Below are 72,089 nucleotides of genomic sequence, written 5' to 3'. Positions count from 1 at the left end.
TTCTGGGTTGGAGATATAAATTTGAAAATCATCAGCAATTGGATGGTCTTCAAAGCCATGAGACTGAGTGTAGGTAGAGAAAAGATCAAGGATTGAGTGTGGGGGCTCCAGCATGAAGAGATTAGGGAAAAGAGAAAGAGTCATTAAAAGAGACTGAAATTTCCACTCAACCAGGATGGTGGCATAAGACACTCCTGGGTGCTGTGCTCCCACAGAATCTTTGAACAACTAGCAAAAATGCAAAGCATCTTCCTCAAAACTCTGGAAAATAGTTAAAGGCTTGCAATAACTGGGCAAGTGCCAGATCGAGAAATGCAGCATTAAAAACAGTAGGAGAAGTTCACAGTGCTATTGCTGGCCCCTCTGTCACCCCCTTCCTGCTGCAGTGTGAACTGGCCGGTGTGCTCATTGTGGGCCCTGGAGGAAGCAGAGTTTTCCTTTGCACGTGCTGGAATTCTTGTACATTGAGACCAGTCTTTTGGATGGCAACCTGAAAGACTGAACCAAGAAACTTGTCTCTGGCTTGTCCTCCCAGAACTTGCCCTGCAGGCAGATGCAGCCTGCAGACAGCCAAAGCAGTTTAAGAAACAATTAAGTCAAAGTGGCCTGGAGCAAAGGACTATTAACATTCCCGTTCCTGAAAACAGGGGAATTCCTAAGGCCACAAGCAAGCACAAATCCAGCACAAGATGCAGGATCAGAAAAGACTTCACTTTTGCCTCAGGCTGACTTTCTTTATAGGAGGACTAAACTCTAAAGGAGAGCACTAGCCATCACAGAGCCAATTTTCAAAGACTGTGAAAGGTGGGTTTTTTGTTTTTCTTGTGTGTGTGTGTGTGTGTGTGTGTGTGTGTGTGTGTGTGTGTGTGTGTGTTTGTGGTTGCTGTTTTTTGCATTTCTTTGTTTTGTTACCTTCTGGTACTCAAAGAAACCTCTGTCGTATTACTGGCTGCCTACAAATTTAAGGAATAAACATCCCTGGAACTAAATTCCAGAGTTAGCACATTAAAATATTATCATGTATAGTGTGTAAGAAAAGATTACAAGTCTTACAAGACAAAGAAAGAAACAGGAAATGATGGCTCATCCAAAGGAAAAACAATAAAAATCCAGAAACCATCAATGAAGAGGACCAGATTTTGGATAAACCGAACAAAGATTTTAAAAAATGATCTCCAATATGTTCAAGAAGATAAATAAAAAAAGGAAAACACAGATAAAGAACTAAAGTATATCAGAAAAATGGGGAAGGAACAATATGAGAACATCAATAAAGAGATAGCAATTTTAAAAAGGAATCAAACCTACAGGACCAAAATTTTCTAAATGGTACAACTCTACAGTCGATTTGTTCAAACACCACAGTTGCATGGAACTTTGAATAGGAAGTGAGATACGGTAGGTTAGTATAGGCTGGAGTGAAATAGTGACGCATCCCAGAGTAATTTGGGCAGATAATAAAAAATATATTTACAGCCTCCCCCTCCCCAGCCCCGAGGATCTGGGGGAAGCTGCGGATGTGTTGGACATCCTCACCTGGACTGGTGTTGATGTTGTCACAAACATTGGGACTGGCGGTTTGATGTGCTGAGCCCTCGATCATGGGACTTGCCCTTATGAAGCTCGTTACTGCAAAGAAGTGTCTAAACTTGCATATAATTGTACCTAAGAGTCTCCCCCAGGTACCTCTTTGTTGCTCAGATGTGGCCCTCTCTCTCTCTAACTGAACCATCTCGACAGGTGAACTCGCTGCCCTCCCCTCTACGTGGGACCCGACTCCCAGGGTTGTAAATCTCCCTGGCAATGCAGACTATGACTCCCGGGGATGAATGTGGACCCAGCATCGTGGGACTGAGAGTATCTTCTTGACCAAAAGGGGGATGCAAAATGAGATGAAATAGTTTCGGTGGCTGAGAGATTCCAAACGGAGTCGAGAGGTCACTCTGGTGGACATTCTTATGCACTATATATATAACACCTCTTAAGTTTTAATGTATTGGAATAGCTAGAAGTAAATACCTGAAACTACCAAACTCCAACCCAGCAGTCTGGACTCCTGAAGACAATCATATAATAATGTAGATTACAAGGGGTGACAGTGTGATTGTGAAAACCTTGTGGATCACACCCCCTTTATCTAGTATATGGATGAGTAGAAAAATGGGGATAAAAACTAAAGGACAAATGGGGTGAGATGGGGGGATGATTTGGGTGTTCTTTTTTCCCTTTTATTTTTTATTCTTGTTGTGGTTCTTTCTGATGTAAGGAAAATGTTCAGAGATAGATTGTGGTGATGAACGCATAACTATGTTATCATACTGTGGACAGTGGATTGTATACCATGGATGATTGTATGGTGTGTGAATGTATTTCAATAAAACTGAATTTAATAATAAAAAAAAAAAGGAATCAAACCAAAATACTGGAGTTGAAAAACACAATTAAGGAAATGAAAACTTCCCTACAGGATTTCAAGAGTAGATTGGGGCTGGCAGAAGAAAGAATCAATGAACTCAAGACAAGCCAATTGAAATGATTCAGGCTAAGGAAAAGAATGAAAAAAAAAGAAAAGAAAAGCGCCTCAGAGACCTGCGGGACACCATCAAGCATATTATTCTGGTTTGTTAATGCTGCCTTTTCGCAAAACACCAGAAATGGATTGGGTTTTATAAAGGGGGTTTATTTGGTTACACAGTTACAGTCTTAAGGCCATAAAGTGTCCAAGGTAACACATCAGCAATTGGGTACCTTCACGGGAGGATGGCCAATGAAGTCCGGAAAACCTCTGTAAGCTGAGAAGACACATGGCTGGTGACTGCTCCAGAGTTCTGGTTTCATAATGGCTTTCTCCCAGGACGTTCCTCTCTAGGCTGCAGCTCCTCAAAAATGTCACTCTTAGGTGCTCTTGGGGCATCTGTCCTCTTAGCTTCTCAGGAAGAAAAGACTGCTTTCAAAGGCTGTCTCCAAAATGTCTCTGTAAACTGCAACTCCTCTCTCAGCTCCTGTGCATTCTTCAAAGTGTCCCTCTCGGCTGTAGCAAGCTTGCTCCTTCTGTCTGAGCTTATATACTGCTCTAGTGAACTAATCAAGGCCCATGCTGAATGGATGGGGCCACACCTCCATAGAAATTATCCAATCAGAGTCATCACCACAGTTGGGTGCGTTGCATCTCCATGGAAACACTCCATCAAAGAATTACAATCTAATCAACACTAATATACCTGCCCACACAAGATTGCATCAAAGATAATGGCATTTTGGGGGACATAATACATTAAACTGGCATGCATGCCAATATAGATAGAGAGTCTCAGAAGGAGAAGGAAGAGAGAAAAGGGCAGAAGGAATATTCAAAGAAGTAATGGCAGAAAATGTCCCAAATTTAATGAAAGGCATGAATACACACATTTAAGAATCCCAATAAGCCCCAAACAGGGTGTTCTAGTTTGCTAATGCTGCCGGGATGCACAACACCAGAGATGGATTGGCTTTTATCAAAGGGGTTTATTTGGTCACACAGTTACAGTCTTAAGGCCATAAAGTGTCCAAGGTAATACATCAGCAATTGGGTACCTTCACTGGAGGATGGCCAATGAAGTCCGGAAAACCTCTGTTAGCTGGGAAGGCACGTGGCTGGCGTCTGCTCCAGAGTTCTGATTTCAAAATGGCTTTCTCCCAGGACATTCCTCCCTAGGCTTCAGCTTCCCTCCAAAATGTCACTCTCAGTTGCTCTTGGGGCATTTGTCCTCTCTTAGCTTCTCCAGAGCAGAAGTCTGCTTTCAAAGGCCGTCTCCAAAATGTCTCTATAAGCTGAAGCTCCTCTTTCCACTCCTGTGCATTCTTCAAAGTGTCCCTCTTGGCTGTAACAAGCTTGCTCCTTCTGTCTGAGCTTATATAGTGCTCCAGTGAACTAATTCAGACCCACCCTGAAGAGCTGGGGTCACAACTCCATGGAAACTACCCAATCAGAGTCATCACCCACAGTTGGGTGGGTTGCATCTCCATGGAAACACTCTGAAAGAATTACAATCTAATCAACACTAATACATCTGCCCACACAAGATTACATCAAAGATAAATGGCATTTTGGGGGACACAATACATTCAAACCAGCACACAGGGTAAACTAGAAAAGAACCAGGTGCAGACACATAGTAGTTGAACTATTGAACACCAAGGACAAGAAAAGAGTTCTGAAATCTGCAAGAGAAAAGCTATGTGTTAGGTACAAGGGAGCCCCAATAAGATTAAATGCCTATTTCTCATCAGAAAATATGGAAGCAAGAAGGCACTGGAATGAAATAGTTAAAGAGCTGAAAGAAAACAATTGCCAACCAAGAATTTTATATCCAGCAAGACTATCTTTCAAAAATGAGGGAGACCTCACCAAAATGGACTAACTACAATGTGTAAACTCAGAATTGAATCTAAGTCTAAGAGGGGAACAATTATTGTAATGGTCCCTAGATCGTAAGCTCTTATAGCAGTCAAATCTATTCCTGAATTGTAATGGCTTTCTCCAAACTTTGAGATGCTAATCCCTTAGTGTATAGCCTGATTGGTCTCTGGAACACTGGGTATCTCTATGACACCTGAAACTTAGAGCTAGAGCTCGGTAGATATGAATGTCAGTATTAGCGCATACAGCAAGTGTTGAAAAAAAAAAAAGAAAGCAGCTGAAAAACAGCCCAGACTTCAATTACTGATATGAATGAAGCAGATCTGGTTAAGACTAGGGCAAACCAGGCCAAAGGGTAAAGGTCAAAACTGACTGTGTTTTAAAACTTCAACTTCCATGTGAGACCAAGGGAAGAGATGTATATTTGGTGCAGGACCTATATTTTCTAAACAGTATGACTCTACAGTCAGTTTGTTCAAACACCACAGTTACATGGAACATTGAATAAGAGTATAGGTTAAAGTGAAATAGTGACACATTCCAAAGTAATTTGGGCAGAGAATAAAAATATATTTGCAGGGCCCCCCTGAGGAGCTGGGGGAAAATGTGGAAGTGGTGGACTTCCTCACCTGGACTGATGCTGATGTTGTCACAGACATTGAGGACATGGGTGCTGAGCTGCAGGCATGGAGGGCCAGGCTGTGCCCCTGGTGCCAGGAGGACAGTGTCAGAGGGATTAGGCCCCCTCATGCTCAGAGAGTTAAGGCAGCGCTTGGCGCACGAGCTTAGGTTGAGGTGCAATGAGGGCCCTGAGAAGGCTGGGGTGGGAGGCCACATCCACCAGTTACTTGGGGAGTGCCTACTCATGTTAATTCAGTGTAACAAACAGAACCAACATTGCCCCTCCCTGCCCTCCTGGAACCCAGATGCTTGAGGGGAGGGGGCAGGGGAAAAAGGCAGACAGACATGGGTCAGGGGTCCCTGAAGAAGGGGAGGTTTGTTACGATGATTGACTGTGAGCCCCTATGATTGAACCTCTGCACCAGTCCCCTATCAATGACCGGTCGGCCACTGCCAGGACTACCCACAAGGAGATGGCATGTGGTGTGTGGGCCTCCGGATGGGCAGGGGCAGGCACAGGAGAGCCCCAAACCCCCACAAGCAGGAATATCATTGGAGGGGACATTGGGAGGGAAGCCCAGGTCCCTCATCTTCTGACCCCCTCCTTCCTCCAGGGCCTTGTCACCCATGGTCAGAAGCTGGATGGACCAACCAGGGGGCACCTGGTTCAGCCCTGGTCACTGCCAGCCCCACGGCACAGGTGAACTTCTTCTTGAAGATCATTCTGGCTTCCCAGCAGCTGTGCCACACCTGTCTGTCCTGCACACACATCTTGAGGGTCTCAAAGCAATGGAGGCTGAGGCAGGGTAAGGAGGACTGCGGGTGGGAACCTTTGATCTGCTGACCGTGCTCCTCCCCCCAGCACCAACTGCTCCATCCTCATCACCTGGCGAGACCACACCATGGAGAAATTCTTTCAGCCCCTGCGGTCCCCTTGCCTCAAGGTGCTGGTGGGCTACAGGAGAATCACCACCCTGGGATGGGAGCTGCAGGACTGGGCCCATCTCTCCTGTGCCCACCTTCAGTCAATGGAGGCTGCACCTGAGGGTAAGAGGACTGGGGTGGGAGCCTGTGAGCCCGAGGGGAGGACATGGGGGCAGCACCCAGGGAGGAGCCTCCAGGGCTGGTGTTGGGCCAGGAGCAAAGAGGAACCTCAGTCCATCATCTGGTGGACCTCCGTCCGGGAAGGACTCCTGGTTTGGGGCTGGTAGGTTAGGGCTTGGGTTTCTGCAAGGCTTGGGTGTATTTTCTGGTTGGAGGAGCCACCCAGAAAGGCAGGCTTTTTGGGGAACACTCCTCCTCTTCCAGCCCCAGTGTCAACACTGCAAACGCCAGCTCCTGCTGCCATCCCAGCACCAGGTGGAGCAACAGCTGGAGACGTGCGGCCAGGTCCGTGGCCACTGCTTAGGGCACCCCTACACCTGCTGCCAACGTTAGCACAGGTGAGGAGTATGAGGCAGGTGCAGAGCGGGAACATTGACAACACCTGGGCCAGATACCGAGCTGGACGCAGCACCATCCCTGAGTAAGCGGTGGATGAGCTCGAGCCAGTTCAGGCACCAGAGGAAGCTCCAACTTCTCAGACCCAGCCTGGGCCAGATCAAGGCAGGCAGCCTGGACAGTTTCGTGCCGACAGCAAGCTATGAGGCTGGAAGCTTCCCGTTCTAATTGCTAATGCTGCCAGAATGCAAAAGACCAGAAAATGGGTTGGCTTTTATAAAAGGGTGTTTATTTGGTTACACAGTTACAGTCTTAAGGCCATAAAGTATCCATAAACAAAGAGTACTTTCACTGAAAGATGGCCAGTGGTGTCCATAAACCTCTGTTAGCTGGGAAGGCATGTCACTGGCATCCCCTTGATCCCAGGTTGTGTTTCAAAATGGCGTTCTCCAAAATGTCTGCATCAGCTTCCAATGGCCATCTTCAAATTGTCTGTCTCAGCTCCAGCTCCTGTCTCAGCTTCTGTGCATTCTTCAAAGTGTCCCTCTTGGCTGTAGCAAGCTCCCTCCTTCTGTCTGAGCTTATATAGTGCTCCAGTAAACTAATCAAGGCCCATGCTGTATGGGTGGGGCCACACTCCATGGAAATTATCCAATGAAAGATCTCACCCACAGTTGATTGATCACATCTCCATGGAAACATCCAATCAAAGGTCTCCAACCCAATCAACACCAATAGGTTTCCTGCTCACACAAGACTGCATCAAAGATAATGGCATTTTGGGGGACGTAATACATTCAAACTGGCACACTACCCTTCATCTCAGGGGACCTGGGTGTGATCAGCCTTTTTAATATTTTACATCTGTGCCAGTTTGGATGTTTTATGTCCCCCAAAAGGCCATGTCCTTTGATGCAGTCTTGTGGGGCAGACGCATTAGTGTACATAAGATTGGAATCCTTTCATTGTTTCCATGGAGCTGTGACTCCATCAACTGTGGGTGAGACCTTGGACTGGATAATTTCCATGGAGATGTTACCCCGCCCATTCAGGTAGGGTCTAAAATGAATCACGGGAATCCCCTGAAAAAGTTCACAGACAGAAGGAGCTGCTGCAGCCAAGAGAGACACTTTGTAGAAGGCACAGGAGCTGCGAGTGGAGCTGGAACACAACCTGGGTTCAGCAGATGCCAGCCATGTTGCTGGATCATCTCTACGGAGACGTCGCCCCACCCATTCAGGGTGGGTCTTTATTGGATCACTGGAGTACTTTAAATAGAGCCACATAGGCCCAGAAGCAGAGCAGCTGGGAGCAACAGAGAGTGACATTTTTTTTTTTAATATATATTTTTGTAAGGTGAATCCTTCTTTTTTTTTTTAAACTTCATTTTATTGAGATATATTCACATACCACGCAGTCATACAAAACAAATCGTACATTCGATTGTTCACAGTACCATTACATAGTTGTACATTCATCACCTAAATCAATCCCTGACACCTTCATTAGCACACACACAAAAATAATAAGAATAATAATTAAAGTGAAAAAGAGCAATTGAAGTGAAAAAGAACACTGGGTACCTTTGTCTGTTTGTTTCCTTCCCCTATTTTTCTACTCATCCAGGAAGAGAGTGACATTTTGAAGAGGAAGAGAGTGACATTTTGAAGAGGAGCTGCAGCCTAGAGAGGAACAACCCGGGAGAAAGCCATTTTGAAACCAGAACTCTGGAGCAGACGCCAGCCACGAGCCTTCCCAGCTAACAGAGGTTTTATGGACGCCATTGGCCATCCTCCAGTGAAGGTACCTGATTGTTGATGCCTTACCTTGGACACTTTATGGCCTTAAGACTGTAGCAGTGTTATCAAATAAACCCCCTTTAAAAGGAAATCAATTTCTGATGTTTTCTTTAACAGCAGTATTAGGAAACCAGAACAAATATGTATTTTTGTTTGGGGGAATATTGTCATTGTATCAATATAAAGTCCTCCATTCCATGAACATGTGATGTCTTCCATTGACTTAGGTCTTCTTGGTTTCCTCTGGGCATTGGAATGCACATGGAACAACTCCTGGACCTCCTTGCCTATATAAATTCCTGTATTTTTTAATTTGTTTGGATACTATATTCAGTGTTGGACATGCCACCAGCTTCGGATAACAACCAGCTCCAAAACTATCCCTGGCACATATCCAGACAGAGAACCCACTTCCAAATCAGCTCTACATCAATTCCAGTGTAGACCCAGCTGCCATGCCTCTGTTCCAGCCATAGCACCAGCTCTAGCACCAGCCCCAAATGAGCAACAGATGGAGAACCAAGTCCTGTGCTTAAGGCAGCACATCTTGAGCTGGTGTCAGCAGGAGGCTCAAACGTAGACGGATCTGCAGCTGTGACAGCATCTCCAGAGCTAGAGCCTGCTTGGGTGACGGTTCCCGAGCTAAAGGCAAAGTCATTTCATGTGATGAAGCCAGTTCACAGGCCAGCTCCTGTGCCAATCCCACAGATACAGTCAGTGACAGGTGCCAGTCAGGTGCAGTCCCCTCTAGCAACACTCTGAGAGTCCGATCCAGCTGCAGGGCCCCCTCCGGGGAGAAGGCAGCCAGAGCTCCACCTCCAGAGCTACCAACATCTCCAGCACCAACTCTGGATTCCAAAGCAGCATAAGAACCAGCCTTTGCACTAGCTCTCTGGGCGTGTCAGTTTTTCCATCTGTCTTCCTTTCTCCTGGATTTTGCTCCAGCTCCCCAGAGGCTGGGCATCTCGCTATTCAACAACAGTTTCCTGGCTCTGGGAATACCATTCGGGCCTTTTGTGGGAGTGGTCCCTCATTTTGTAGAATGTACATTTCCTAGGACTGTCTGGAGTTGGTTTGGGAAGAGGGGATCTGAGAGTGTCCCCTCTCAGGATTCAGAGATCATGGATCAGACCCTCACCCCCCCCCCAAGTGGAGGGTCTGCCCACGAGGCCTGGGGCAGGTGCTGCGAGGTCTGCCCTGCCACAGGCTTGGGGGACACCGTGAGAACCTCCCTCCCGCACCCCTCCTTGACTCTGCTGACTCCTGGGAAGTTCAGCTTGGGAGACTCCACACACCACCAAGAGGGCTGGGCCTGGGACTCTGGCTGCTGGTGGGCTCCTGCAGGGAGCAGGGCGCTGGGAGGGAAGGGGAGGTGAGCATGACCTTGCTCCTTGCCTGGGAGGACCCAGATGTGGAGGTCCACGCCATCCTCATCTCAAGGTGTTGCCCTTGGTGATGGAGGGCTGCAGGCATCGCTTCTAGAAGTCCTTGACCATCAGGGACCCTGCAGGTGACAGGAGGGCCTGTTGTGAGGTCAACTTCCTGCCACCCCACTCCAGCCGCAGGGCCCTGCCCAGCACCACCGGCTCACACGTTGTCAGTTTCGGGGTCTCTGGGCTTTCTCCAGTGCTTTGGGGGTGGAAAAGGGGAGGACTTTGCAGATGTGGACATTGACCCCAGAAGCCCGAGCCCCTTGCCCATGCCCCCCTGAGGACTCCTTCCCCGCACACAGCACCCACCTGTGAGTCCGTCACAGGGCAGGTGAGGCTGGGCTCTGGGCTCACACCTGAATCTGGAGGGGTCACCCAGATAGGCAAAGGGGCTCCCCAGAGGCTCACCAGGGACAGCAGGAAGGGTCTGGGGTGGGGGTGGATGGGGGAATCCACATTGAAGACAAGGCACAGACACCCCACTTGCACACACTGCTTGAGGAAGGGGTTAACCCTTCTTCTCCTTGGGGGTCCTGCTCACTGAACCTCAGAAAAAGCCCCTTCGATCACTGTTACCATCAGGGAAGCTTCAGGGAGAGAAGGAGAGGCCGGTGGGGGGTTAGGATCCATCTACAGCTGCCTGGCTGTGGCTTGAACCCCAGTTTCCTCACCGGTAGGATTGCAAGAACAGCCTCTACTTCCAGGCCCTGTTTGCCATCAGGTGGGAGAATACTGGGCTCCCTGGAGTGGGAGATTCTCAGGGGTCACTGCCTCAGTGGATGTTTCCACCCAACCATGAGCTCCCAGGGGAGGAGATCCTTCTTTCTCCTTTTCCCTCTTCTTCCTTGGGGCCAAGCTGGCTGGACACGGGGTCAGTGCCTGGTGCCCACGTCCTCCCACCCTGTGCTCCATCCAGGAGAGGCCCCAGGGGCAGACTCCCAGCCAATGCCTGGAGCAGGAGAATGGCTGCAGAGCACCCTCTGCCCACCCCGAGCCCGGGCCCCTCTGTGAAGTCATCCAAACTTCAGTCCAGGAGGCTGGTGAGCCCCTCTGCCCATTTTCCCGAGGAAGGGTGGAGACTCAGAAGCTGCCCGTGCTGGAAGATTGTCAATTCAATTTCTCTTATAGACATAGGCCTATTCAGAATATCCATTGCTCCTTGTCTGGGCAAAAAGTAGTCTTGTCAGGAAACGTTGGAGGGAGGGGAGGACGTCTGCATGTGACAAAATGGAGGTGAACCCCTACCTCAGCCATTTATAAAAATTAACTCAAGATGGAGCAAGAAACTTAATATAACTGCTAAAGTTAAAAAATCTCTCAGATAGACATTACCAGCATTGTCAGCAGCATATAATTTCTTAATTATGCAGAAAAATGAATAACAAATACCTGCAGGAGGAGCTCCTGAATTTTCCTTGTGAAATGAAGTCTGGAGTACACATAGGCTTCTGAGATTCATAGAGAAAGTGTGACAATAAAGACATGAGCAAAGATGATTTCTTCTTGCTAAACAGCTATGTGTCCAAACCTCAGTTTCCTCATCTCTAAAATGCAAATAATGATGCTCATTTACTTCACAAGGTTGTCGTATGAGTTACATTAAATAATATCACAACCTGCTCATTGTGGTGTCTGACATACAATAAAAGACTCTCCAAAATAGCAGCTTATTATTGCAGTTATTGTTATTAGTATTAACTATTAGCTAATACTAGTATATTATTACTACTCCATCTGCTATGACCTCTGACCAAAGCTGCACTTAATTCAGATAGAAATAAATTTAATTGAGATGAATGTCACTTGGGCAATTCATTTTAGAATTAATCATTGACACAGAAGTGAAAGCTAACAAAGGCCTTGAAGGGAAATATTTCACAGAATGCTGAGGGAGAGAATGTCTGCCACAGCCTTTTCCTAAGAGGGTGTCTTCTTTGACTTGTGCTAAATTACTTCACAGGTTTCCTTTAGAGTGGCATGTGCTATTTGAACATGGCCACCACCTTAATATGGATGAATATATTTACTTTCACATCCCAACCCTGCAGCCTCTAATTTGGGGGGGTGGGAATGCACATTTTTTGATCCATTATGAAGGCATGTCAAGAACAGATGAAGTGCTGCGATTTGTTACTATTTGCGTTAACTTCTTCTCAAAGTAAAAAGAGTACTTCAACCACTCTGTACTCGTCCTTAGTTTAGCAGTTGGTTGAAGGAGACACTAAGTTCTCAGCTGCTCCAGTAGCCAGTGGCATGGCTCTGGAGCTTCTCGGAATCACATTTATGAGCAATAACAAGTCAGAGCAATTTGTCTACATGGTCTTACTCTATGTTTGATTGGTAGGGAAAAAAATCTAATGAAAAAAAGAAGTTTTGTATAATGAGGGATGACACAGGCTAGGAAACATTTCGCCAGTGGTATACCCCCACCCCTTCTCACCCCAACAGGCCTGCATTAAATCTAGCGTGGACAAATTGGCATCTGTGTGCTATTTTACCTCTGGGGTATGAGAGGCTGTTGTTTCCTGTGTGTCCACGGAGGATGCATAGTCACAGTAAATGTGCCGTCATTTATGATTTGCAAAATATCCAGGCTTTCTTTCCTCTGCTGGGAGGATACCTTCATATTTCAGAATAGCTTATATAGTTTACACAGCTCTTTTGGAATAGCTATAAAAAAGAACAGAGGAAAAAACCTGAAATTGGGTTGTGCCAGTGTTGTCCGTAACAATATTGCTGATTAATTAAAAGTTTCTTACTGAAAAATAATTTAGCTCTGAAAGATAGTCCATATCATGATTTTTCACGATCAGAAAGTAATTCTTCATGAGCAACATAGTTTAGACTGCATGTCACTCTTAAAATATATTGAATATTAATTAATCGAATTAATTTTATAAAAACGAAGGAGGCGGCTAACAAGGAAGAGAAAATCATGCTTAGAAAATTGAAATTCAACTGGTTTATAAAATGCATTATGGTACAGATATTTGACATAAATATAATTAACAGGTGTATTGTTTAGGAACACTAAACTCCAGTATCAATTATTAGGAAAATTAACTCCTGAGAGATGACAACTTATTGGTACATTTATGCCTTCAGATTGAAGAGACAATTTACATTTTATCTCCTACTCTATGTTTACATTGTGATTATAGTGTAAGTCAGAAAGGTTTGCTTTAGTGATTTCTAACTTACGTCTGCTAGATGATGAAAACAGGGAAACAAATGACTATTGTACATTTATGTCATTCTAAGTTTCTGCAGCAGTCCTGTGCCTGGAAGAAAGAAAATAGTTTTGAATTTAGATGCATCACACAACTTCAACTTAAAGTGAAACTCAAACCCTTTGAGGAAGTTTGATAACATTTTTCACAGTATTGGGGAAGCCATTTGTTCATTTATTCCAGATGACAGGAATCTGACCCATTTTTTTTTCTTTCAATTTTCTCTAGTTTCTACATCGTCTTGTTTAGGTCAAGGTCAAAATAAAGGCACAGTAATCCTGTATCCATTGCAACTCTGCAAATTGGAAGTAGTTGGAAATATACTGTTTCTGAGCATTACAAAATAACCCTCACGGACTTCCATTCTCATATCCACTGAGGAAGAAAGTTCAACCAAGAGTCCTTGGTGCAAAATGAGTGGGCACAATGACCTCAATCCCCATAGTTTAACATTTCTCTTTCATTTCTAGGTCAAACCAAGCAGGATTGCAAAAATTCATCATCTCAACTTTTTGCAAGCTCCTTAGGGTGGTGGACTGAGTCAGGAAGCACCAGCCACTTTTGAAGTCATTTTGTTAAGCTGGTTTCATTCAGTAGATTCTGTCACAGACAGGTTCTCTCTGTGAGAGTCACTCACTAGGAAATGATTCCTAGTGATGGCCTTGGCTCACTGTTTCACATAAGATGGTCACACACGCACCACCACAATTGCTTTAACTCTCAGAAGAGTGTTTGCAATTTTGCATAAGATCTTGCAGAAGTGTGCCTGCATGATGGCACTCCATGTTCCGCTCCATTTGGCAGAGGGTTGATGCTCTTGGTATCAGAGCTGTGAAGTGATTACATTTCCCTATTCTCTGGCACGGACAATGCACAAAGATGGGCCCAGGTGAATGGCCATAGAAAACTCATTTCCCACTTGTAGTCTACCACTTGGGTCTTTCATTTCCCTTTCCATTCCTTTTGCTTTTCTTCCTTCCATTGGCCACAGTGGATCAATTTCCAATTATGATGTCCTCTTAACCTGTTTCAGGTGCTGTTGTTCATGTAGCTCATTACTAATCTAAGATGGCATCATTGATGGGGACAGCAAGTGAGAGCAGGAAGGAGAGGAGATGGTGGTGAAAAGCATGCAGCCTTTGGGCACAGACCTGGGTCAAATTGTGCCCCTGGTACCTACTACCTGTGGGACCGTGAGCAACTGTCTTCATTAACAGGTATCTCTATTTCCTTCCAGAGGAATCTGAGGGTAATAATGTCCTCACCATAAACTCCAAGGTAAGAACCATGAAAATGTAAAGCAGTGAGCATGTGACTTAGTGTGTGCACTTAATACATGTCCACTTTTTTCCTTTCTTCCTTCTCCTTTCATGGTGTCACTCTTACCTTCAGCCTCAGAACTGGATTCGAGAAACAGCATCACATTTCCTGTTACAATTCACAAATTACTTTCCTTTGGTTACTTAAAGCAATCACCCTTAACAACTCCCTGACAATCTGTTTTTATGGTGGCCCTTATGGAAGAAACGAGAGAGAAGTGTCTGTATAGGACAGAGTCATCTCTCCCTGTTTGATTTCCCATTGTGGAAAACTAACGGTTTTTACTTTAGAAATTGCCATCTGTTTCAAATGCCACATAACCAACAACTTCTGCCTTACTAATACTGTTACAACTTACTGTATCATCACTACTAATTTTAGAATTTCTTGAGCACTTACTTGTGCCAAACATTATACTAAGCACTTCATATATAAGCCAAGGTAAACCACCACACAAGCAAAGCTGCTAGTCTGGAGGCCACATGGTAACAGGGATCATGGCTTCTCTCTCTGAGAGTCACTCACTAGGGAATGATTCCCAGTGATGGCCTTGGCTCGCTGTTTCACATAAGATGGTCACACACTCACCACCACAATTCCTTGAACTCTCAGAAGAGTGTTTGCAATTTTGCATAAGATCTTGCAGAAGTGTGCCTGCATGATGGCACTCCATGCTCCTCTCCATTTGGGCTTTAGGCATTAGGAGGTGGGTGGATCACTAGATCATCATCATACCAGTGTTAGGCTCACTATCTCATTTGTTGTTGACAATTTGGAGCAGGGTTCTCAAACTTTAGTGAGCATCAGAATCATCCCACAGGCTTTGGAAAAGACATTTCAGCATCCTCCTCACAGATTGTGATGTGGTGGGTCTAGGGTGGACCTGAAAAGTCTCCTTTTTTAACAAACCCCCAGGTGAGGCTGCCGCTTGTCCTTGGATGACACCTGAAGTAACACTGCCTGAGAGGGCTACTGAATTCTGTGATTTTCACCTTCACTCTGTTCCGTAAGACTCTCGTCTCAGTTGTACTCCAAGGTTTGGACAGAGAGAGCACCACAGAGTGCACTTCACACCATCACCTAAGCCCTGCAGTTGGTGGTTGTTAGTGTCTGTTATTTGTGGAGCCTTAAACCAATATGGCCCAAGATGCTTGCACCTTTGGGACTTCCAAACAGGCTCTCCCTACAACCCTAGGAGTAAGAGAGAGAGCAGGTATGTCAGAATAGTAAATCATGAAAGTGATTAAATGCGTTCTTCACAGGGCACAAAAGAATCAATTTATAGGCCTACGCAGTCTCACCCAATATAATTTCATCCTGGTTTACAAGGTTAGTCATGCACGCTGTTAGACAAGAGATGAGACATGGCTAAATTAAAGCTATGTGTAATCTGGAAATTTTTCAGGTCTGGTTTGAAATTCAATCATACCCTCACCTACTCACAGCAACATTTGGGATCTAGCTCTGTCAGGCTGTCAAACCTACTGAGACATTTGGGGAACTGGGGTGGGCTGGGGTAAGGAAGGGTGGGTATGGGAGTCAGACAAGCCATGAGTACATAATTCAGATTCTCTGGGCCTGTATTTCCACAAATACAAAATAGGACTGTCCATGATATTTACCTCACAGAGTTCTTGTGGGGATTGAATGTAAATGTGAGGAAGTAGCCAGCAGACTATCAACAACATAGCAATGCTCAGGTAATTCTAGTTTTATTTCCTTATTTTCTTAGTGCCTCCTGTGCATGAAGTTGGGAGGGAATGTGGGCTGCAGAAAGAAAAGAAATATTATGGTCTTACAAATTGCAAAGTGGTTGATCTCCTGGCAGATAACTGAATTAGTTTAATTCTGTTTTTTTGAAGGTTGGCAAGGGCATCAGGGACGGACCTAGAAACCTAGCAACCGCTGGTGACAGAAAATCTATAAAGTGGCATCTTGTTTTCAAAGTAGAAGACACATCTTGGGTGTTAAAGATAACAGACATGCTATGGGTGGTAAATGTTTATATAAAGACTTTATTGTGTGACAATGGATCATAGTAGGCCCTCAAAAGCTATATTAAAGTGCAAATTGTATTTAAATGGATGATGAGGGGTCCAACCTAAGACAGCATCCAGAAAGAGTGTAGAACCAGAAGTTGGGGTTTAATTCCAGCTCTTCCCCTAACCAGCCTAGGACTTTGTGACTTAACCATTCCTTCCTCCAACACACACATGTACACACACACAGGCACACACATGCACAAGCACACACATACATATACCACACACCTGGACCAGCTAAAGACGTTTAGCTTGGAGATAATCATGTTTTCTTTGAAGTGAGAAAGCCTGTACTTTGGATGCTAAATATCCCCATGTGGCGAAGTGTTTTGAAGTCAAAAGCTGGAGAAAATAAAACTTTGTTATTGGGGTACTGATGTTTATGACTGGAGACAGCAGCTCTGAAGACAGAATTTTGCTGAAAATCTCCCCTCTGACCTGATCCCCTCACAGCAGGCATTAGGAGGTGGGTGGGTCACTAGATCCTCCATGTAGGTCAGATCCCCGCTCTACCCCTTTCATGAAATGTGAGCTCTGTCTGTTCACTACCATATCCCTGCAGTTGGTTCAGAGTCTGGCATGTAGCAAGAATGAAGAAAGGGATGAATGGCAAACAATCCAGGTAACCCAGCCCTAAGAAGTTGCCCAGCAGCACATACAAATCAAATTGTGAAATGTCTACCTTGCCTAATTCTGTGTAGACACAGTTCCAATTTTCTGCTAGTTCCTGAAAGGTAATTACAATAATCATTCACATTTCCTTGTGGAAATGAGGTATAACATTCATACTTTCCCAAGGTGCATTGTTGCACATACTTCCTTTTGGAAAGATTGGACAATTAGCAGCTCTACCACAAGGCCAATGAGAATTATAAGTAATGCATTTGAAGCAATGGGAAATAAGACTTTTTCTATCATGAGCAAGCAAAGGTGTGCAGTAGAAGGCCATGTGTGGAAACATACCCCATGCCAACTAGCACCTATCGTCACTTTTGATTCAAAAGTGTTTTCTTCCCTCATATATTAATTCTGTTATTTTGTCTTTAAAAAACAGAATTTGAGTGTAAATTTTGTGCATGATATTAGGATAACTGGTATGGGTGACAGATAATATATAAGGCGATTTCTTCCAGTAAGAAATGCACAGTTAGTTGAGAACCAAGACTTGTACACACAAATTTACCCTTACATTGTGGGATGGCACTCCTACTAAGTGGATCCCTGAAAAGCTCAAGGAAGAAGTAAGGAGCAAGGGTGTTGGGTAGTGGAAGATTGGAAAGGTGGAGAAGTATATTATGATGAAAAGATCAAAGCGGGGGTAGAATGTATATGGATATCTGTGCGGTCAGGCCAGCCAAAGAATCAAGGGATGTAGAGGGTCAGTGGATCTTCCACTGGGGGGTGGCAGTTGCAGTGACTAGTGGTAACAATAGCTATTAGGTAAAGTAAAAGGAACACTGTTTTTGGAGTCCAAAGATGTGCATTGGAACTCCAGCTCTGTCACTTACCAGACAACTAACCTTCAGCCAAATTTATGAGCCTTGGTTTTCCAATCTGCAAAATAAGTTTACAGATATCTCCCTCAAAGGATCCTCCAATAACCTGACATGATAATCTATATGGCAAGAAGAAGTTTGCCAGCACACAGGGTATAAAGCAAATCTTATCACACTCTAGCATGAGAAATGAATCTCGAAAGTGGAAGCTAAAATAAAAGCCCAGCACCACTGTCTGAACAGTTAGGGGTCTGCATGTTTGGCTGAAGCATTTGGCAGGATCGGTTTTGACAAGGCTGAATCAGTGAGGTTACCCACCCCAAAGGCCACCATAAGACAGATAATCAGGAAGGCAGATAATGCAAACATCCATTCTTGCCCTAGTTCAGCCTGAGTGTCCAACAAAATGCTTAGCTTCCATTTGAATATTTACCTGTTCTGTGTGGAGTATTGAATCAGATAATTCAGCCCTTGCTGTTTTTATTTTCGACCAGGTCAGTTGGCTGGAGATATTGAGGAAAGTAATTTGTAAGTGCCAAGTTTCCATTTACCTTGTTTGAAATATAAACACAGATCCTAGCCATGAATGAGGCTGTATCTGGGAGGAAAAGGACTGTTACAGGATTGGAGATTTTCTATGAGAAGGGGTTCCCCAAAATGTGTTCACCTGTCTGTGCTTCCTTTTCAAGTCATTACTACTATTATCTACAACCTTTCTGGATTCAGCTCCACTTTCTCTTTCTAAATGACTTACAAACCTAGTGCACACTCTTCTTTACCATCTAATAATAATGATAAAAATATCTACCAACCAAGGCATTATATTTTACAGTTTACAAAACATTTTCATATAATCATTCACTTGCATCTCCTAAGAACCCTGAGAGACTGGCATGGTTATTTTCACTTTACAAATGAAGAATGAGAATTAGTAGGCATGGGAGAAAATAGGAAAGAGAAAAAAATGCAAGTCAAGGGTGGAAAGAGAAGGAGACCATGGAGAAATCCAGCAGAGGCCATTTGTATCTCAGTGAGCATCAATTGTGCAGTGGGTTCTGAGATAGAGATTTGCATCTCCCTGCCCTTCCTGGAAAGCCCACAACCAAAACTCAAAGGCTGCCTACAAGCTTCACTGCCCAGAAAGCGGCCACACCTCAGGTCCCACATCATACCACCTTCCTGCCCCACCATGCCTGGGAACTTACCCCCCTCTTCTAGGCCACTCTGATCTTTGCGAAAGATGCCCCTGGTGGGTGAGAGGGACAAAGGGGGATATGATGGGGCATCAGAGAAAATTCTGATTGTAGAGAAATCTGCACAAAGGAGAAAAAGGGCAGGAAGATGGGGTGGGGAGGAAAAAAACATGGCAGGTACTGGAGAGTCGACAATCTATCGCTGGTAAATGCACGTTCCGTGAACAAATGCATTGCAAAGTGTGCTCTGGGCTTAAAGACTCCATGCCCATCCACCTGGACTCATTTTTTGAGTTTTTTTCTTCTGATACCTTCAAAATGTTTAAAAAACTAATTATCCTCCTGTAAACACCAAGGACAGATGGATTCCAGCAAAGTGCTGACTGAGCGTGAGATAAAGCATGTAAATAGTAACTTGATGCTGCTGCTCTTTCATTTTCTCTGTATTAGTATTCATAGCATGTATTTATCTTTAGGCCCACATTTCTCAGAATGTTTAATGAAGATAAATACCCTGTCCCTCTGAATCCTCACTTTACCTTTGCCCTCTTTTGTCATCTAGTTATAAGAAAATGTATAGTCAGGACAGATAGGGGAATCTATAAAGATTCTGTAGATCGTCATGGCAGAGTTGGTTTGTGTCTTTACATCCAAAGACAAAAAGTATGACCCATGACTACCTTTTCCTGAATACGCCCTTCTTAAAAAACCCAACAGAAGTGGCCCATTTCCTTCTTCCCCTTGCCCACATCCTTGCCTTTCTATCCTCAGCTTCTTGCTGAATTCCATTCCCTCTTCTGTGGTCTCTGCCATGTCTTTATCCTAAAACAGGCCAGAGGAGGTTGTGACCCTGTGGAAGCCATCCTGTAGTGAAGCAGGGATGACTTGGTCACCTGAGATGAAAGCATAAGAGCTTTACAAGTCTCTGGTGTTAGGGGTTTGGGTATTTATATTTTTCCTTATGTGTTATGGGAAAAAAAAAAAAAGAGAGAGTTGCAGGCAAGATGGCATCATTGGGTATGCAGTGAGATTAGGTGGAAAATGGACCCAGGGACTGTGGGGTGATGGTGGGAAGTGGAGAGACGGTGCCAGGTGGTAACAGGACTATGTGAGGGTGTGAGGAGAGCCTCATTAAGAGCTGTGGTGTGGAAGCTTGAATCTAGCTGGACACTGGATTGGGCAATAGGATTCCTTCAGTGAGAGGAATAGAGGAGCCAGATAAACAGAAATGTTTTTTTTTTCTGGAGGAGAGAAGAGGAGAGGCATAGTACTGCGGTAGCCAGGGCTTCAGTCAAGAGTAACACTACCCCAATAAATAGCTATAAATATTGGCTGCTGTTACAGTCTATTTTTATTAACTCTTCTGTTGTCCAGACAGTATCCTGAAGTACTTGTACCATCCATGATGTATGACTCTCTGGTTTCTAGCTCATACCACCACCGGACGAGGAAGGTAAAGAAATTGCATATGATAGGAAGAAAAAAATGTTTGTCTCTCTATGTTGATATGGATTGCTGACCTCAAAATCCTCCTTTCTCCAGTTAACTTTGAAGTGATAAAGAAAAAAAATATTGACATTAGAAAAGGGATGGAAAGAATTGGAAGACAAGAATTCTAGAAGCATCTAATCTTTATTCACTCATGTCTTCTCATCCAATTCTGCCACATTATCATGATTAGATTGCTTAAACCCCTTCTTAAAATGCCAGCATTTATTATTTAACATCTTTTCTAAAATGCGTGACTCTATTTTGGGCAAATAATTAAATCTTTGTTCATTTATGTACACATGGTGGCCCAGAATCATCCTTCTGAATGCCAATTCTTGCATAATACGGTGACAATAAATATAAGAAATGTAGGATTTAGGCTGCAATATATGTCAAGTCACGCACAGAGTTGTGCTTTTTTGTTTTTGTTTGTTTTGTACAAAACCCTTCATATCTCTTTACTCTTACTGATGCATTTTTTTAATTCATTTTCCTAAAATTAGAGAAAACACAATGTTGTTGGAGAGCTCTAGATTGTTGATTTTTATCTAAGGATATTGTAATTATGTCACGTCATTTGGCTACACCAACTCCTCCTCATCACTTCACTTCACTTATGAGACACCACTCTTAATTGTTCTCCCCCTAAGCCTCTCAGTCTCCTTTGCTCTAGTTGTCTTATGTCTCCGACTACTAAATGTAGGAATTTCCCAGAGCTCATTTGTGGACAGCTTTGCTACTAATACTCACTTCTCATTTGATCCACTTCTGGCCCGTTGTCTTTTGAAGGTTCCCAGAATTGCATCCTCAGGCCCAACTTCCCCACCCCCCAATTTAGTCTTATTCTTTCCTATTTCCCTTTCAGTGTCTTCACTTGGAGAGCTAAACAGCCATCTCAAACTAAACATTGCCAAAATTAAATTTTTTATTTTCCTTCCATCTCTGCAAAGTAAATGGCAAGTCCATTCTTCCAGGGTCTTAGGTCAAAATCTTTAGAGATGTCCCTGACTTCCTTGTACTTCTCACATCTAATCCATCAGAAAAACCTGCTGCTTTTACTGACGGGATTTATCTAGACTCTTGTCACCTCTGCCCTTCGCCACTTGGACCTGAATGTGTAGCAACATCAATGGCGAAAGATTCGTAATTGCTCCTTCTTTGTTTAGCCCTTGTTCCCTTACAGTCTGTACACAAAAAGCCGAGTGATTGTTTTCAAACAGAAGTCATATCATCTCCTACACTGTCCCAGGCCCTCCACTGACATCCCAACACACGCAAAGTAAAATTTTAATATCCTCTGAATCTGGCCACCTGATCCCTTTCTGAGCTCAACTCTATCACTTTTTCCGTCACTTACTCCAGTCCCTCCCAGCCGGTCTCTTCGCTGAGTGTTGAACACTCTCTTGCTGAGGGCCTTGGCACGTGCTTTTGGCTCTGTCTGAAACTTTCTTCCCCCAGATATCTACCTGACTTTTCCCTTCAGGTCACATAAGCCTCTGCTCAAATGTCACTTCAACAGAGACGTCTTCCCTAACCAATCTATCTAAACTAGAATCCCTAGTCCTTCACTCTCCATTCCTTTCCCTGCCTTACTTGCCCACATAGCCCTTATTTCCACTGATAGACGTCCTCTTCACCCGTTTGCTGTCTACCTTCCCCACCGGAATGCCAGATCCCTGAGAACAGGCACTTTGCCTCTTTCATTCATTGACAGAATAATGAACAGTGCCTGGTTCATAAAAGTTAATCAATAAATGAATAAATTGCCCCTCTCCTACTTTTTCTATGTATCAGTCCCAGAGCCCTCACTTCCATGAAAGAAAAGTCCAGGGGAAAGGAGACCAGAGGGAAGTCGGAGACCTATACTTGCAAAAATGAGATTTCCTTTCTATCTGGCTACTTGTAGTGTAGATATGTCCATCAGAAACCTTTGAAAATGACTTTATTTGGGAAAAGAGTCTTTGCAGAAGTAATCAAGTTCAGGATCTTGAGCTGAAATCATTCTGGATTAGGGTGGGCCCTGAATTCAGTGACAAAGAGGTGGGAAGAGGAAGACAGAGAGACAGGGAGGAAAGCCATGTGAAAACAGAAGCAGAGGCTGGAGTTACTCTGGCACAAGCCAAGGTTCACCTGAAGCCACCAGAAGCTGAAAGAGGCAAGGAAGGGCCCTCCCCGAGAGCCTTCAGGTGCAGCCCTGTTGACCCATTCATTTCTGGCCCCAGAGCTGTGAGAGAATAAATTTCTATTGTTTCAAGCCACCAGTTTATGATCATTTGTTAGGGTAGCCCTAGGACACTACCACACTACTCAAATGTGGCATCACCTGGGGGCTCGTTGTAAATGCACGTTCTGGGGTTCCATTCCAAACCTACAAAAGCAGACATTTTAGTTAAGTTAGTTACATTAAAATCAAAAGTAGATTTCCATTGCTCCAGCCCTCCAAGGTGTTATCTGATCATTTTTGTGGGCATTGGAATAACAGAGCTCTGGCGTAGGGGGGCGGGGGGGTTCTCCTCTGCCCCCTGGAGTGGGTTTGCATTTCAACTTTGAAGTGGGTGGGGCCCAGAAATTTGCACTTTAATAAGATCTCTGGGTAACATCTATGCTCACTGGAGTGAGAAATACTGCCCTAGAGCACCCCCTCTTCCCCCCCTCCAAAAAAGCTGCAGCTTGCCTGATAGCTGATACTGAGTGATCTTTTGATGTGTCCACCTCGCAGAACTTGTGAATTATAAATGGTTGATAAATGAGAAAGCAACTAGCATCAAGGAAACTAATAAGATCAGGCACCCTGTTGTCATTCAAGTTTTGACTAGGGAAAAGACCCTGCCCGATATACTCTGCAGAGACAAAATTGTCAGACACGAGCTCACTGTCCGCTGTCAAGAAGTGGGCTGCCAATTTGAGCCAAGGCAAGAGTCCGCTGACAATCCTCACAGGCGCAGCCTTCCCACTGGTTTGGTCTGAGAGGATGGGGACTTTGTGCAACAGAGTCTAACACTGAGACAGGCAGATGGGAAGACAGGGTGGTTGCATTTGCATTGCATTTCATTCCTCTCTCCAGTGGTCTTGCGAAGAGCATCTCCTCCAATTAGCTGCTGTAATTAGTGTATTATTATCTTGTCACTGTTAAATTTGGTTTGCTAAATCATTCTGAACTTCCCTGACAGGCTGCTGATGCAAGGTCAGAAAATAACATTTCGTACTTATTTCAGGTTGGGTTCCTTAGAAGCAGAGCCTGTGTTGGGGATTTCTATTGCACGTAGTTTATTGGGGGAATGCTCATAGAAGAAGTAGGATGTGGAAAGTAAGATAGGGCAGGGGAAGGAGCTAAGCAACGATGTGGGTTTAGCTGAAGTTTACATCCAGCCTGATCCCATGGTGAGCTCTGGAGCATGAAAGGCACCAGAGATGAGATCCCACTTTAAGGCAAAGGCCTTGCTTGCCCTCTTCTCAGTCAGCAGCAGGCTGCTCCCAGGAGGGCACTGTCTCCGGGCATCTCCCAGTGAGCCCCATCCTGTGGATCCAGGGCAATTCTCAGGATAAGGAGTGCAACGATGAGCTGTAAACTGTCAACGCTCAAAGTAGCTTGGGAATGGGTGCACCATAAGTAAAGAGCCTCTTAGGACACTTATTAGTAATTACCCATCCATAGACCCTTTCTGAGCAGTAGTGAGGAGTAGTTCCTCCCTCTAGGTTGGAAGTCAGCTTCTGGTTCATCTAGGAAAAAAAAAGAAACTCTCCCACTTTTAGGAACTAACATTTTTAATTTAATTACCATTCACTGCCTTAAGTGCTCGGTAAATATCAACCCGTTTAATCCTCATAACAACCCAGCAATGTAAGTGCTATTACTAGTTCCATCTTACTGATGAAAAATCTGAGGCACTGAAAGCTTAGGAAACTTTCCCAAAGTATACAACAGAGGCAAACCCGAGCCTATACAGTCTAAATCCAGAATCCTTATACTTGGCCATGATGCTATGAGGTATCAACTGGATGACCAGCTCTTTGAGGGAAAGGATGGCAACATACGACCTTACTCAATGCTTGACATGTCACAGATGCCCATTTTATTTTGGGTGAATGAACTGCTAAGATAAGAGACAGCATAGGATAAAATTACACATCCCTATGGTCTTGTATCAGTATGATTTTGCCTCACAGTGAAACATCCCCAAACTTAGTGGAAACAATAAGTGTTCATTTAGCACTCAATTCTGGGGGTCAACAATTTGGGTTGGGCATAGCTGGGCAGTGGTGCTGGTCTTGACATGGGGTCCTTTCTCCCGCCAGTTATCCGATGGCTCAGCTTCCTGGATTGACTGTCTGAAGATGGAGTGATGGGGGCAAATGGGTCATGAGTCTCATCATCCATGCAGATAGCCTGGGCTTGTTCACCTGGGTTCCAGGAGGAGGCTAGACGTGCACAAGGCCTCTTGGAGCCTAGGCTAGGAGTTGGCACACCAGCACTTCTGCTGCATTGTGTTGGCCAAATAGAATGCAGAAAACAAGGCCCCTCAGATTCATCAAAGGATGAGACAGACTTCACTTTTTTGATGGGAGGAGCTACAAAGCCACATCGCAAAGGGAAGAATTGGTAGCCCTTTTTGCTTTTACCAGAGATCTCCTTTTGCAGCTGTTGGTTATATGTAAATGTGCAATATAAACCCTTCCTTCATATTTGTTGCTTTCTTTTAGACATAAAATGATCATAAAATTAATGAAGTTAGGTTAGGACATTCACAAACCTGTTCACTGACCATAAAAAAAAAATAAGTCAATGTACAAATCTTAAACAAGAAGCCTGCCTCTTCATGCTGTGTTTCTTTTTTATTCACTGAAAATATTGTAGAATAATCTCACCATCAGCTCTTTAGCCATACCATGAATTTCTATTTCAAGCAAAGTTAAAATAGAATAGCATGAGATTCAATGAAAATTGAGTCTCCCACCCACCCATTCTAGTACTCAGTTTACTTCCCAGTGTTACCAACCACAAATGATGTCTGTATATATTTCCAGACCTTATCTTTATGAATAGGACATTACTGTGCATATTGCCCTCCACTTTGCTTTTCTCATCTGGCATTATATCTTGGAGAGCTTTCCATATGATCATTGAACCCGCTACACTTTAGAAACAAGATAAAAAAGAAACAACTATAATTTTGAGCATAAAACTTCTTTGCATAGTAAACATAATACCATAAATAACAAAAATTAAGAGAGGAGTTTGAAAAGGATATACTAGTTTCCTTATGTTTCAAAACCTGTCTAGATTTGAAACATAAAGCTAAAAAATACCTAACATCTTAAAGTAGCCCCAATCTAACACATTGATTTCAGATGGCTCTTCTGGCAATTAATGGCCTGTGGTGAAGAAACATTTATCTGGAGTTCAATATTCCTTGATTTCAATGCAGTTTTCTGCCTTGTCCACCCCCCCATATAGTTAAATGTAATTAAATTTCAATTAAAAGCCCATTATTTTAATGTAGCATTATAGGGATAACATCTTTATAAAATTATTTGTATCTATTTATCTATCATTCATCATTTATATGGATATATGCATACAGACATGCCTGTATGCATGCATGCATGTTGACAGTGTTTATTTCTAAGTGGTGAGATGTGGGGTGATTGTGAAATATCCTTTTATACTTTCTTAAATTGTCTGATTTTTTAGAGTGCTTATATATTACTTGCACTACTTGTGTATTATACAAAAAATAACCCTTATAAAAATGTAATAGTAGAAATCACAGTAAATAGAATTTGACTTAATAAAAATGAACAAAATCACAATGGTGAGAGACTTGAAAATGTGTATGTAAAACTAATACTCTAATAGCAGAAGGACAAAGGACAAAAACAAACACTTCTCAAAAGTTAAAATATCATGGCCTAAGAAAATTAAAAACAAAACTGTGCAGCTTCTCTAGTAATCAAAGAAATTAAAATTGTAATTAAAACAGCCACTTTTTTTTATCCTGTTGGTAAAGGTTTATTGAAATAGGCCTTCTTACATCCAGGTGGTGGAAGTGTAAAATGGTTCAAATTTCTAGAATACAATTTGACAATATATGTCTGGGCTTTAAAAATGTTCATAATCTTTTGCCACTTCAAGAACTTGAGCTTGTAAAAATACTGAAACCTGCAACCAAACATTTATGAACACAGATGTATGCCATACTGCTATTTCTAGTAGTGAAAAACTGGGAATAATCTAAAATCCCAACAACAGAAGAATGACTAGAGTCTATAATAATAATAAACCATAGTGTCAATTTATTGAGATTTTAAAACATGCCCAATTTTGTCAAAGGGCATGGCATGTTTGGTATTATTTTATCTTTAGAATGACCAAGGGCAGCAGGGACTAGTTACATTTTACACTTGAGAAAATAGTCATCAGAGAGATTAGGAAACTAGGTGGAAATTACCAAACTTCCATGTGTTAAGGGTGGGATTCAATTTGATCCAAAACCAGATATGTCTCAATATTGTGTCCTTCCTTCCTCTATAGCCATGTGCATCCATCTGAAATGAGGTGTTCATTTTAATAAGGCATCTTTGAAACTGACTTGCAAATACTGCATGTCAGCTGTAAATGGTATTTCTTTTGTCTAAAGTTTGATTATAGATATAAAAAGACTTGAAAAAAAAATACATAACCTCAGATCTAGTAATTCCCCTTCTCATACTTATAATAAGGAGTTTGGACAAACATTTAACTATGAAGAAGTTAATGTGATTTACTTTTAAAAATATTTTTAAAGCTCTAGGTTAGCAAAATAGAAGAATCAGAAAATTGACTAGCATATATTTATATATAATGAATATGCATTCATTAAAGTGTTCAATAAATGTTCCCTGTCAACTGGATATCCATATGAAAAACAATGAACCTTGATTTTTACCTCACACCATAAGAAAAAATCAGTTCCAAGTGGATCATAGACAAAGATGAGTAAGGTAAAGCCATTTGTTCCAAATAGAAATATAATGGAAGCCCCCTTTTTAACAGCTTTGTTGAAGTATAATGCACATGCCATATAATTCACCCATTTAAAGTGTACAATTCAATGGCTTTTAGTATATTCACAGAATTGTGCCGCCATCATCACAATGAATTTTAGAACATTTTCATCATCTCCAAAATCTCTCTACAAACAGCAGTCACTCCCCATTTGCCCTAAGCAACCACAGATCTACTTCTGTCTCTGTAGATGTGTCTATTCTGGAAATTGCATATAAATGAAATCATACAATATATGGTCTTTTGTGTCTGTTTTCTTTCACTTAATGTTTTCAAGCTTCATCCATGTTGTAGCATGCATCAGAACTTCATTCCTTTGCATGGATATACCACATTTTGTTTATCCGTTCATAAGCTGATGGACACTTGGGTTGATCCACAGTTTGCCTGTGATGACTAATGCTGCTATGAACATTAATGAACAAGTTGATGTACGGACATTTGTTTGTATTTCTCTTGAGCATATACTTAGGAGTTGAATTGTGGGGTCATATGGAAACTCTATGCTTAACCATTTGAGGTCTGCATAATTTTACATTTCCATCAGCAATGTATCAGTGTTTGAATCTCTATATCCTTGCTGACTCTTGCCATTATCTTTCTTTTTGATTATTGCCATCTTAGTATGTGTGAAGTGGTATCACATTGAGGTTTTGATTTTCATTTCCCTGATGGCAAATGATGCTGAGCATGTTTTCATGTATATATTGGCCAATTTTTAATTGTATTATTTGTCTTTTATTGTTAAGTTGTAGGAGATCTTTACATATTCTTGTTACAAGTACCTTATCAGGAATATGATTTGCAAATATTTTCTCCCATTCTGCGATTGCCTTTTCATTTTCTTGATGGTGTCCTTTGAAGCAAAAAGGTTTCAATTTTGATGGATTTTCCACGTCACTCGTACTTATCTAAGTGTGCTCAGAAGGCTTTGCCTAACCCAAGGCTACAAAGATTTACTCCAGTATTTTCTTCTAAAACTATTATAGTTTTAGCTCTAACATTTAGGTCTATGATTCATTTTGAGCTAACTTTTGCATATGGTATGAAGAAACGGTCCAAGTTCATTCTTTTCCAAGTGGATATCCAGTTGACCCAACACCATTGGTTGAAGAGTAGTATTTTTCCCATTGAATTGCCTGGGAACCCTTGTTGAAAATAAATTGACTGTTAATGTGAGGATTTGTCTTTGGATTCTGAATTCTATTTCATTGATCTATATATCCATATTTTTTTTTACCATTACCACATTTTCTTTATTACTATAGTTTTGTGCATACAACATTTTAAAAAGTAAAAAGAAACAGGTGAAATTAATTTTAATTATATATTTTATATATATCATAAACATTATCATCCAATATTTGATCAATATAAAAATTCTTAATGAGCTATTTTATATTATTCCCTTAAACTATATTTACAAAATTCAATGTGTCTTTTATACATATAGCCCATCTGAGTTCCAACTAGCCATATTTTAAGTGCTCAATAGTCACATGAGACTATGGCTACCATATTGGACAATACAGCTCTAGAAGAAAGCATAGGAGAACTTCTTCATAATCTTGTAATAGGCAATGATTTCTTAAACTGAATTTTAAAAGCACTAACCATAAATGAAACTAATGACAAATCTGACTATTAAAACAAAGAACTTCTCTTCATTCAAACATAGTATTATGTGAATAGATGTGAGTACATATGTCTGCTAAAATATATGTAAAGAGTGCTCATTGCGGCACAGTTTATAAAAAAACCCAAAGTCCATCAACAGTGGAATTGCTGATCACATGGTGCTATATTCATGTAATGGAGTACTGAACAGCAATGGAAAAAAGCAGATAGTATATATAGGCAGCAGGATGGATACTTGTCAAAGACAAAATTCTCAGGAAAATAAACCACACATAAAAATGTACCAATCTTCTTATCCCATCAAGATGAATTGGAAGTAGAGACAAACTAACCTGTGGTGACAGCAGTCAGAATAATAGGTGGTTGTGGGAGGTATTGGCTGAGAGGGCAAAGGAGAGAGCCTTTCAGCCTACTGGTAATTTCTTACATCTTGATTTGGGTGATGATTACACAAGGGTAGATACATGCAAAATTTCATCAAGTGGGTACCCCTGAGATTTGTACATTTTACTGCATGCATGTTATACCTCAATACATTTTTTGAAAAGTTTAAAAGGATAATATAAGGCAAGGAAAGATTTATTCAGGTCAAACAACCTGGGAATGATAGGAATAAAAATTAAATGATGTAGAAGATAAATCTTTTCAAGGAAATAAAAATTGCTTGAGCTGGAGTATGATGCAGACTTCTCTAAGCTGTTTTATCCAATGGCTTTTCAGTTGACCTTGCCTGAAATTTAAATATTTTTATATTATGGAAGTTTTGATAAATAAAATGCTTCCCTTTTTTTTGAAAACCCCTGATATGTTTAAGGACCAGAAGAAAATAATGGCTATAATGAGTAAAAAAGAACTCTTTCAGCCCCAGATTTACAAAGAGGAAATTTAATGGAGCTCTTCCCTTAACTTCAAAAGCACCCTACCTAAGGGAAACCTTCTTTTCATAGAATTTAATGATCCAGGAAGAATTTTCACGAATGGCAAATTAGTGTGCTGTGCACAGGACAGGAAGGAAGCAGAAAAGCGTAAATGGGTTGGTCTATGCCTTAAAAACCCAGCAGTGTTCATCCTATCAGAGCTGGGCTTGAAGAAGATGAAATGAAGAGAAGGAAATATATGTTAGGTACGGGACCAAAAGAGAAGTTAGTGTTCATCATTACGGACAGTAACTCCCTAAAGGACCCATCCACTCTCATAATGACCAAACAGGGAACGAAAAAAAATAATGAAGTAGGTCAGGTTGTTAATAGAGATCCAGGAAGGAAGGCATATGCCATTTTCTCTCCTTTCCAGGGCCGAATTGTTTAATCCTGTGTCTTAGGACAGAGTCCCTAGAAGCAGAGTCTGAAATAGGGATTCCTTTGCTTAGGGGATGCTGTCAGGTGACCTTTGTCAGGGTCTGAGGGAAAGCAGGCTCAGGCAGGGTTAGAGGTGAGGCCTGCTCAGGACCAGCCCCAGCCTGATCCCAGGGGAGCTCTGGAGCGTGAGTGCACCACGACTGCCCAAACCCAAAGCAGGTGAATCACCAGCTGGGGGACGGGAGCACCAGGCAGAGAAAGGGGGTGTGGGGGAGTGCTGAGGGCATCTTTGCACCTTGTAGGAAGATGTAAGCAATCTTAACCTCACTCTTCCTAGCCTAGCCGAATGCATGGGTGAATATCTGGCTTCATTTAAGTCAGTCTTACTCAAACTTTAGCAATTGGCAGGTCACACTTATATTATTTTGCTGTATACATGTACCATTATCATCAAAGCGATATTCTTTAAAGTAACTATTTTTTTCGTTAAATAAAGTATACCAGTGTTAAGCAAAAATACATAGTCCAAAATACATAAAACTGTTAATATTTAAACACAATATATAGATATGATCTGAAAGCCTCTCTCACATAACTATTACTAAAAGTACCATGGTGTAAGGAGCACTGATTTATGAGGAGCCAAGTAGTACACTGATCACCAAATGCGGCCCTTTATTATAAAAGCCTATTTTGGTTTCTGAAGTTAACATCATAAAAGCTAAATCTTTGTGTTAAGAGACTGCTTTTAGAAGGCCCTATATTGAAAAGAATAAATATATCAAATGAGAGGGAAAACCATTTTCAGTCATTATCACAGTTAATCTTACCCCTCATGTACAGCAGGGCTTTCAGGGGACAGAATACTGGAAAGGTACATTTTGATATTTGAGGGGAGATCAAAGATTCTTGCAGGATGGCATGCTGAGGTAGTGTCAGTCAGTTAGAGGAGAGGGTGAGAACACTGAGATCTTTATGTATCATAGTTTGCTAGAGCTGCTAAGACAAACACCACACAATGGTTTGACTTAAACAACAAGGATTTGTTGGCTTATGATTTTGAAGGTAAGGCCGTGCTTTCTCCTGAGTTGGTAGCTTCTACCTCTTCTGACTCCTCTTTATCAGGCTCCAGGCATATGGATTCAGTGTGGCCACACCTAAATAGAATCTTTAAAGATCCTGTTAACAAATGAGTCCACACCTTAACTGATAATACATCTTTAAAGGGTGGGGTCCTATGTACAAATGAGTTCACACCCACAGGAATGCCAATTAATATTAACATGTCTTTTGTTAGGGTGTATGAGTCAATCTACTGTAATATGTGTAGAAGAGTTTGGGGAAAATGATAATGACATCCAGGAAGGTTTCAAAACTCACTTTTATTAAACTCCAAACTTCAATGATCAAGACCATTTTATATTAATGAAAATGTAAAACATATAGATCAATGGAATAGAATAGACATCTGGAAATAGACTCAGACATAAACAGTCAACTGTTTTTTGACAAAGTTGCCAAGGCAACTCAGTGAAGAAAGGACAATCTTTTCAACAAATCAGGCTGGATCAACTGGATATCCATATGAAAAAAATGAACCTTGACCATTACCTGTCACTATCATAGAAAGTAACTCAAAATAGATAATTGACATAAATGTAAAACCTAAAACTATAAAACTTATACAGTAAGACAAGAAAAGATCTTTGTGAATGTTGCGTAAGCAAAGGTTGCTTAGAACACACACACACACACACACACACACAACCCAAGGAGAAAAACTGGGTAGCTTGGATTGAATCAAAATTTTTAAAAATTGCTCTTTAAAAGACATCACCAAAGAAGCAAAAAGGCAATCCACAGCATGAGAAAATATTTTCGACACATATATATCAGACAAAAGACTTGTATCCAGAATTTATATCCAGAATATTAAAGATATATATGTCAAATATATAATCTCTTACAACTCAATAATAAGACACATTGCTATAAAATATGGGCAAAAATTTGAATAGACATGACATTAAAGAATATATTCATATGGACAATAAGCTCATGAAAAGATGTCCAATGTTGTTCATCATCAGGGAAATGCAAACTAAAACCACAAAGAGATACCACTACACACTGCTGGGCAAAGGGAACCAGAGTGCTCTGATTTAACTTTTAGACATTTTCCTCTTACATCTTCATAGCAGGTCTTTTCCAATTTCAAGGGCAACCGTAAGCAGGAATCATTACCAAGTCAACCCTAATGGGCAGGGGCATATATGGTTTCATTAGGCCAATTAAAAATTGATAATCTAAAGATCTGTTTTCATCTCTTCCATAATGAACTTGGAAGGCTCCGGATGCTCAGTTGCATGTGTCATTTAAGGCTGGGATAATGGGCTCCCCTGGGTCATCCCTCAGTGATGCCACTTCACTCTCAGCCCAGGAAACACATGGCACCAGCCTACATCCATGGCTTTGTCATATCCATGCCTGAAGATGCTTTTTTCTAAGTGCTTCTTGAAACCTGGGGTTTTGGTTCAGCTGCTGGAATAATTGTTGCAGAGAAGTGGGATTTTTGATGTTGGACTGTGAGGCTGAGAGGAGAGAGAGAGAGAATGAGAGAATGAGAGAATGAGAGAGGGGATGAGGCGCATTACTATATAAATGCCCTGCTTCTGCAATTGGGATAGGTCCATCATTGTCCCAGCTGTCAACAGACACCACTAAATGAGAGTACCTTTGCCATGCTTCATTTAGCAGGCTTTCCAGACTGGCTGGGCTCGAGCCTGGCTGAGCTTATAGACTGTTTAAAGTCTCTAAACCAGAGGGTTCATAATAAATCCCAGTGCAAAGCCAGGGCTGGAAATGAAGGGAGCCAGGTTATTGCATGGCTTTGTGATAGGGATAAAGTTAGGATCAACACCACAGAAAGGGGCTGGGGGAAGGAACGAAGAAAGGCAGACATTTTCTCAGGATTAATCTGCATGGAGTTTTCTGTTTTCTTATGAGTCTCACTAGTTGCAGGATCCTCAACTATCATCACGTCCATAATCACCAATAGCAACCACCACAACAGGTAATGGGTGCTGTGCAAAGGGGGTGGCGGCAGAAAGTAAGAGTTAATGTGGAGTGTTCAGAAGCTGCAGCATGTGGGAATTGTGAACAATGCAGAATGTTCTGTATTGAATGTGTAGGTATTTATTGCCAAAGCTGGAAAACTATAAGTACCAAACAGCTGAACTCTTCTTGAATGGCCTTCTGAGCCATCTGAGTTAGGGGAAACCCCCTTCTCAAACTTCTGTGCATTCTTCAAAGTGTCCCTCTTGGCTGTAGTGCCTCTTCAAAATGTCACTCTCAGCTGCACTGAGTTCCTTCTGTTTGTCAACTCATTTATATGGCTCCAGTGATTTAATTTAGACGCACCCTGAATGTGTGGGGTAACACCTCCATGGAAATTGTCCAATCAGAGTCATCACCTACAGTTGGTTGGCATGCATCTCCACAGAAACACTCAAAGAATTACAATCTAATCAACACTGATACGTCTGCCCACACAAGATTAAATCAAAGATAATGGTGTTTCGGGGGACATAATACATTCAAAGTGGCACAACTATCAAAGCTTTAAGAAGGCAGATACTTTTAGACTCAGGTAAATCTTGGACTGGGAAATGACTTTCGGTATCAACGCATAGCCGACACTGTTGGGGACGTGCCCACAGCCCAGAGGCTGTTACTAGCAGTTCCTGTCCTCCAGCACCAATGTCCCTGTCCAGGGCTTTCTCTGACTGCCAGAGCTTGCTCTGCCCTTGTGTGCAGGACAGGCCAGGAGATTGGGACCAGCCTCCCAGAGCAGTTGAGGACATTGATGTGCACATAGCCCAGCTCCCTCATGCCTCCTGGGGGATAACTCTGGAGTAAACTGCACAGCCTTTCCACGGTCCTTTGTCAGACCGAGCCCTGGTTTCCCACAGTGTCACCCTTGCCAGCCTCCCTTCCCACTGTCATCACCTGGAATCACCTCCCAAATGAACCATGTCAGAAGAACTGCTTCTGCAAATAGAGAGAAGAAAGCTTTATTAAAAACATAGCAGTTTGTGAACTGGGCAACACCAGGTAAAAGCAGGTGTTCCAACGTGTTAGAAGGGCATTGGGAATTTATAGTCCAAAAAAGATAAGGGAAGTGGCAATTGTCAGGTGAGATCTGTTCTAGTGGCTTACTGGAACATCAAGGCAGAAGGAAATTTGTCCGAAACTGTTTGATGTCTTTTTCTCTTCCCATTTCCTGTGAATCTTGTTCTCCAAATTGCACACACCTGAAGTCCAATTGCATCCCTGTAGGGCATCCTCCTTGTGCACCTCCTTTGCCCAGAAACATTTTTTAACCCAGGGTCTGAAGGTCCACTTAGAGTTCCTTTAACAACCACGTGCTCCCAAACCCTTGTTTCAGGGACTGCTTCTTGGGGAACCAAAACTAAGACACCAGGGGTTCCAGTAAGGGATTTGCCTCAATTGTTTAAAATAGGATAACAAACTGGGCCCAGCCTAAGTGTGCCGATAGGACAATGCTTCTGTGCAATATGCTCTGGTCTTCCATAGGTTACTCACCTCTGCTAAAAACGAGGTGTCACCTTTCCTGGGACCCCTGACATGCTACAAAAGCTGCAGGTGGGTCCTCGCGCCAGCTGGGTGCCCCATTGTCTCTGGACACTCCACTCTCTGCTTTGTTAATTGGGGTCGGACCCAGGGTTGGGGTAGATTCTCAAATCAGGGAGCACCAGGTCCTATGATGGGGACCCCATTGCGCTGCTGAGGAGGAGCCTGCCCCAGCAAGGACTACACCTTGGGTTGGCTTCAGACCCTTGCTGAGTCTGAGGTGGGTGGAGGTGACTCCATCACCTCTTTTGAGGTAGGTGAGCCCCTCTGTGTTCTTCTGAGCAGCATACAGCAGCTCCCCAGCACAAGTTCCAATCTGAAATTTTCATCTGTTGCAATCATGCAGCAGCAACATTTATCTTTTGTAGGAAAGGGCACCCACATCTCATACTCTCTTCTGGAGCCTTCAGAGGGAACCCAACCCTGCCAGCATCTTGAATTTATCCCAGTGAGACCCTTTTCAGACTTCTGACCTCCAGTACTGTAAGGTAATGAATTTGTATTGTTTTAAGCTGCTAAATTTGTGGTAAAGAGTTATGGGAAGAATAGGACATGAAAATACCCTATCCTATATTTAAAAAATGTTCTATAAATGCTTTATTGCAATGTAACATACGTACACAAAAGTACACATATGATAAGTGTACGGAAGTTTCAAAAATTGAGTACACATGTAATGAACTCCCAGACCAAGATCCAAAGTATCACTGGTCCCCCACAAGCCCCTTAAAGTCCCCTGCTAGTCACACCCCACTTAAGGGTTACCATTGGCCTGATTTTTATTAACAGAGATTAGTTTTGCCTGTTTATGAACTTTATATAAGCCAAATCATACAGGATGTGCTATTGTGCACTCAGCTTCTTTCATTCAGCATTATGTTTGTGAGATTCATCCATGTTTGGTGTGTACTTGTAGTTGGTCCATTCTCATTGTTGTAGAGTATTCCAATGTGTAAATATACCACAGTTTAAAATGCGATTTCTCTTTTTTGTAACAGCTTTATTGTCACCTACCATACCCTTTATCCATTGAAAGTATATAATTTGATGCATTTTTAGTATATTTACAGAGTTGTGCAACCATCACCACAATCAATTTTCGAACACTTTCATCATCCTCAAATCTACCAATCTCCTTTAGCCATCAACCCATCCCATTTCCCCACTTTCCCCTCAGCCCTGGGAAATCTCCAAACTACTTTCTCTTTATATTTGCCTATTTTGGGCATTTCATATGAATGGAATCACACAATCTGTGGTCTTTTGTGGCTTCTTTCACTTCTACCAATATTTTCGAGGTTTATCCATGTTGTAGCATGTATCAGTATTTCATTCCTTTTAATTGCCCAATAATATTCCATTGTATGCATATATCAAATGTTGTTTACCCATTCATCATTTGATTGGGTTGTAAATTTTTTTAGCTATTATGAATAATTCTGCTATGAACACATATGTACAAGCTTTTCTTTACACATGATGATCCAAACTGATGCAAAATATTTATTCTGTTAGTTATTTTATGCAGTAGTTTTCCTTCATAACAGACTTGTGATAACCACATCTTTAAATCTGTATATAATGTGATCAAAATAATCTTAATCTTTTAAATCTCACAAAAATTTTTAGTTTACAATCCACCCTGAATATCAAGCCTGCAAGAGTAATACAACATTTCCTATATCAAAATATTGCCCCCAGGAGAAGCTGAGAGCCAACACAGACCAAGATGCTTGGAGACACTGGGAGATGCAGACAAAAGGATGCTTGGAGATGCTAAGTTAAGAGATGAAGCCCAGAGTTTGCCCAGTACAAGCTAAGAGAGGACCTCCAGATGCTTTGAGAGAAATACCCTGGGAGAACTGGCAAGAATGCACAGAGGCTGAGAGAGAGAATCTAAGAGAGACAGAAACCCAGAGACATTTTGGAGACAGCTATTTTAATAAACCAGAACCCAGAAGCAAAGGACCAGCAGACACCAGCCATGAGCCTTCCCAGCTGACACAGGTGTTCTGGATGCCGTTGGCCTTTCCTCAGTGAAAGTATCCTCTTGCTAGTGCCTTAGTTTGAACACTTTTATGGCCTTAGAACTGTAAATTTGTAACCTAATAAATTTCCTTTATGAAAGCCAATCCATTTCTGATATTTTACATAATGGCAGCATTTGCAAGCCAGAACAGTTGGCCATCTCTTTATTTTACTTTAGATTTAATTTAATTTATTTGCATTTAGATCACTTACATTTGACACAATTATTTATATGATTGAATTTGGGTTGATCATGTTATTATTTGTTTCTGTTTGTTCCCTCTGTTTCCATTCTGCTGATTCCATTTCCTCTCTTCTTTTGGGTTATTTGATCTTTTTTTTTGGTATTCCATTTCAATTTATCTATTGTGTTTTTGCTTATATATTTTTGTGTAGATTTTTATTGTTCTAAGGATTATAATGTATACATTTCTAACTTTAAAAGATAACAGAGAATCACTATTTCACTATGTCAAGTGAAATGTAGAAATCATCATATGATTATAATATATATGTTTCTAAGCTTTAAAATATAACTTAGAGGGGTGATGTCATCAACATAGCAACATAAACAGCTACTGACCTCCCCAGATATTCAGTGAAAAAGGGGAATAATTCTGACTTGTACAAATCTCTGGAGGAGGGGACAGACTGGAGAAGGACCCTAAAAATGCCAAATTGAAGAAAAAGAAAAATATCAGTGTGAGGAACCAGGGCCAGGGGCCCAGCCTCCTCCTCCATTACTGAGATATGTGCAGCCACCTACATGACCAGGCAACAGGTCTCTCTCCACAATGGTGGGAAAGCATTAAAACGTCCCTCCCCTAATCACTGTTAGTTACCAAATCTTGGGAGACCTTGTGCAACCGAATATCGTGAGAAACTCCATTGTCACCAACCTTGATAAGCTTCCCCAACTTGGCACGCCTCTCTCTTTGCAGAATGGCACAATGTTGACTTCACTCTCCTGACCCACTGCAATCAGGAAATTCATCTTCTGTTTTGTAAGTCTCTAATTCAACTCAGGCATAACTCCATGCCAAGCATGTTCTTTGGTCTTGGGGCTAATCGGGTTGGAACGATCAGGTAGGAAAACTTCATTCCAGACTGGCTGATCCTTTCCCCTCCCCCTCACTTGGTCTTGCACAGCATGGAAGGAGCTATAAAATCTCTCACAGCAGTGAGACAGATCACTACCATTTGAAGACCCCAGGGGGATAGGGGAGGACATTTCAAGGCCCAGATCTGTGAGGGATGGAGAGTGTGAGACAATGCAGGCAGAGACTGTTTCCAGCCCTGTGTCTGGAAGCCCTTCCCCACCCTTGAAGGAAACAGTAGCTGGTGGCCTGGACCTTGCATGGGAATGACTGAAAACTGTGGCACCTGGGAGGGATCCTCTACCATAGGTGGAGTGGGGAACATAACCACATATTGAGTCAGATTTTGCCTGGCAAAGTGAGGGCACAAGAACCCCACAGCTTCATCCCTGCACAGTCAGATGGGGGCTCCAGGAGGTAATTCAACCCTGCTCAGTCCAGGCTGTAAGAGGTAATTCAGTCCTGCCCAATCAGATACAGCTGGGACCACAGGAGAAAATTCAGCCCTGTCCAGTTAGATGCAGCCTCAGATCCAGAAGGTAAACACCTTCTAATGACAATTAAGTCACTGAATATTGCCATACGCTGGGAAGACTGGAAAGTGCAAGGGAATTTCAGGACTTCTCAGAAACTCTCTGGACCCTATCCCAGGTCCACTGGAGCTGGTCTACACACGTGCATGGGAACCCAGCCCTGATTAAGCTGAGAAATACAGACAATGCAATGGTTAAAGCAGTGCTCTAAAACAAATCCAGGGCTTGCTGGCCAGCAAAAAGCAGAGCTCCACTGAGAGCCAGCAGACGTGTTTTACCCCCATGCAGAGACCTTGTTGTGGTGCCCAGTGCCTACCCCCCAAAGGCAGGTTGCCATGGGCACCTGTTTTTTGGGGGAGACTGGGGGGCAGAGCTAATCTGGCAACTGGCTGGTAAGAGAGACAAAGAAGAGATAGAGATCAAGACCAACCAATAAGAAACCCCTAGGCAAAAGAGAAAATGACATCCAGAATAAACTAATCAAGTAAATCAGATTCCTAGACAGCAAAAACTCATGAGTCATACTAGGAAGCATGAAGATATGGACCAGTCAAAGGAACAAACTAACACTTCAACTGAGACACAGGAGTTGAAGCAACTAATTAAAGATGTTCAAACAAATCATCTAAATCAAATAAATGAGTTGAAAGAAAATGTGGCAAAGAGATGAAGGATATAAAGAAGACACAGGGGAAGATGGCAGAATAAGTGAGGTGGAGCAAACTTCTCCTCCATGAAAGAAACCATAGAAGTTCCAGAGGATGCCCAGGACAGTGGTTTCAGTGTCTACAATGTGTGGTGGGAACATAGATGAAAAGCAGAGAAACTGTCTCAAAGGATGGGGTGAGTTTATTCAGCTGGGACCACCGCTGGGGGCTGACAGTGGTGAGCTGGCCGATGAGCAGGGGAGTGGGCAGCTCTCTACTCCCATGAACCCATTTCAGCAATTAGCTGGAAGATAATCCCCCACAGCCCAAGGCTGAGAGGTCCCATGAGGGTAACCAGGATGTAGTGGACCAGTGTTGACCACATTTACTCTCCCTCCATGGAAATCCTTGGTGTGCATGGGCAAGAGGCAGGGATAGGTGAGGCCACCAACTGGAAGCAACAGGCACCCCTTCCACACCCCAGAGGCTCATAGGCACACAGCAGGCAGGGAACAGGGCACGTTTGATCTGGAGGGTGAGATGTGCATACCCACAGACCAGGAGTGATCCACTCGGAGGCCCAGGAATCACCAGACCCTTGGTGCCCTTATGCAGACTCCCTGCCAAACTGCACAGGGCCCACACTGCACACCTAGAGGTGGCAGTCCCCAGGGCACACAGAGAAATGGTGCACTGATTGGATTTCCACCAAGTTTGGACACTGCCCAGTGCACAGGTGAAGTTGGGGAAAAACTGGCTTGATGGTGAGTGGTGGCCCAAGAGGGCCATCTGCTGAGAAGACAGGGAAAGTATACTCCAGCAAGCTGTGGCTCTGCCCCCCCCCCAAAAAAATGCCCCAAAGCCAGCAGAAAACTATAAACAAATGAAGAAACAAGAAGACGTGGTCAAGCCAAATGACCAATTTAAAAAGCCAGAGGAGACACAGAACTTGGAGCAATTAATCAAAGAAGTACATATAAATCTCAAAAACAACTTAAATGAATTGGCTAAAGACATAAAGGACATCAAGAAGACTCTAGAAGAGCAGAAGGAAGAATTTGAAAGAGTAAATAAAAAAACAGCAGGTCTTATGGAAATAAAAGATAGTGTTGATAAAATTAAAAATATACTAGAGAAACAAAACAGTGGATTTGAAGAGACAGAAGAAAGAATAAGTGGACTAGAGAACAGAGCAATTGAATGAAAATGCACAAAAGAAGAAATGGTGAAAAAATAAAAAAAAATGAAATGAATCTCAGGGAAATGATGGACAACATGAAGTGTATAGATATAAGAATCATTGGTGTCCCAGAAGAAGAAGAGTAAAGGGTTAGGAAGAGTGTTTGAAGACATCATTGGGGAAAACTTCCCAACCCTTCTAAATGACACAAATATGCAAATAAACTTGTCCAATGAACTTCAAATAGAATAAATCCAAATAAACACACTCTGAGACATATACTAAACAGATTGTCAATTGCTGAAGAAAAGGAGAAAGTCCTGAAAGCAGGAAGAGAGAAGAGATTGACCACATACAAAGGAGACCACATAAGACTAAGTACTGACTACTCAGTGGGCACCAAGGAGGTGAGAAGGCAGTTGCATGACATATTTAAGATACTGAGAGAGAAAAATTGCCAGCCAAGAATTCTTTATCCACCAATGCTATCCTTTAGAATTGAGGGGGAGTTTAAAAGTTCCACAGACAAAAAAATGCTGAGAGAATTTGTTAACAAGAGATCTGCCTGCAAGAAATATTAAAGGGAGTTATATTGGCTGAGAAAAAGGAAAGTAGAGAGAGGTCTGGAGAAGGGCACAGAATTGAAGAGTATTAGTAAGGGTAACTTAAAGGAAAAAAACAAAAAGAAAGAAAAGGGGAAAAACATAGATCTGATAAATAAAAACCAAAGATAAGATGGTTGGTTCAAGAACTGCTTTCACAGTAATAACATTGGGTGTGAATGGATTAAATTCCCCAATTAAAAGATACATATTGACAGAATGGATTAAAAAGTATGATCCATCAATATGCTGTTTACAAGAGACTCATCTTAGAATCAGTGACACAAAGAGATTGAAAGTGAAAGGATGGGAAAAAATGTTCCATGCAAGCTTCTGCCAACAAAACAAAACAAAACAAAACAAAGCAAAAAACAGGGGGTAGTAAAACTAATATCAGAAAAACTGGAATTTAAATGCAAAGATGTCATAAGGGACAAAGAAGGACACTATATATTAATAAAAAGGAAAATTCACCAAGAAGAAATAACAATCATAAATGTTTATGCACCCAATCAAGGAGCCAGAGTGCATGAGACAAACACTGGCTAAACTGAAGGGAGCAATAGACTTTTCTATGATAATAATAGGAGACTTCAATACACCACTCTCTTCTATAGATAGAACAACTAGACAAAGGACCAAGTAGGAAAAGGAGAACCTAAACAATGTGATAAATGAATTGGATTTAACAGACATATATAGATTGTTACATCCCAAATTACATGGGTATACATTCTTCTCTAGCACTCATGGAATGTTCTCCAGGATAGATCATATCCTGGGGCACAAAACAAGCCTTAATAAATTAAAAAGATTGAAATTAATCAAAGCACATTCTCTGGCCATAATTAGAAATTGATAACCCCCAAGAAACAGAATATTCACAAATATGTAGAGGTTAAAGAATACACTCCTAAACAATCAGTGGGACAAAGGAGAAATTGCAAGCAAAATTGGTAAATATCTAGAGATGAGTGAAAATGAGAACACAACATATAAAAACCTATGGGATGCAGTGAAGGCAGTGCCAAGGGGGAAATTTATAGCTCCAAATGTATACATTAAAAAGGAAGAAAGAACTAAAATCAAAGATGTAACTGAACTTCTAAAGGAGCTACAGAATGATCAACAAACTAACCCTAAAGCAAGAAGAAAAGAAATAACAAGGATTAAAGCAGAAATAAATGATATTAAAAAAACAATAGAAAGAATAAATAAAACCAAAAGTTGAGCTAGGCTGATGAAGTTAAAAAGACAGAAGACACAAATAAACAAAATCAGAAATGAGAGGGGGAACATTACTGTGGATCCAAAGGAAATTTTAAAAATCATAAGAAGATACTATGAACTACTGTATGCCAAGAAACTACACAATTCAGAGGAAATGGATAATTTCCTGGAAGCACATGAACAGCCTAGACTGACCCAAGAAGAAATAAAAGACCTCAACAACCCAATCACAAGTAAAGAGATCCAATCAGTCATCAAAATCTTCCTACAAATAAAAGCCCCTGGCCAGAGATGGCTTTACAGGGGAATTTTACCAAACTTTCCAAAAAGAACTGACACCCTTCCCACTCAAACTCTTTCACTGAAGAAAAAGGAACACTACCTAACTCATTTTTTGAAGCTAACTTCACCCTAATACCAAAAGCAGAAAAGAAGCAAGGAAAAAGGAAAACTACAGGCCAATCTCCCTAATGAATATAGATACAAAAGTTCTAAAAAAAATTTGCAAATTGAATTCAAAGACACATTAAAATAGTAATACACTATGACCCAGTGGGATTAATTCCAGGCATGCAAGGGTGGTTCAACATAAGAAAATCAATCAATGTAATACAGCACATTAACAAATTGAAAGGGAAAAAATGAAATGATCATCTCAATAGATGCTGAAAAAGCATTTGACAAAATCTGGTATCATTTTTGATAAAATGCCTTCAAAAGGTAGGAATTGAAGGAAACTTCCTCAATATGATAAAGGGCATAAATGAAAAACCCACAGCCAGCATAGTACTCAATGGTGACAGATGAAAGCTTTCTCCCTAAGTTTGGGAACAAGACAAGGATGCCCACTGTCACCACTATTATTCAGCATTGTGCTACAAGTTCTATCCAGAGCAATCTGGCAAGACGAAAAAATAAAAGGCATCCAAATTGGAAAGGAAGAAGTAAAACTGTCATTATTTGCAGATGATGTGCTCTTATATTTGGAAATTCCTGAGTAATCAATGACAAAGCTACTTGAGCTAAAAAACAAATTCAGCAAAGTGGCAGGATACAAGATTAATGTGCATAAGTCAGTAATGTTCGTATACACTAGAAATGACCTAATCAAAGAGATGCTCAAGAAAATATTCCATTCACAATAGCAACTAAAAAAATCAAGTACTTAGGAATAAATGTATCCAAGGATGTAAAAGACCTCTACACAGAAAATTGCAAAACTCTACTAAAAGAAATTGAAGGGGACCTAATAGGTGGAAAGATATTCTGTGTTCATGGATAGGAACACTAAACATCATCAAGATGTCTAGTCTACCCAAACTGATCTACAGATTCAATGCAATTCCAATAAAAAATTCCAACAACCTACTTTGCAGACTTGAAAAAGTTAGTTATCAGATTTATTTGGAAGGGAAAGGGGCTTTGAATTGCCAAAAACATTCTAAAAAGAAGACTGAAGTGGAAGGACTTACATTTCCTTAGTCTGAAGCCTACTATAAAGCCACAGTGGTCAAAAGAGCATGGTACTGGCACAAAGATAAATATATTGATCAACAGAATCAAATAGAGAGTTCAGAAACAGACCCCCAGATGTATGGTTGACTGATTCTTGATAAGGTCCCCAGATCCACTGAACTGGGACAGAATAGCCTCTTCAACAAATTGGGCTGGGGGAACTGGATATCCATATCAAAAAGAATGAAAGAGGACACCTACCTCACACTCTATACAAAAATTAACTCAAAGTGGATCAAAGACCACTATATAAGAGACAGTACCATAAAACTCCTAGAAGATAATGTAGGGAAACATCTTTAAGACCTAGTATTAGGATGTAGCTTCTTAGACTTTACACCCAAAGTAGAAGCAACAAAAGAAAAAATAGATTAATGGATACTTCTCAAAATCAAAAGCTTCTGTGCCTCAAAGGAATTTATCAAAATGGTGAAGAGGCAGCCAACTGAATGGGAGAAAACATTTGGAAACCATGTATCTGATAAGAGACTGATATCCAGCTTATATAAAGAAGTCCTACAACTCAACAGCAATTGTACAAACATCCCTGTTATAAAAAAGGCAAAAGATATGAAGACATAGTTTGCTGGAGAGGAAATACAAATGGCTAAAAAAACACATGAAAAAATGTTGATCTTCACTAGCTATTAGGGAAATGCAAATCAAATCCACAATGAGATACCATCTCACACTAATAAGAATGGCTGCCATTAAACAAACAGGAAACTACAAATGCTGGAGAGAATGTGGACAAATTGAAACTCTTATTCATTGCTGGTGGGAATGTATAATGGTAAAGCTGCTGTGTAAGACAGTTTCACAGTTCCTCAGAAAATTAGATATCAAGTTACCCTGCCATCCTGCAAATTCACTTCTCGGTATATACCCAGAAGGTCTGAAAGCAGTGACATGAACAGACATTTGCACACCAATGTACATAGTGGCATTGTTCACAATTGCCAATAGGTGAAAATAACCCAAATGTCCTTCAACAAACAAGTGGATAAAGAAAATGTAGTCCATACATAAGAAGGAAAAAGATCCTGAAACATATGACAATATGGATGAATCCTGAAGACATAATGCTGAGTGGAATAAGCCAGACACAAAAGTAGAGATATGTTATCACTCCCTGAACAATGTATAATCAGTGTCTTATAATGTAGAATATAGGGAAACTAGAGCTAGTCAGAAGCTAGTGAATGGGGAATAATTACTTAAGATGTACAGCCTTGTTAATCAGGATGAATGTAAAGGTATGGGAACGGACAGAGGTGATGAGTTTTTTAATATGATTATGAATATCAGTGCCACATGGAAGGCAAACATGATTGAAATGACTTGTTTAAAGAAATGTATTCCACAACTGCTTGTGTGATGTACTTCTAAGGTATGACACTGGTACAAAGAGTTAACAACAGAATGGTATATGGGAAAAACTACATATTGCATATTATAGACTATATTTAATAAGAATACTTTACCGGTATCACACTAATACTAGGGATATATAACTAGGGGCTGATAAGAGTTTTGGGGTGTTTTGGGTTATGATAATTGTTTAAAATTGAGAGTGATGGTGACTGTGCAACTAAGTGACGATAACATGAGACATTGTTTATCACGGACAGAATATATGTAATGTAAAATTAGGAACTCCCTACTTAACAAGACAAGCCCTTGATCTTGAGGCTTGCTCCAGTGAAACCTATGGCTGTAAAGGGGGAGCTGAGCTTACCTATGATTATGCCTGGGAGTCACCTCCAGAGAACCTCTTGTTGCTCAGATGTAGCTTTCTCTCTCTAAGCCCAACTCTGTAAATAAATTCATTACCTTCCCCCCACCCCCATGTCAGACATGACTCCAAGGGTTGTGAATCTCTCTGGTGATGTGGGATATGACTACCAGGAATGAGCCTGGCCCTAGCATCAAGGGATTGGGGATGCCTTTTTGACCAAAAAAGGGGAAAAGAAAGGTAACAAAACAAGGTTTCAGTGGTTAAGGGATTTCAAATAGAGCCAAGAGGCTATTCTGGAAGTTACTCTTATGCAAGCTCCAACCAGCTATTCCAAATGTCTACAGTATGCCAAGCCCTAGCCAATAGTAGTCCTGAAAATACTAAAGATTACCTAGGTCAATATCTGAGATTGTATAAAAGTTTCAATTACAGAGTTTACTTTTCAGAAACTTAAATACCCCAGATTGTTCCTATGCCAGATAAATCTCCAAACCCGGAGGAATAGCCTCTCCAAGGACATCAACTGAATGTATTCCCCTTCCTCACAAGGTGGACACCTCTTTTCAATATGAACAAGTTAAATTGGTCACTGCCTAGACATTCCTGAAGGTTGAGACAGTGATCAAATGAGAGAGAGGGGTAGCAACTGACAATATAGGATTTTAAAAGGATTACAAATACTGAATCTTTGTATAACTTTTTTTTTTTTTTAGTTTCTAGTGTACTAGAATAGCCAGAAGGAACTAACTGACAGGGTGGAACTGTAATATATAACATGTTTTCCTGTTTTCCTGTATATATGTTATATTTCACATTAAAAATGTAAAAAAAAAAAAAAAGAAGAAGAAGACACAGGGTGTCCATACAGAAAAACTGAAAAGCTTGAAAAAACAAAGGGCAGAATTTACATGAATGGAAGGCACAATAGAAGAGATGAAAAACACAATGGAGACTTACAACAGCAGACTTGAAGATGCAGAAGAAAGGATCAGTGAACTAGAGGACAAGACATCTGAAATCCCACACACAAAGGAACAGATAGGGAAAAGAATGGAAAAATAAGAGCAGGGTCTCAGAGTACTGAATGACAACATGAATCACATGTATATACATGTTATGGGTGTCCCAGAAGGAGAAGAGAAGGGAAAAGGGGCAGAAAGGATAATAGAGGAAATAATCAATGAAAATTTCCCAACTCCTATGAGCGATATAAAATTACAGGTCCATGAAGCAGAGCATAACCCAAACAAAATTGATCCAAATACACCTACTCCAAGACACTAATCAGATTGTCAATGTCAGAGACAAAGAAAGAATTCTGAAAGCAGAAAGAGAAAAGCAATTCATCACACACAAGGGAAGCTTGAGAAGAGTAAGTGTTGATTTCTCAGCAGAAACCATGGAAGTGAGAAGACAGTGGTATGATATATTCAAGATACTGAAAGAGAAACACTGCCAACCAAGAATTCTATATCCAGCAAAACTGTCCTTCAAAAATGAGGAAGAGTTTAAAATATTTACAGATAAATGGATATTACGGGCATTGTAAATAATAAAAGGGACAATCTGTCAAGAAGACATAGCACTCATAACTATGTATGCACCAAGCCAGAGTGCTCCAAAATACATGAGGCAAACACTGATAAAACTGAAGGGAGAAGAAGACACTTCTACATTAGTAGTAGGAGACTTCAATACACTACTCTCATCAATGGATAGAAGATCAAGACAGAAGATCAATTAGGAAACAGAGATTTTGAATAAAATGATACATGAACTAGACTCAACATTTATAGAAGAGCATCCAAGAACAGCAGGATATATTTTTCCTCAAGTGCTCATATTTCATTCTCCAGGATAGACTACATGGTGGCTCACAAAGCAAGTCTTGATAAATTTAAAATGTCCCCAAGGACCGTGGAGAGGCTGTGCAGCTTACCACCGAGTTATCCCCCAGGAGGCATGAGGGCGCTGGGCTATCTGTACATCAATGTCCCCAGCTGCTCTGGGGGGCTGGTCCCGATCTGTTGGCTTGTCCTGCACACAAGGGTAGAGCAAGCTCTGGCAGTCAGAGAAAGCTCTGAGGCAGAGACACTGGTGCTGGAGGACGGCAACTGCTAGTAACAGCCTCTGGGCTGTAACATGTCCCTGACAATGTTGGCTATGCATGGATACCAATAGATTCATTGAGTCTAAAAGTATCTGTGCCTTTTAAAGCTCTGATAGTGAAAGAGTATAAAACTGTCTAAGACTAAAAGAGTGAAAATCATCTCAGCCTGAAAAAGAAAAACCTGTTTAACTGGACTGAGACTGAGAGCACAAAAACAGCTACCGTGGCTGCAAAGTTGACAGGAAGATTGTTTCTCCAAGGCCAGGCAGCAGCCATAAAACACCACAATACCCCCATTTTGTGTGACCACTACTTTTTTTTTATCAGTGATGACCTGGGCTCTCTTTGCTACATGCATCTTGTTATAGGGGGTACCCTCACCTCAAGAGAGCACCAATCTCTACTTTATCCCTCTTCTTCTAATCTCCCCTCTGAGACAGCAGCCAGCCCAGGACACCCTCCTCAGAGCTGTTCAGCAGGAACCCACACCCTAAGAAACATGCCTTTTCTGCAGAGTGGCTTTCCACAGGGGTCCCAGGGCCCTTCTTTGTTGCCTGGGGGCAACAAACCCACCTGTTTTGACAGCAGGCTGGCCCCTGTGCTTGGATCAGGTTTCAACAGTAACTATTGCCAAATTCTTCCCTAATCTTTCACCCTTTTATGACCCTGCCAGAGTGCCAGTGTCCCCAGAACTTTACCACCACTGGGATATTGCCTAACTCTTTGGTTTTTGTCAGTTTAATGGGTGAAACATGGTACCCAGTTGTTTTCATTTGCATTTCTTTAACTGTGAATGGGGGAGTGGCATCTCAGACAGATTCTGGTCATTTTTCTTGCTTTTATCCTGCAAATTATTTGTTGGTATCCATTGTACATTAGACTTGCCCTTCCTCTCTTGCCTGGACCAAATTTCCATTTTTCTTTTTTTATCTCAGACAGAGTAAAATACCAGGAAACCAGAAGACAGAGCCTGGCTGGAAGGGTTTCCCACTCGCCTTATACCCTGCAAAAAAGCAGGCCAAGCATTAAGTCTTCACAGTAGCTCCATTGATAATGGCCCCAAACTGGAAATAGCCCTGGTGTCTTGGAACAGGAGAAAGCCAGGTGGAGCTCATGGGCTGGAGGAGCCCAGAGAGGAGTCTGAAGCCTGGGCAGAGGACTGCTCTCCGAGGGCCGAAGGTGGTGGCAGGGGCTCCAGTGTGGCTGTGCACACCTCGGCCACCAGTGGGCGCCCCTGAACACAGCTGCCACCCGGGACAGTTGGCAGGTGATCCTCAGGACCCAAGGAGGCAGCTGGGGGAGGGGCGAACTGGGCAAAGCATGGGAGGATTGGGACTTCCCGTGACGGGAAGCATCTGAGTGTCCCCACTGCTCCCAGATGAATGTAAGTGCTTTGGAGGCTTGGGAGGTGTTGGGGGAGAATGCAGGGTTTGGGGAAACAGACACTCTCCTAGCAGGAGCCTAAGCTGGGTAAGTAACTGAGGCAGCACCATGAACACAGGCTGCAGGAGTACTGAAGACTTTCCAGGATGTGGCAGCCCCTGGAATTTGGCCGAAGTGCATGGGGATGAGCAGGTGGGACCTACATGAGCCCAGATGGAGGGACTGAAGAGTCAGGCTGGGGCAGGATGGGGGGTAGTTTGGGGAAAAGGATTTTGTTAGTTCGTTCACTCATTCGAAGTGTTTTTGAGAACTGATTTCATGCTGGGCACTGGGATTCAGCCATGAACAAAACAAAGACCTCTTGGTGGCACTTATACCCCGGGGTCTTCCAGAGGCATTCAGAAGATGATCCAGTAACCAACTGGACAGAAAGGATGAGTGAGAATGAGTAACCAAAGCGTAACACTGTGAGTGCATGTGTGAGTGTGTGATTGTGTGAGAATGTGAGCATGCATGCATGTACAAGTAGGTATGCACATGGGTGTGTCAGCCCATGCATATGTGCATGTGTGTAAGTGTGGATGCATGTGCGAGTATGTGTGTGATTGTGTATGAAGGTGAGCGTGCATGTGTTGCATGTATGTGCATGGGGTGTGGGTGGGGGTGTGAGTGTGTTTGCCTGTGTGTACGTGTGTGTGTGTGTGTGTGCAGCCATGAACATGGCCACTCATTCATTCAAATTCAAGTACTATACCAGGTGTCAATGATGATGACGATGTTAATGATGACCATAGCTAACCTTTGTTAAACACCATTCTAAGCACTTTGCCTGAATTAATGTCATTTAATTATCACAACAACACAAGATAGGAATTACTATTATATCCATTCTATAGATGAGAAGACTGAGGCATATTGAATATAAGCAACCTGCCCACAGTTACCCAACTGGTGAATGGTGGAGCCAGGGTGCCACCCTGGACTCTGTCTTCACTGTACCTTGGGGCTTAGACTCAGGTGGCAGAGACAGACTGTAAAAGCAATGAAGGGAGGACACCCTTGCAGGCTTTGATGGACTTACACACGAGGCAATGTGAGGGCTCAGAGGAGCACATTTGCACCAACCAGGGCAGAGGGGAGGGTTAAGCAATCCAGAGAAAATTCCTGAAGGAGACAACCCTTGAGCAGAGTCCAGGAAGATGAGTAAGTGCTAACAAAGTGAAGAAAGGGAGGAGAGTATTCCTCAGAGGGGATGCACTGAGAGTGACCTGAAGGAAGGCATGTGGGAGATCTGGGCAGGGGGAAGTCTGGTGACCCTGGCCTGCTGATGATCTGGACCCCTGCAAACACAACCATATGTTGTTTGTTGCCGCTTTGAGAGAAGAGGGTGCAGGCTCTAGGGAGAGGTGAAGAGGGGGCCCTGGCTGAGAGCTCAACCCCTTCTTTGTGATCCCAAATATTCCACTTGGCCCCAGTTCTACAAAAGAAAATCCAACCAAACCAAAGACCCACAGGAAACTGGAGCTGCCTTCAAGGGGTTGGGGTCCTACCCTCTGAGAAAAGCATTGATAAGTATGAATTTCTCATCCACGCCCTAATTCAGTGACATGATGATTCTCCTGGTAGACGGGCATCCTGGGCAACCACCAGGCTAATCCCCCACTTTAACCCACACTGAGTCCAGGGAGCAGCCATTAGTTCTACTTGGCTCAAGTGAATAGCATCCGTGAGGGTGTGAAAGATGTTGGAACTAAACCAAGACTGTACTGAGCCTATCTGAACTGTACGAAACCATGAAGAGTTAGGAGGGGAAGGACCTTCTTCAATTACAAGTGGAGACCTTACAAAATGATTGGAGTTGAAGAATCGGCAAGGAATTTTAGAAACCAGACAGTTCAGCATCCTCAGCATGATTGTTGGTTCAAGATGACAGATTGGGGGCCAGAGAGCATCTTCCAGCAGAAACACTCAAAGCCTGAGGCCACAGACACCTTAGGCAAGCACAGGTAACCCTGAAGTTAATATTCTCTTCAAGATGGACCAGAAAGCGTTTCTGACAGCTGGGGGTTATGGTCTCTTATATTGCAAATCTCAGCAAATAAACCAACTCTGGGTGGAATTTGGAAAGCTGCTGCCATAAATAAGATCAACGGGCTCAAAATGATATCCAAAGATGCAGGTTCTTAGCAAGAATCCCATTGGTGTGCATTGTCCATGAAGAACCTGCAGCAGGGAAGGAGCTGAGAGAATGAATGGATGACAGGATGTGCTTGGAGACAATGAGACAATATCATTTTATATGGTAAATGAAAAACAATTCTTCGTTAGGTGATGACATGAAGAATATTTGCAATCAATTAGCTTACAAGGAACACTAGAGGTGATCAAGTGACCAAGACAGAAGGATGGGAGCAGGCAGCGTGGTTTTATGAGGAAGCAGCTATTTTATGGATTCTCTGCAAGGAAACACGGTATGCAAAAGAATTGTAGTTTGGGTGTTTTTGAAGTTTTGATTAAACAGCAAAGACAAGGTTTGGAGTCAAGAGAGTGAGAATTTTGACTCAAAGGTTGGCTAAAGCCATATTTAATGGGCACTTGGGGCCCAGAAAATAACTTTGAATATTAACAACAAGGATTGCCTTTTCTTGTAAATTTTTATTTTGAAGCAATAAAAGATTTTCAGAATTGCCTAGATAGTTCAAAAAGTTCCCATATGCAATTCTCCTGACTTACCATAAAGTTAATGTAATGCATGAAACACATTAAAATTAAGAACCTAGAATGTGTACCACACTATTTAAAATACATAATTTATTCTGATGTTTTCTGTTTTCCTTAGAGTGTATTTTTATATCCCACATTCCCATCCAGGACACTTATTTTATCTAGTAACCATGTCTCCTTAGCTTCTTCCTGTCTGTGGTAGTTCTTAGTCTTTCCTTATATTTAATGACTGACACTTTTAAAGAGTACAGGTAAGGAATTTTGTAGAATATCCTTCAGTTTGGGTTTGTCTGATATTGTCTCATGGTTAAACTGGGGAGGATTTGGGATGATGAATTCCACAGAAGTGAGATGACATTCTCTTAGCATCACATCATGGCATTCATGATATCAACATGATTTATCACTGGTGAGGTTGACCATGCTCACTACCTTGAGAAGTGGCTGATAGTTTCCTCCACTGTAAAGTAATAATTTTTCTTTCCATTCTCTATTCATTGGAAGCACTCAGTTCAGGCCAAACACACAGAAGAGAAATAAACTCTACTTGCTGGATGGAGGAATATCAGGAATTTGGGAATATATGTTAAAAACATGAAAGTCATTAACCAATATTTTGGAAAAGTACTTTGAGTCTATAGAAATATTCTGTTTCTGCCTAAATTTCTATCTATTATTTTAGCATCATCAGTGGATCTTGCCTGCAAAAATTATTATTATAGTGTTCTGATGTTATTTTCTTCAATCCTTCTATATTTAGAATTGTTACCTAGAATTTATCTGTAAAGTTTTGTCCCTCTACCATCATTTATTTATATATTTAATGAGTTACATTTCCCAAGTTGGACTGTGAGAGCTCTTCCAGGTTGTCTCCTGGGTCTCTGTAACATACCCCATTCTTTTCCCCCCAATTTTTATTTTCTAGACCTCTGAGATGCTTTATGTTTATCTTTTTTTTTTTTTAATCATTTTATTGAGATATATTCACATACCACGCAGTCATACAAAACAAATCGTACTTTCGATTGTTTACAGTACCATTACATAGTTGTACATTCATCACCTAAATCAATCCCTGACACCTTCATTAGCACACACACAAAAATAACAAGAATAATAATTAGAGTGAAAAAGAGCAATTGAAGTAAAAAAGAACACTGGGTACCTTTGTCTGTTTGTTTCCTTCCCCTATTTTTCTACTCATCCATCCATAAACTAGACAAAGTGGAGTGTGGTCCTTATGGCTTTCCCAATCCCATTGTCACCCCTCATAAGCTACATTTTTATACATCTGTCTTCGAGATTCATGGGTTCTGGGTTGTAGTTTGATACTTTCAGGTATCCACCACCAGCTACCCCAATTCTTTAGAACCTAAAAAGCGTTGTCTAAAGTGTGCGTAAGAGTGCCCACCAGAGTGACCTCTCGGCTCGTTTTGGAATCTCTCTGCCACTGAAGCTTATTTCATTTCCTTTCACATCCCCCTTTTGGTCAAGAAGATGTTCTCCGTCCCACGAAGCCGGGTCTACATTCCTCCCCGGGAGTCATATTCCACGTTGCCAGGGAGATTCACTCCCCTGGGTGTCTGATCCCACGTAGGGGGGAGGGCAGTGATTTCACCTTTCAAGTTGGCTTAGCCAGAGAGAGAGGGCCACATCTGAGCAACAAAGAGGCATTCAGGAGGAGACTCTTAGGCACAAATATAGGGAGGCCTAGCCTCTCCTTTGCAGCAACCGTCTTCCCAAGGGTAAAACTTATGGTAGAGGGCTCAACCCATCAAACCACCAGTCCCCTATGTCTGTGGTCATGTTAGCAACCATGGAGGTGGGGTAGGCGAATACCCCTGCATTCTCCACAGGCTCCTCAAGGGGGCACTACATCATTTTTTTTTCCTTGTTTTTCTTTCTTTCTTTTTTTTTTTTTTAACTTTCCTTTCTTTTTTAAATCAACTGTATGAAAAAAAAAGTTAAAAAGAAAACAAACATACAATAAAAGAACATTTCAAAGAGACCATAACACGGGAGTAAGAAAAAGACAACTAACCTAAGATAACTGCTTAACTTCCAACATGTTCCTACTTTACCCCAAGAAAGTTACATAATATAGCAACCTTTCTGTGAACTTGTTCCTACTATATCCATCAGAAATTAACAGACCATAGTCATTTCTGGGCATCCCCAGAACGTTAAAAAGCTTATCTGTTCTTCTTGGATTATTGTTCCCCCTTCCTTAATTACTCTCTACTGCTAGTTCCCCTACATTCTACATTATAAACCATTTGTTTTACATTTTTCAAAGTTCACATTAGTGGTAGCATATAATATTTCTCTTTTTGTGCCTGGCTTATTTCACTCAGCATTATGTCTTCAAGGTTCATCCATGTTGTCATATGTTTCACGAGATTCTTCCTTCTTACTGACGCGTAGTATTCCATCGTGTGTATATACCACATTTTATTTATCCACTCATCTGTTGAAGGACATTTGGGTTGTTTCCATCTCTTGGCAATTGTGAATAATGCTGCTATGAACATTGGCGTGCAGATATCTGTTCGTGTCACTGCTTTCCGATCTTCCGGGTATATACCGAGAAGTGCAATCGCCGGATCGAATGGTAGCTCTATATCTAGTTTTCTAATGAACTGCCAGACTGACTTCCAGAGTGGCTGAACCATTATACAGTCCCACCAGCAGTGAATAAGAGTTCCAATTTCTCCACATCCCCTCCAGCATTTGTTGTTTCCTGTTTGTTTAATGGCAGCCATTCTAACCGGTGTTAGATGGTATCTCATTGTGGTCTTAATTTGCATCTCTCTAATAGCTAGTGAAGCTGAACATTTTTTCATGTGTTTCTTGGCCATTTGTATTTCCTCTTCAGACAACTGTCTTTTCATATCTTTTGCCCATTGTATAATTGGGCTGTCTGTACTATTGTCATTGAGTTGTAGGATTTCTTTGTATATGCAAGATATCAGTCTTTTGTCAGATACATGGTTTCCAAAAATTTTTTCCCATTGAGTTGGCTGCCTCTTTACCTTTTTGAGAAATTCCTTTGAGGTGCAGAAACTTCTAAGCTTGAGGAGTTCCCATTTATCTGTTTTCTCTTTTGTTGCTTGTGCTTTTGGTGTAAAGTCTAGGAAGTGGCCACCTAATACAAGGTCTTGAAGATGTTTTCCTACATTATCTTCTAGGAGTTTTATGGTACTTTCTTTTATATTGAGATCTTTGGTCCATTTTGAGTTAATTTTTGTGTAGGGGGTGAGGTAGGGGTCCTCTTTCATTCTTTTGGATATGGATATCCAACTCTCCCAGCCCCATTTGTTGAAAAGACCATTATGGCTCAGTTCAGTGACTTTGGGGGCCTTATCAAAGATCAGTCGGCCATAGATCTGAGGGTCTATCTCTGAATTCTCAATTCGATTCCATTGATCTATATGTCTATCTTTGTGCCAGTACCATGCTGTTTTGGCAACTGTGGCTTTATAATAAGCTTCAAAGTCAGGGAGTGTAAGTCCTCCCACTTCGTTTTTCTTTTTTAGAGTGTCTTTAGCAATTCGAGGCATCTTCCCTTTCCAAATAAATTTGATAACTAGCTTTTCCAAGTCTGCAAAGTAGGTTGTTGGAATTTTGATTGGGATTGCATTGAATCTGTAGATGAGTTTGGGTAGAATTGACATCTTAATGACATTTAGCCTTCCTATCCATGAACATGGAATATTTTTCCATCTTTTAAGGTCCCCTTCTATTTCTTTTAGTAGAGTTACGTAGTTTTCTTTGTACAGGTCTTTTACATCTTTGATTAAGTTTATTCCTCGGTACTTGATTTTTTTAGTTGCTATTGAAAATGGTATCTTTTTCTTGAGTGTCTCTTCAGTTTGTTCATTTCTAGCATATAGAAACATTACTGACTTATGTGCATTAATCTTGTATCCCGCTACTTTGCTAAATTTGTTTATTAGCTCTAGTAGCTGTATCGTCGATTTCTCAGGGTTTTCTAGATATAAGATCATATCGTCTGCAAACAATGACAGTTTTACTTCTTCTTTTCCAATTTGGATGCCTTTTATTTCTTTGTCTTGCCGGATTGCCCTGGCTAGCACTTCCAGCACAATGTTGAATAACAGTGGTGACAGCCGGCATCCTTGTCTTGTTCCTGATCTTAGAGGGAAGGCTTTCAGTCTCTCACCATTGAGTACTATGCTGGCTGTGGGTTTTTCATATATGCTCTTTATCATGTTGAGGAAGTTTCCTTCAATTCCTACCTTTTGAAGTGTTTTTATCAAAAACGGATGTTGGATTTTGTCAAATGCTTTTTCAGCATCTATTGAGATGATCAATTGATTTTTCCCTTTCGAGTTTTTAATGTGTTGTAATACATTGATTGTTTTTCTTATGTTGAACCATCCTTGCATGCCTGGAATGAACCCCACTTGGTCATGGTGTATGATTTTTTTAATGTGTCTTTGGATTCGAATTGCAAGTATTTTGTTGAGGATTTTTGCATCTATATTCATTAGGGAGATTGGCCGGTAGTTTTCCTTTTTTGTAGCATCTTTGCCTGGTTTTGGTATTAGATTGATGTTAGCTTCATAAAATGAGTTAGGTTGTGTTCCGTTTTCTTCAATGTTTTGAAAGGGTTTGAGTAAGATTGGTGTCAGTTCTTTCTGGAAAGTTTGGTAGAATTCCCCTGTGAAGCCATCTGGCCCTGGGCATTTATTTGTGGGAAGATTTATGATGACTGATTGGATCTCTTTGCTTGTGATGGGTTGATTGAGTTCTTCTATTTCTTCTTTGGTCAGTCTAGGTTGTTCATATGTTTCCAGAAAATTGTCCATTTCTTCTACATTGTCCAGTTTATTGCCATACAGTTGTTCATAATATCCTCTTATACTTTTTTTAATTCTTCAGGATCTGCAGTTATGTCACCTTTTTCATTCATTATTTTGTTTATATGGGTCTTCTCTCTTTTTGATTTTGTCAGTCTAGCTAGGGGCTTGTCAATCTTGTTGATCTTCTCAAAGAACCAACTTTTGGTGATATTTATCCTCTCTATTGTTTTTTTGTTCTCTATGTCATTTATTTCTGCTTTAATCCTTGTTATTTCTTTTCTTGTACTTGGTTTAGGATTGGTTTGCTGTTCATTTTCTAGCTTCTTCAGTTGATCCATTAGTTCTTTGATTTTGGCTCTTTCTTCCTTTTTAATATATGCGTTTAGTGCTATAAATTTCCCCCTTAGCACTGCTTTTGCTGCATCCCATAGGTTTTGGTATGTTGTGTTCTCATTTTTGTTCGTCTCTATATATTTAGCAATTTCTCTTGCTATTTCTTCTTTAACCCACTGATTGTTTAGGAGTGTGTTGTTTAACCTCCAGGTATTTGTGAATTTTCTAAGTCTCTGATGGTTATTGACTTGTAATTGTATTCCATTGTGGTCAGAGAATGTGCTTTGAATAATTTCAATCTTTTTAAATTTATTGAGGCTTGTTTTATGTCCCAGCATATGATCTATTCTGGAGAAAGTTCCGTGAGCACTAGAAAAGTATGTGTATCCTGGTGATTTGGGATGTAATGTCCTGTATATGTCTGTTAAATCAAATTCATTTATCAGATTGTTTAGGTTTTCAATTTCCTTATTGGTCTTCTGTCTGGTTGATCTACCTATAGGAGAGAGTGATGTGTTGAAGTCTCCCGCAATTATTGTGGAAACATCAATTGCTTCCTTTAGTTTTGCCAGTGTTTCATGTATTTTGTGGCACCTTGATTGGGTGCATAGACATTTACGATTGTTATTTCTTCTTGCTGAATTGCCCCTTTTATTAGTATGTAGTGGCCTTCTTTGTCTCTCAAAACATCCCTGCATTTGAAGTCTATTTTATCTGAGATTAATATTGCTACACCTGCTTTCTTTTGGCTGTAGCTTGCATGAAATATTTTTTTCCATCCTTTCACTTTCAGTTTCTTTGTGTCCCTATGTCTAAGATGAGTCTCTTGTATGCAACATATTGATGGTTCATTTTTTTTGATCCATTCTGCGAATCTATATCTTTTAATTGGGGAGTTTAATCCATTTACATTCAACGTTATAACCGTGAAGGCATTTCTTGAATCGGCCATCTTATCCTTTGGTTTATGTTTGCCATATTTTTCCCCTCTCTCTATTAATATCCTTTATTGTACCCATACCGAATCTCTTTAGTACTGAACCTTTCTCCAAGTCTCTCTGTCCTGTCTTTGTTTCTCTGTCTGTAGGGCTCCCTTTAGTATCTCCAGTAGGGCAGGTCTCTTGTTAGCAAATTCTCTCAGCATTTGTTTGTCTGTGAAAAATTTAAGCTCTCCCTCAAATTTGAAGGAGAGCTTTGCTGGATAAAGTATTCTTGGCTGGAAATTTTTCTCACTCAGAATTTTAAATATATCGTGCCACTGCCTTCTTGCCTCCATGGTGGCTGCTGAGTAGTCACTACTTAGTCTTATGCTGTTTCCTTTGTATGTGGTGAATTGCTTTTCTCTTGCTGCTTTCAGAACTTGCTCCTTCTCTTCTGTGTTTGACAGTGTGATCAGTATATGTCTTGGAGTGGGTTTATTTGGATTTATTCTATTTGGAGTTCGCTGAGCATTTATGATTTGTGTATTTATGTTGTTTAGAAGATTTGGGAAGTTTTCCCCAACAATTTCTTTGAATACTCTTCCTAGACCTTTACCCTTTTCTTCCCCTTCTGGGACACCAATGAGTCTTATATTTGGACGTTTCATATTATCTATCATATCCCTGAGGTCCATTTCGATTTTTTCAATTTTTTTCCCCATTCTTTCTTTTATGCTTTCATTTTCCATTCTGTCATCTTCCAGGTCACTGATTCGTTGTTCAACTTCCTCTAGTCTTGTACTATGAGTGTCCAGAATCTTTTTAATTTGGTCAACAGTTTCTTTAATTTCCATAAGATCATCCATTTTTTTATTTAGTCTTGCAATGTCTTCTTTATGCTCTTCTAGGGTCTTCTTGATTTCCTTCATATCCCGTACTATGGTCTCATTGTTCATCTTTAGTTCTTTGAATAGCTGCTCTAGGTGCTGTGTCTCTTTTGGTCTTTTGATTTGGGTGCTTGGGCTTGGGTTATCCATATCGTCTGGTTTTTTCATATGCTTTATAATTTTCTGTTGTTTTTGGCCTCGTGGCATTTGCTGAACTTGATAGGGTTCTTTTAGGGTTTGTAGACCTATTGAAGTCCTTATCTCTAATTTATCAGATCTACAGCTTCGTGGAGTACACTTTCTCTAACTAACCAGCAGGTGGCGTCCACGTGCCACCTGTTCTCCACAAGCCAGTTCTCCCCTGCTTAGCCTTTTTGGTGAGTGGGGGAGTGAGTCTTGTGGGGCCCAATTGGTGTACCAAGCTTGCGTGTGTAGTTGGTGTTGCCTGCCCTGTATATGGGGCATGTTTCTGGGCAGTCGGGGAGGGGGGGGCGGCCCTAACAATCAAATCTCCCTGGTGATCCTAGAGTTTTAAAGCTGGTGCAATAGTCTAATCCTTCAGTTCAGTCCTGCCACAGTTTGTCTCTGCCACTGACCCACAAGTCCTTGGTATTGGCGTATGGCTCCTGAGACTTGCAAGTGGGCCCCTCTTCCAGGCTGTGCACCCCGGGTCCTCCGTTGAGGGGTGACTGTGCTATGTCACAGGTGAGTGCCGTCCCCTCAGGGCAGTTCTGGGCTGCTGGGCTGTGTAGGGAGGCTCCCAGTCTGCTGAAATGATGGCTGAATGGGGCTTTGTTAATTCACACTGCTCCACCTTCCCAACTCTGGGACAATCAGCTGAGGTTTCAGGGAAGGCTAATGTCCACGCCCAGTTTTGTGGTGTGTGCCTGTTATTTGAAGCCCTTCCGTCACACTGGGTTGTCTGGGGCAGCTCTGGGCTATGGGGCTGGCGATGGGCAGGAGTGTTTCCTGTCCACCAGGATGGTGGCTGTGAGCGGACACCCCCGTTTTCTTGGGAAGTTGTGGTGTTTAGTGAATTTTCTCAGCCACTGGATTATTGCCTTTTGTCTCAGAGCTCTCTTAGTTCTGCTCTTGACTTGACGTGCCCAAATTGAAAGTCTTTGAAGCTTTCTGTATTGGGCTTCTTAGATTAATTGTTTTAGAAAAAGAAAAAAGGATTAAAAAAAAAAAAAGAAAAGGGTCCTCCTCAGAGATCTAATGGGTTATTGAAATGCTAAGAGACAAAGCAACCAGGGCCATTAAGGAAAGGTCCACAGGGCAGAGAGATCGGCTTTTCTTCGGGATTTGCATATGCGCCTTAGGGCCTGAGCTCCGCCCTTCCCCTTTCTGTGTTCACCAGAACTCTAAAACTCCTCTGCTTTTATTTTGGAGTTTTTCGTGTTGTTTTTTTTTTTCTATGCCTGTCTCCTCTCTGCTGGGCTGGCTGCTCACAGATTCTCTGGTGTCTGGTCTCTGTCTATCTATGGTTGGAGTCTGGATCAGTAGAATGAGTTTCCGATAAGAGCAGCCACTGCAGTTCTCCCTTCTCCTTCCCGGAGCTGACAGCCCCTCCTCCCACGGGACTGAGCCTGGCAGGGAGGGGCGCGGGTCCCCTGGCCGCAAAAACTTACAGATTTCGCTGATCTCAGCAGTTCGACATTTTCATGAGTGTTGTATGAAGTATGCCCAAAGACAGATTGCTCTGTGGTGTCCAGTCCACGCAGTTCCTGGCTTTCTACCTACTTTCCTGGAGGAGTAACTAAAACATACAGCTCACCAGTCTTCCATCTTGCCCCGCCTCTACCATGTTTATCTTTTATATTGCCTGATCCAGCCCTCAGATATGTCATTACTTCAAGCAGTGATGGTTCCATTTAATGGAGAATGGCTTTGGAAATCAAGTTTTGTCACTGAGTGTGCTCGTGTGCTCACTGCTACTGGGATGCCACTATTTCTGGACTTGCCCAGTGGTTGGAGCTAGGAAAAATATCTATGCATTCAAACTCATGTATACACATGTATCTGTAATTTTATATATGTATGTGTATGTATATGTATAGAAATATACATACTTTTTATTCTGAAAAAGTCCTCCAGAATAAATTAATTGTGGAAATCAGATGCCTAGAAAACAGCAAAAAATTATAAGTTAAACTAGGGAAAACAAGAGATGGCTCAAACAAAATAACATTCTAACAGTTCAAATGAGATTCAGGAGATGAAACAACAAACTAAAGATGTTCCAACAAACATGTGAAGTGTCACCAAAAGTCAAATCAATGAGTTGAGGGAAGATAAGGCAAAAGAGATGAAGGATATAAAGAAAACATTGGGTGGCTATAAAGAACTCAAAAGTTTGAAGTACAAATGGCAAAACTTATGGAAATTAAAGCACAATAGAAGAAAATAAAAACACAATGGAGACCTGAAACAGCAGATTTGAAGTGGTAGAAGATAGGATTAGTGAACTCGGGGAAAGGACATCTAAAATCCTACACACAGAAGAAAATATGAGGAAAAGAATGGAAAAATTTGAGAAGGGTCTTAGGGAATTCAATGACAATAAGAAAGGCATGACATTTTGCATGTTAATTTTACTCTTGTTATTTAAAGCACATATAGCTTATGTAACTATTTCTTAATCCATTCAACATTTATTTGTCTTACATATATATCTTCCATTTTCTGAAATAATCACTTATTTCTTCATCCTTCTCCCACCAGCATTCTTGTTCATTTTATTTGAAAATTAATTTATAATTTGTTTGTTGTGGGAGACCTGACAGACAATCAAATGTGCCTTTTTCCTTAATCTGTCTTCAGCTAAAATACTTTACTCAGGATGGAATTACTTTTAAGGCATTATCTTATGAGTGCAGAATCATGGGTCTCATCCTCAGGGAAACCTGATATTAATTGCACTCTCCTAATGAGACATGGGACTATCTGGTCTGGGAAAACCTGACTGGGGTCAATCCTATCTGGGTGGACCTAATACTAATTTATCATCAGATTTGGAGTCTTTAATCCACTGTTTCTGCCTATGAACATCCATGATAAGAAGTTTGACCTAGTCCATTTAAAGACCCATTTGAAGGTAATAAAGTTTTTCTTGATATACTTAATATTTTCTATTTTGCTTGTCCACAGTATGACTGATGATATTAAGGAAAATATACTTCATACTCCAAAATCAATCTAAAATATCATATCTGTATCTTAATCTATCCTTTCTAACACAAAATGAGGAAAAGCAATGCCAGTGCTGAAAGGTGCTCTGTCCTCCTGTGCCATCCAATCATATAATACCTAAATAAATTATCTGTCTACTAGGCACAGAAAAATAGAGAAGAAGATTGAATTTAGGAACAGGCCCTGTGTAATGTCATTCTACTCCTTATCATATTCTCTCTTGTAGCTGTAAGCCTGCTCACATGCAAACCTCTCTTTAAGCAGGAGGTTAAACGGGAAGGTCACTCACTTTTCACTCTAATCTAGGCACTCTTATGAAGAATGGACCCTCAGGGAGAAAAAAAAACATGCAATTTCTGTGTATCTTCCTCTGCATGGAGTGTCCATGCCAAAGTGAGAATCCTCAGGATTTCAGAGAGGATTGTGCTCTATGGTGTCAGGTTATGACTCACTGATATTCTCCTTGCTCCTAGGTGTCCTGTCCTAAATGCAGATGCAGGAGTTAGGCCAAGGACTGGTGAAGCTCTTCCAGACCCTGCCCCATGCTTGCACTACCTCTGGTTTCTCCTTCCCCACTGGTTACTGCTGGACCTGGAATCATCAGGGGTTTCAGTGGATCAGGCTTGGTCTCTCCAGATATGATGCTCCACCTCTTGGGGTACATCCAAGAATGAATTCTCTCTGCAAGTAAAGTCTATGGCCACTGAGGACACACTCAAGTTTACTCTGCAACAATGCACAGGAAGGGGAAGTCATCCTAAGTGCAAACACAAACCTCCCCTTCCGGGGGTGCTCAGAACCCACCAAGGACAGGGGTCCTCATCAAATATGGAGAACAAATATTTGTTGAAGAAAACAGAGAAATATTGTTTTTTGTTTCCTTATTTTCTTTTTGCAGTCTGATGATTTCTTTTCTGCTCTATGAGAAAGAAGAATCATAGACTGTGACCGGGACTCTCTTGGGACTCTCCCATTCATCTTACCTTATGTCCCTATACATCTCATAAGAAAAAGAAGTGCTTTGATATCCTTCCAAAAAGTCCGTTTCATAAAGGGTTGAAAACAATCACTTTATACTGGAGGAAACTGAAAGTACCACAGCCAGGTGATCAGAGTCAATGCTGAGTGATGCCCTGTTTGTTTTAGGTATCCTTGATGTGATGAGATGACACAATAACTCTAAACGAAGACCTTACGCTCTCTAAGAAATTAGAAAACTAAAGCATTACTTACCTAGTTCCTAATATCAGAAAATGGATACATCACATATTTTGTTCAATTTTCTAGCTATTTTTGGAGGTCAAAATCAGATGAGAAAAATACTTCTCTCCAAGTTATGAATATTTGATGTTTGTCATGCAAATGTAGTCTGTATTTTTATGTTTAATATAATTAATATTACATTTTGAGAGGTCATACCTTTTTATTCTTTGTCTTCTAATACCCTGCTCTATGATGATCTTTTCCCTTCCCCATACTGCCTTTAATGATTACTGGATTCTTGTGCATCACACTAATATACTCCTCTGGTAACCTGTGTACAGGCATGCATCATTACATTTAATGTTTTAAGAGAAAGTAAACTGAGGATACTTAACTTATCCATGTCTAATGGTGCTTGCCTTTGTCTTTTTACCTTTGAGTATGAGTAATTTTTTGCAGTTAAATGCAATTTTGCTCTCTTCAAAACTGAATCCCACTGATGCTTTGTATGTTAACCCTAGATTCGTTATTTATACCTTATAAAACATTATGTTTGTATTGCTTGATTCTACCATCCATTCTATTCACTATTGATTATTTTCCTTCACTTTTCCCCTTCCATCTGGGATCATACTCCTTTGACTTTAAAGTTACATTTTCTATTTCCTATAGTGTGCTCAGCTGATAATTTAATTTCACTAGGTATTTTTATCCCAACCCCATCAAGTCATTAGCTAAAATGATTTCTCTGAATGAGATTATTTTCAGACATAATTTCATGAGTGCACAATTGTAAATAAGCACTAACATTTTGTAAGTCCTTAGAGAACTCAACCATTTTTTCTGTGGGCAAATATTCATGATAAGTCTGACTTCATTCCATATCTTTTTTCTCTTTTTTCGAGAAGCTGTGAATTTACAGAACAACCATGCATAAAATTCAGCATTCCCACATACCAACCACTACCAATGTCTTGCAATTGTGGTGAAAACATTTCAATTAATCATAGTTTTTTATAATTCTACTACTATCTAAAATCAATGGTGGGACTTGGAGTTCATGGTTTTTGTAGTGTAGCTCCATGTATTTTTTTCATATTTATTTGTTTACCATACATCCAACCCATCATTTCCCCTTATAATCACATACAGATATATATCTGTGCTGTTACTTGTTTTTACAAATGTGTGCTACCATCACCACTATCCATTACCAAAACGTTTCCATAATTCCAAGTAGGAAGCCCATGCATTTTAAATTTTAACCATCCATTCCTTATCCCCAATCCATCGCCTGGTAACCTATGTTTTAGATTTTTATCCTATGAGTTTACATATTCTAAATGAGTCAAATCAGTGGGATCATACAATATTTGTCCTTTGAGTTGGGCTTATTTCACTCAACCTAATGTCTTCCAGGTTCATCTATGATTTCACATGTTTCAGGAATCATTCCTTTTATGGCTGAATAATATTCCATTGTATGTATGTGTGTGAGAATATATATACAATTCTTTTTGTTTAATTTTCTTTTTTTTTTGGCTTTTATAAAAGGGGGTTTATTTGGTTACACAGTTACAGTCTTAAGGCCATACAGTGTCCAAGGTAACACATCAGCAATCGGGTACCTTCACTGGAGATGGCCAATGGTGTCCGGAAAACCTCTGTTAGCTGGGAAGGTATGTGGCTGGCGTCTGCTCCAAAGTTCTGGTTTCAAAATGGCTTTCTCCCAGGATGTTCCTCTCTAGGCTACAGTTCCTCAAAAATGTCATTCTTCGTTGCACTTAGGATATTTGTTCTCTCTCAGCTTTTCCGGAGCAAGAGCCTGCTTTCAATGGCTGTCTTCAAATTGTCTCTCATCTGCAGCTACTCTCTCATCTTCTGTGCATTCTTCAAAGTGTCCCTCTTGGCTGTACTTGTTTAACTTTTCATGAGTTGATAGACATTTGACACTTGACTTGCTTCCATCTTTTGGCAACTGTGAATAACACAACTATGAACACCAGTGTGCAAATGTCCATTCAACTCTCTGATTTCAGATCTTCTTGGAGTATTCTGGATAGTGGAAATGCCAGGTCATATGGCATTTCAATAATTAGCCATCTGGGGACCCACCAATCTCTCTGGCACAGCAACTGCACCATTTTATGTTGCCACCAGCAGTGAATGTGTGCTCCTATTTCTCTACATATTCTCCAATATTTCCTATTTTTCCAATTTTTAATAGCAGCCATTCTAATGGGTGTGAAATGGTATCTCATTGTGGTTTTGATTTGCATTTCCCTGATGGCTAATGAAGTTGAGTATCTTTTCATGTCCTTTCTAGATATTTGTACATATCCATTGAACAGATTTCTATTCAACTCTTTTGCACATTTTAATTGTTTTTTTATCTTTTTGTTATTAAGTTGAAGGATATCTTTATATATTCTGGATATTAAACTTTTACTGGATATGTGGTTTCCAAATATTTTTCCCTTTGCATAGGTCATCATTTCACTTTCATTGGAATGCATTTTTAAACACATAAAAAAACACAAAAGATTTATTTTTGATGAGGTCGCATATATCTATGTTTGCGTTGCTTATGCTTTAGGTGTAAATTCTAAAAATCCTTTGCCTAAAACAAGGTCCTGAAGTTTGATAGCTCTGACTCTTATATTTAGGTCCTTGATCTATTTTTTTATTGAGATTGTTCACACCACATACAATTATCCAAAGATCCAAAGTGGTGCCATCATGCAGCTCTGCATCCATCAGCACAAATACTTTTCTATTTTTAGAATATTTTCATTACTCCAGAAAAGAAATAAAGACAAAAAAGGAAACTCAAATCCTCCCATACCTGTAACTGCCAGCCCTTCATTATTGATTCATCATATTGGTGTAATACATTTGTTATTGTTGACGAAAGAGTATTAAAATATTAACTGTAGTATATAGTTTGCAATAGGTGTATTTTTTCCTATATGCCCCTCTATAATTTACTTCTAGTTATAGCATCATACATTGTTCTAGTTCATGAGAGAGATTTCTAATATTTGTGCAGTTAGTCACAGACAATGTCTACCACAAGATTCTCCATTCTATGAATTCCCAACTTTTAACCTCCAACTTTCCTTTGGGGGACATACATGACTCTGAGCTTACACTTTCCACCATGTTTACACACCATTCAGCACTGTTATTCTCACAATGTGCTACCATCACCTCTATCAATTTCCAAATGTTTAAGTTCACCCTAGTTGAACATTCTGCTCATAGTAAGGAACAGCTCCCCATTCTTTAGCCTCATTATATATCCTGGTAACTTATATTTCATGTCTATAAGTTTACATATTATAATGCATTCATATCAGTGAGACCCTGCAATATTTGTCCTTATTGTCATTCTTATTTCATGCAATATATTGCCCTCAAGGTTTCTTCATCAACCCATTTTAAGACAGTTTTGTTCACGCAATCGATAGTTCCCTGTATAGTCACATATTTATGTATTCACCACCATTGCCACTATCTGTATAAGGACATCTCCATTTCTTCCACAAAGAAGAAAGAAGAGTCAAAGAATGTAGAAAGACAAAAGAAAAAGAAAAAAATAAACAGAAAAAATATACATGACAGCTAGGAATCAACAAAAGGAATGATAGCATTAAACTAAAGTAGAATGAAGTGTCAGACAACATCACCAATGCCAAGAGTCCCATACCCTTCCCCCATGCTCCCCATATGCATTCAGCTTTGATATATTTCCTTTGTTATATTAAAGGAAGCATAATACAATGTTTTTGTCAACTATAGTCTCCAGTGTGCATTGATTTTATTTTCCCTGCAAACTACCCCCCTTTTTTCCCTTTATGGATGTCCAGTGTTCCCATTACACACTTCAACTCTTTGGCCATATCTTCCCTAAACTTTCTGAATTGATTTAGCATTAGTTGTTTAAATTCCTGAATCTCAGTTGAAGTGTAAGTTTGTTGTTTTGACTGGGCCATGACTTCATTTTTCTTAATGCAGGCTGTAGTTTTCTGCTGTCTAGACATCTGGTTTCCTTGGTTACCCCAATCAGGTTTTCCTAGACCAGAATGGGCTCAGGTCTTGGTAGGAAATAATAGTATCTGGTTTCCCTGATGGTTTCTTAGAATATGGATACACCATGTGAGGCTTCAAGTCACTGTGCTTTTCTGCCCAGTGAGTGGCACTTGTCAGCCTGTAGCTCCAAACTTGTGTAAGGAGATGTGTCTCATAGCTGTTTCCACCAGGCTATGGGGTCTGTTTCTGAAAGGAAGGCAAGTGGTAGAGCTTGGAACAACCTTCTTTCTCTTAGGGAAGATAGATCCCCTAGGGAGAGGTCATTTGCATTTCAATAGTCTCTCTTACTCTGCTCTCTCCACCCTTGTCTGGGTCACAACACTGCGAACTGTAAATGGCTGAGACTTCCTCCACTGAACCAAAAGAAGGGACAGAAATCTCCCCTTTCAGGGCCAGTCTATGCTCCACTCAGTTTCACCCATCAGCCCGATATAGCACCTGGTTCTCTGTGCTTCCCCTCTCTCCCAGAGGCCCTCCAGCTCTCCAAGGTCAGTAGTTACCAAAAGCATATGTCTGCTTGTTGGCAATTCATAGCTTGTATTGAGCAGTCCATGTTTGTTAATTAAAACCTCAGTTGGAGCTCAGCTGAGCTACATTCATTTGCTTGGAGAGTGCTACACTGCAAGGCTTTGTAGTTCAGGCCATGGGTGATGGGGTTCCTGGCTTGGTCTGCAGTTTTTATTTACAGATTTTATGCTGTGATCTTGGGATGCCTACCAATTCAGGTTGGTGTATGATGAGTGGACTGTCACTTTTGTACCCTCACATTTATTCCAAATTATCTACTAGTTGTTTCTGGTTGTTCATAAGTTGTTACTGGGGGATTAACTAGTTTAGACTCCTCTCTATGCCACCATCATGTTCCTCTCCTTTTTATTTTGGTTGATTATTGTTTATGTTGTGAGGTAGTGGGTCCTCCTATTTTCCTGCAAATGGAGGTACAATTTCCTATGCATTATTTGTTGAGAGACTATTCTTACCCAATTGAGTGGTCTTTGCCCCCTTTTCAAAAATTAATTGCCCATAAATGTGAGAGATGTTTTCTGTGCTCTCAGTTTGATTCCAGCAATCTATATTTTTGTCCTTGTGCCAGACCATGCTGTTCTGAATACTGTTGCTTTGTAGCAAGTCTTACATTTGGGAGAATGTCCTCCAACTTCATTTCTCTTTTTCAAGAAGGCTTTAACCACTCAGGGTTCCCTACCCTTCCACATAAATTTGATGTTCAGCTTTAGTATTTCTGCAAAGTAAATTGTTGAAATTTCAATCTGGATTGTATTGAATCCATCAATTTCTTTCTGTGGGATTGGCATCTTAATGATAGGTAGTCTTCCAGTTCATGAGTATGTGATGTCCTTCCATTTCTTTGGACCTCTGTGATATTTTAGCAATGTTTTGTAGTTTTCTCTGTACAAATCTTTAAACCATTAGTTTGATTTTCCCCTAGATATTTGATTATTGTAATTGCTATTTTAATGGACTGTTTATCTTTATTTCTCCTGAAGAATTTATTGCTTGTGTATAGAAAAACTACCGATTTGGGAGATTTTGATTTTGTACCACACCACTTTGCTGAATTCATTTGTTAGCTCTAGGATGTTTGTTGAGCATTTTCCAAGTATTTATGAATATAGGATCATATACACTGCGAATAGGGAGATGTTTACTTCTTCCTTCACAATCTGGATTTTTTTTGGTTCTTTTATTGCCTACTTTCTCTGGCAAGAACATCCAGTTCAATGTTGAATAACAGTGGTAACTTTGGGCATGCTTGTCTTGTTCTTAATCTTAGAGTGGAGCGTATTAGTTGTGGATTTTTCAAACATGCCCTTTATCATGTTGAGGAAGTTTCTTCTATTCCTAATGTTCTACATGATTTTATCAAGAAGCAGTGCTGGGTTTGTCAAATAACTCTTCTACATCAATTGAGATGATCATGTTTTCCCCCATTTATTTTTTTTTAAATTCAGTTTTATTGAAATATATTCACACACCATACAATCATCCATGGTATACAATCTACTGTTCACAGTACAATCATATAGTTATGCATTCATCACCACAATCTATTTCTGAACATTTTCCTTACATCAGAAAGTATCAGAATAAGAATAAAAAATAAAAGTATAAAAAGAATACCCAAACCATTCCCACATCCTACCCTGTTTCTCATTTAGTTTTTGTCCCCATTTTTCTACTCACCCATCCATACACTAGATAAAGGGAGTGTGATCCACAAGCTTTTCACAATCAAACTGTCACCCCTTTTAATCTACATTATTATACAGTCATACTCAGGAGTCCAGACTACTGGGTTGGAGTTTGGTAGTTTCAGGTATTACTTCTAGCTATTACAATACATGAAAACCTAAGAGGTGCTGTCTATATAGTTCATAAGAATGTCCACCAGAGAGACCTCTCAACTCCATTTGAAATCTCTCAGCCACTGAAATTATTTTGTCTCATTTTGCATCACATGTTTGGTCAAGAAGATATCCTCAATCTCACAATGCCAGGTACAGATTCATCCCTTGGAGTCATATCCTGTGTTGCCAGGGAGATTTACACCCCTGGGAGTCAGGTCCCATGTAGGGGGGAGGGCAGTGAGTTCACCTGCCATGGTGGCTCAGTTAGAGAGAGAGAGGGCCACATCTGAGCAACAACGAGGTACCCACAGGGAGACTCTTAGGCATAATTATATGCAAGTTTAGCCTCTTCTTTGCAGTAATGAGCTTCACAAGGGCAAGTGCCACGATAGAATGCTTGGCACATCAAACTGCCAGTCCCAATGTTTGTGACAACATCAACACCAGTCCAGGTGAGGAAGTCCAACACTTCTGCACCTTCCCCCAGCTCCTCAGGGAGGGGACTGTAAATATATTTTTTAATCTCTGCCCAAATTACTTTGGGATGTGTCACTATTTCACTCTAACCTATATTAACCTACCATTTCTCACTTCCTATTCAAAGTTCCATGTAATCGTAGAGTTAAACTGTTTAGAAAATATAGATCCTGCACCAAACATACATCTCTTCCCTTGGTCTCAAATGGAAGTTGAAGTTTTAAAACACAGTCAGTTTTGACCTTTACCCTTTGGCCCAGTTTGCCCTAGTCTTAACAAGATCTGCTTCATTCATGTCACTAATTGAAGTCTGGGCTCTTTTTCAGCTTTTTTTTTAACAGTTGCTGTATGCACTAATACTGACATTCATATCTGCTGAGCTCTAGCTCTGAGTTTCAGGTATCTCAGAGATACACATTGTTCCAGAGAACAATCAGTTTATACACTAAGGGATCAACATCTCAAAGTTTAGAGACAGGCATTACAATTCAGGAATAGAGTTGATTGCTGTAAGAGCTTACAGTCTAGGGACTGTTACAATAATCATTTCCATGTTAGGCTATGTTCTAATATTCAATTCTGAGTTTATACATTGCAGTTAGTCCACATTGGTGAGACATTATAGTGTTTGCCTTTATTTCTGGCATACTTCACTCAAATATGGTGTACAGGATCCATTCACCTTGTGTGTGTCGCAACTTCACTCCTCATAGTTCTCATAGTTGCTCAAATTCCATTGTATGCATATGCCACAGTTCACCATTCTGCTCCAGTCTATGGACCCTTAGATCACCTCCACCCATTGCAAATCATGGTTACTGCCTCCATGAACACCAGTTTGCAAATGTCCATTCATGTCTCTGCTCTCAAATCTTCAAATGACATATCCCACAGTGGGGTTGCCGGACCTTATGGCCCCCACATTGTGAACCACCACATTGACCTTATGACCCCCACAATGTGAACCACCACATTGACCTTCAGAAAGGCTACACCATTCTACCTGCTTATCAACAGTAAATAGGTACATCCATCTCACCATATTTTCTCCAACACTTTTACTCCTTTATATATTTTCCTACAATTGTATAGAGTTATATTCATACATCATACATTTATCCACAGTGTACAATCCATTGTTCATGATATCATCATAAAGTTGTTCATTTATCACCAGAATCAGCACTTGAACATACTGATTACTACAAGAAAAATTGTTTGTTTGTTTTAGCAGCAATAAAAAAGATGATAAAAAGAAAAATAACATGTCATACAATACAATATACTAGTAAGGACAGCAAATAACACTGCTACCAAGAATCCCACATTCCTCCCCTATATCTTCCTCTCATATACACTTAGCATTGGCATATTACCTTTCTTACATTTAATGGAGGTATATTACAATGTTACTGTTGACCATAGACTCCAGTTTGCTTTGATTATGTTTTTTCCCAAATACCATCCCTTTTTCAACACTCTACATGGTTGACATTCATTTGCTCTCCCACATGCAAAAACATTTTTATATTTGTATATTTAGTAACAATCATTGGTCACTCCAGTTTTTACCAAGTTATACAGTCCCAGCCTTTATCATCTATCTTTACCTCTGGTGTCATACATTCTCCTGCCCCACCTCTTTCAGCTTTACTCATGGGCATCTTTGTTCAGTGTACTTAAAATATTGTGCTACCATCACACAGTATTATGCTATCTATTTCCGGATCTATGCAATCAATCTTGCTAAACATTCTGTAGTCCTTTGGCATCAAATGCTTGATCTCTACCTTCTTTCTATCTCCTGGCCACCTGTGTTGTCAACTTTTAACACCCAAAGTTTGTTCATTAATGTCTGTTCATATTAGTGAGACCATACAGAATCTGTCCTTTTGTTTCTGGCTGACTTCA

At 41.0% G+C, this 72,089-nt stretch overlaps 2 long non-coding RNA genes across 3 annotated transcripts; both read left to right on the top strand.

Annotated features, from left to right (window-relative positions):
- The first annotated feature begins 13,576 nt into the window (after positions 1–13,576).
- LOC119515442 lies at positions 13,577–36,858 on the top strand. 2 transcript variants are annotated; one of them, XR_005213047.1, is made up of 3 exons: positions 13,577–14,197; positions 35,464–35,583; positions 36,797–36,858. It is a non-coding gene; the product is annotated as an uncharacterized LOC119515442 (long non-coding RNA). The 2 variants fall into 2 exon arrangements; XR_005213046.1 differs by having other exon boundaries at positions 13,583–14,136.
- Positions 36,859–37,063: 205 nt separating this feature from the next.
- LOC119515444 lies at positions 37,064–49,392 on the top strand. Its single transcript, XR_005213048.1, has 3 exons — positions 37,064–37,102; positions 38,065–38,127; positions 48,711–49,392. It is a non-coding gene; the product is annotated as an uncharacterized LOC119515444 (long non-coding RNA).
- The last annotated feature ends 22,697 nt before the right edge of the window (positions 49,393–72,089 follow it).

This window comes from Choloepus didactylus, chromosome 19 (assembly GCF_015220235.1).
Source record: "Choloepus didactylus isolate mChoDid1 chromosome 19, mChoDid1.pri, whole genome shotgun sequence".
NCBI classification, from domain to species: domain Eukaryota; kingdom Metazoa; phylum Chordata; class Mammalia; order Pilosa; family Megalonychidae; genus Choloepus; species Choloepus didactylus.
The sequence above is the reverse complement of the archived record's forward strand: the minus strand, read 5'-3'. Positions and strand labels throughout refer to the sequence as shown.